Source organism: Mustelus asterias, chromosome 9 (genome assembly GCF_964213995.1).
Source record: "Mustelus asterias chromosome 9, sMusAst1.hap1.1, whole genome shotgun sequence".
NCBI classification, from domain to species: Eukaryota; Metazoa; Chordata; class Chondrichthyes; order Carcharhiniformes; family Triakidae; genus Mustelus; species Mustelus asterias.
The window spans coordinates 64819698-64891786 of record NC_135809.1 but is presented as its reverse complement, the minus strand read 5'-3'; the positions used below and the strand labels follow the sequence as shown (position 1 = coordinate 64891786).

The 72089-nt window shown below is 44.8% G+C and overlaps 1 protein-coding gene and 2 non-coding genes across 4 annotated transcripts; 2 read left to right on the top strand and 1 right to left on the bottom strand.

Annotated features, from left to right (window-relative positions):
* The first annotated feature begins 13521 nt into the window (after nucleotides 1-13521).
* LOC144499401 (U2 spliceosomal RNA) lies at nucleotides 13522-13713 on the top strand. The gene has a single exon (XR_013498855.1). It is a non-coding gene; the product is annotated as a U2 spliceosomal RNA (small nuclear RNA).
* A 16341-nt stretch (nucleotides 13714-30054) lies between these two features.
* Nucleotides 30055-30237, bottom strand: LOC144499385 (U2 spliceosomal RNA). The gene has a single exon (XR_013498846.1). It is a non-coding gene; the product is annotated as a U2 spliceosomal RNA (small nuclear RNA).
* Nucleotides 30238-30429: 192 nt separating this feature from the next.
* Nucleotides 30430-69332, top strand: LOC144499138 (tetraspanin-33). Of its 2 annotated transcripts, none has more exons than XM_078221217.1 (8): nucleotides 30430-30785; nucleotides 43274-43331; nucleotides 51045-51169; nucleotides 52832-52906; nucleotides 53390-53485; nucleotides 61079-61207; nucleotides 64266-64424; nucleotides 68499-69332. In XM_078221217.1, the coding sequence occupies exons 1-8, from the start codon at nucleotides 30729-30731 to the stop codon at nucleotides 68583-68585; spliced, it is 786 nt and encodes a 261-aa protein (XP_078077343.1). In that variant the 5' UTR covers nucleotides 30430-30728; the 3' UTR covers nucleotides 68586-69332. The 2 variants fall into 2 exon arrangements, with proteins under 2 accessions (XP_078077343.1, XP_078077344.1); XM_078221218.1 differs by having other exon boundaries at nucleotides 30515-30785; nucleotides 52832-52867.
* Nucleotides 69333-72089: the final 2757 nt, after the last annotated feature.

Sequence of the window (72089 nt, the reverse complement as noted above, 5' to 3'; positions counted from 1 at the left end):
AATTTGCAAGTTTGCACAATACTAGAGTAAACTTAAGATAAAAGAAAATTACTGTGGATGCTGGAATTTGAAACTAAAGCAGAAAATGCTGGAAATGGTCTGACAGCATCTATGGAGAGAGAATAAAGCTAATGTTTCGTATTTGGATGACCTTTTGTCAGAGCTAAAGAGAACTGGAAATCGGATGAGATTTATACTGTACGGGGGGCTCGGGGAAGAGCAGTAGGGGTTGGTTTGAGAGCCAGTGGTTGGTGGAGACAGGAGAGATTAACAAAGGTGTTATAGACAGAAAGACAAAGGGATTGTAATTGGTGCTCATCATGGCTAAGAAGGGTTCTGATAGTGGCACATTAGGAAATCAGAATGTGTAAATGGCAAAACAAAGGTATGATGTGGAGATGTCGGCGTTGGACTGGGGTAAACACAGTAAGAGTTTTAACAACACCAGGTTAAAGTCTAACAGGTTTATTTGGTACCAAATGCCACTAGCTTTCGGAGCGCTGCTTCTTCGTCAGATGGAGTGGAAATCTGCTCTCAAACAAGGCACAGAGACACAAAATCAAGTTACAGAATACTGATTAGAATGCAAATCTCTACAGCCAACCAGGTCTTAAAGATACAGACAATGTGAGTGGAGGGAGCATTAAGCACAGGTTAAAGAGATGTGTATTGTCTCCAGACAGGACAGCCAGTGAAATTCTGCAAGTCCAGGAGGCAAGCTGTGGGGGTTACTGATAATGTGACATAAACCCAACATCCCGGTTTAGGCCGTCCTCATGTGTGCGGAACTTGGCTATCAGTTTCTGCTCAGCAACTTTGCGCTGTTATGTGTCATGAAGGCCGCCTTGGAGAACGCTTACCCCAAGATCAGCGACTGAATGCCCGTGACCGCTGAAGTGCTCCCCCACAGGAGGAGAACAGTCTTGCCTGGTGATTGTCGAGCGGCGTTCATTCATCCATTGTCGTAGCGTCTGCATGGTTTCCCCAATGTACCATGCCTCGGGACATCCTTTCCTGCAGCGTATCAGGATGCCATGGATGACACGGATGCCATCATCTTACGTTAGAACACCATCTACCAGGTACACGGTACCTACTCTTGCAACTCGGCCAACATTGTCTACCTGACCATGAAATTCATACATGCAGACGCTACGACAATGGATGAATGAACACTGCTCGACAATCACCAGGCAAGACTGTTCTCTTCCTGTGGGGGAGCACTTCAGCGGTCACGGGCATTCAGCCTCTGATCTTCGGGTAAGCGTTCTCCAAGGCGGCCTTCACGACACACGACAGCGCAGAGTCGCTGAGCAGAAACTGATAGCCAAGTTCCGCACACATGAGGACGGCCTAAACCGGGATGTTGGATTTATGTCACACCATCAGTAACCCCCACAGCTTGCCCCCGGACTTGCAGAATCTCACTAGCTGTCCTGTCTGGAGACAATACACATTTCTTTAACGTTATATATTAACGATCTAGATGACGGGACTGGGGGCATTCTGGCCAAGTTTGCCGATGATACAAAGATAGGTGGAGGGGCAGGTAGTATTGAGGAGGTGGGGAGGCTGCAGAAAGATTTAGACAGTTTAGGAGAGTGGTCCAAGAAGTGGCTGATGAAATTCAACGTGGGCAAGTGCGAGGTCGTGCACTTTGGAAAAAAGAATAGAGGCATGGACTATTTTCTAAACGGTGACAAAATTCATAATGCTAAAGTGCAAAGGGACTTGGGAGTCCTAGTCCAGGATTCTCTAAAGGTAAACTTGCAGGTTGAGTCCGTAATTAAGAAAGCAAATGTAATGTTGTCATTTATCTCAAGAGGCTTGGAATACAAAAGCAGGGATGTACTTCTGAGGCTTTATAAAGCACTGGTTAGGCCCCATTTGGAATTCTTTGAGCAATTTTGGGCCCCACACCTCAGGAAGGACATACTGGCACTGGAGCGGGTCCAGCGGAGATTCACACGGATGATCCCAGGAATGGTAGGTCTCACATACGATGAACGTCTGAGGATCGTGGGATTATATTCATTGGAGTTTAGGAGGTTGAGGGGAGATCTAATAGAAACTTACAAGATAATGAACGGCTTAGATAGGATGGACGTAGGGAAGTTGTTTCCATTAGCAGGGGAGACCAGGACGCGGGGGCACAGCCTTAGAATAAAAGGGAGTCACTTTAGAACAGAGATGAGGAGAAATTTCTTCAGCCAGAGAGTGGTGGGTCTGTGGAATTCATTGCCACAGAGGGCTGTGGAGGCCGAGACGTTGAGCGTCTTCAAGACAGAAATTGATAAATTCTTGATTTCTCGAGGAATTAAGGGCTATGGGGAGAGAGCGGGTAAATGGAGTTGAAATCAACCATGATTGAATGGTGGAGTGGACTCGATGGGCCGAATGGCCTTACTTCCGCTCCTATGTCTTATGGTCTTATGGTCTTATGTGCTTAATGCTCCCTCCACTCACATTGTCTGTATCTTTAAGACCTGGTTGGCTGTAGAGATTTGCATTCTAATCAGTATTCTGTAACTTGATTTTGTGTCTCTGTGCCCTGTTTGAGAGCAGATTTCCACTCCATCTGATGAAGGCGCAGCGCTCCGAAAGCTAATGGCATTTGCTACCAAATAAACCTGTTGGACTTCAACCTGGTGTTGTAAAAACAAAGGTAAGCAGAGTGAAAAAGGACAACCTGGAACAGATAACTGATAGCCCTTGTGTGGTGGGATGGGGGAAGGGGAGACAGTGGTAAAGAAAAACAGATGGCAAGCAGGATGTAGAAAGGGGATGGACACAACAAGCACTGGGTCCAAGAGATGGGAAGAGGTGGAGGATCCTGGATTGGTGCTGGTATTGTGATGACACTGTGCTATTAATACATCTGATGTTTAAGGGGTACTGCTTTAAAAGGCAGTGATTTGTTACAAGTTGTCAGTTTGTGTGGCAGGAATGCAGCAGATGCCGAGAAAGTAGGATGATTACTCATTTTAGCCATTGACATGTCTATTTAGCAGAAGTCTTAATGGAGTTTTTTTTTAAAGTAATACGGTGAGTTAGGTATACAGGGACAGAGTCACGTTTTACTAAAAATGGAAGCTTGGCTCACAGGGAAAAACTGTTTAATTTTCATTTAATTGCCTGCACCTGGTAAACAGAAGTCTCTCTCTCTCTCCAGAAGCTTTCTATAAGCGCCAGTGCTGTTAACCCAAGTCAAAGCAAGTATGTCTGGATTTTCTAATTATTTTTAAGTCTGTAAGATAAATTTTGCTTAAATGGAACTGGCTAGTAACAAGTTAGAATCCCTACAGTACAGAAGGAGGCCATTCAGCCCATCAAGTCTGTACCGACCACAATCCCTCCCTGGCTCTACACTCCCGTAACCCCACGCATTTGCCCGGCTAATCCCCCTGACATTAGGGTCAATTTAGCATGGCCAATCAATCTAACCTGCACATTTTCGGATTATGGGAGGAAACCGGAGCACCTGGAGGGAACCCACACAGACACAGGGTGAATGTGCAAACTCCACACAGACAGTGACCCGAGGCTGGAATTGAACCTGGAACCCTGGCATTGTGAGGCAGCAGTGCTAACCACTATGCCACCGGGCGCCCGTAAAGTTAGAAGTTAAGAATTTATTTCTTTGCATGTTTAAAAATTGTTCAACAGTTAAAAGTTAAATTGTTACATTTTGTTTCAGGTATATTTAAACTGTGTTATAAATAAGGCTTGTTTTTATTAAAAAATCTTCCTAGTTTGTCAGTAGAATCACACCTGGAGTGAAGCATCATATTCTCACATTTATGCCAAAAAACAAAAATTGTTGGGGTTTTGTCTGACTTCACAATATACCCTGGGGTTTCTGATCTGCTAACAGTTGAGTTGTTGGAGTTGCGTTCCTTAACTCCCGAAAGAAAGAGAACAAGTTTCTTGTTAAGGCATCAGATGAGATGAAGAATGAAATGAAAATAGAGAAAAGGACAGCTTTGAGAAAGGGTGAGTCAGTGCTGCTGGAGAGAGATATTGAGTATGTGTATTTGGTGGTGCATGACACTGAGTGTGGATCTCAGGATACGGTGAGAACAGCAGTCCAAGGAATGTTGTCTCCTGCAGATACGTGTAATCCTGGGTGGATTTGAAGGAGAGAGATGGAAGAACTTGAGTTGGATCCACATGGGGCGAGTTGGAGACAGTGACAGTCACGGATTTCTGCATCGAGTCTTTGATGCTTCTCTATTTCTGCATCGAGCTTGTAAGATAAGCAAGTGGCTCAGGCAATATTTACAAGATTGCTGATGAGGGCAATCTTATAGCATGCGGAGCTATACAAATCTCAATGTGCATATTGACCGGTGCAGGTAGATTTGTAGTAGATAATAGGGGAGACGCTTTCATGGATTTCTCAAGTGGCATGTCAAGGAAAGGTAGGGTATTAGTTCCACCTCTAAGGTGAATTTCAGCATGGGATGTAGCCTTACACTTGGCTGCAGGTTCAAAGATTACAAACGTATCCTCTACATATCCAAAATATGCACGGGATAGAATGTTAGGGCACATTCCACCAAAAATGCATTTTTTGAGGGAATCAACAAAAATATTATGAGTGCAGGACCGAGAGTTGACCCCATGGATATGCCATCGATCTGGGCAAACTTGATGTTATTAAAACAGAACTTGAATGCAGGAATTGCGAAATTAATCATAGAAATCATAGAAACCCTACAGTGCAGAAGGAGGCCATTCGGCCCATTGAGTCTGCACCGACCACAATCCCACCCAGGCCCTACCCGCTAATCCCTTTTTTTTTACCCACTAATTTACCCGCTAATCCCTCTAACCTACGCATCCCAGGACTCTAAGGGGCAATTTTTAACCTGGCCAATCAACCTAACCCGCACATCTTTGGACTGTGGGAGGAAACCGGAGCAAACCCACGCAGACACGAGGAGAATGTGCAAACTCCACACAGACAGTGACCCGAGCCGGGAATCAAACCTGGGACCCTGGAGTTGTGAAGCAGCAGTGCTAACCACTGTGCTACCGTGCCGCCCTATTATCAGTTCAATAATAATAAGATAAACATCTCATTGATTGTGGTGGAAATCTCTCATTCTGGAAAGCTCTGAAAGACATGTGGGGAAGTACAGGGTGTTTATAACTGGTCTCTTCTTGTCCGCCCACCTGAAAATGCTGACATGTTCATCTCACATGACCAGCACCCAGTGTTGAAATCTGAAGTGGTGAAAATCAATGTTAAGGATAGATATTGGGAAACAGAAAGATATGATCCTGTGCTTCAAGTTCGCTCTGAATTTCCTTAGAATTTACTTAAAGGCTAAAGATAGAAATATCTGAGTGAGGGAAAGAGATGTTGAATTATACAAAGCTATGAGCCACAGAACAGAGGTGTTCAATGAAGCAAGCATGTGATCAGCATTCGGTTTCCTCAAAGTAGAGAAGCAGCATATTCTAGCTCGGAAGAAATTGCTGCCACACAGGAAGTGTCTGACACCCGGACCATATTGTGGGAGGAGGTTTATGGCTATAATCACTAACTCATTCACAACTCTGCTATCCACATCCTCTCTTGAACTAGGTTCTGTTTGCCCATCACCCCCATCTCACTGACCTGTTTTGCTTTGCTTCCCTGTCCGCCAACATATTGAATTTATATTTCAGCAGTTTTGTCTAGAAATGCTCCATGACCTCACAGCAACCTCCTCCAGCATTACATTTCTTCACCTGCCCTTTGACCCACTGAGAATCTCTCGCCCACTCTTCTGTCAGAGGTAGCAGAGCCTTCAGCTGCCTTTGTCCCACCCTCGGGAATTCCCCCTCCGCCCATTCCTCCTCTTTACCATTTCTTTCCCCACCTTCAGTTTCCTATCTCTTTCTTTAACGTAAAAATGTTATGATTTTTTCTAAATGTAAGCTGTTCTCTTGCTTTACATGTGTATAAAGATGATTTGTGAAAGATACAGGAGGGCACCTTTGATCTCAGATCCTAACAATATCTGCACTTTCAGGGAGAACATCAGTCACAGTGGTGTCCTAGTCTGCCACAGAAATATTGCTCGGTTGTCCTATTTCACTGAGGGATGTCTGAGTATCTGCATATGTGAATTTGATAATGACAGGACTCCAATCCTGAACATTGGCCCTTTCTTTCCAGGAGGAGCTTCATCTGTTCAAACCATGGAGTTTAGTTTAACTTTACACAAGGGTGCATTAGCAATTAAAATTTCCCAGCTTACTTAAGAACATAAGAAATAGAAGCAAGAGTAGGCCACACACCGAAAAGCCTGCTCCACCATTCAATTTGATCATGGCTGATTTTTGACTTCAACTCCCCTTCCCACCTGCTACCCATTTCCTTTGATTCCCTGGGAGACCCCATCCTTAAATACACTCAATGATGGAGCATCCATGACTCTCTGGGCTAAAGAATTCCAAAGATTCACAATCCTTTTTCTCCTCATTTCAGTCTAAAACGATCAACCCCTTTATCCTGAGACTGTGCCTCCATGTTCTAAAATCCCCAGCCAGGGCGGGCAATCTCTCTGGCTGGGATTTTCTTGGCCCCAGCGTGATGGGATCTTCCGGAGGGTTAGCCAAAAGTCCATCGAATTTCGGCAGGACCGGACAATTCTGGCTTCTGTGTACTTGTCATGATTCTTCGGAGTCTTAAATACAAACAAAAAGCTGTGATACTGGAAATCTGAAATATAAACAGAAAATGCTGGATAAACTAGGCTGGTCTGGTGGCATCTGAGAAATACTGTTAATGTTTCAAGTTCATATTGTTTTCTGTTATTTGGTTCTGCTGGCTTGTCCCCCACTACCCCCCTCCCCCACTACCCACCCTCCCCCACAGGGAGCGTTTGCTCCCACTGAGCACTGCCCTCTGTTCTCCTATCAACAAGTTCTGCTATCCTACCTTTGCCACTATTAAAACTCTTCAGTCCCAAATGACATCATTAACATGTCTCATGTCCTTGACATCTTGTCGATCTCTCCTTAGCTCTGACCTGTCCCTGCCTTTCCATTCTGCACACTGCCCTCCCCCTCAAAATATATAATTCATCACATTTCTATTCCTATTCAGTCCTGTAGAAGGGTGAATGGACTCGGAAACATTAATTCTGTTTCTCTCTCCACAGATGCTGCCAGACCTGTTGAGTTTATCCAGCATTCTCTTTCAGGATCTTGTATGTTTCATAGAGATCACCATTCATTCTTCTAAAGTCTGGAAAATATAGGCCCTATTTGCTTTGTGGTTTGTCTCGCAGCCTAATCTATACTGAAAGATTTCCCTTGACTTATGAGAGACTCAGGTCTGATGTCAGTGCTCAAAAGATATTCAGACGCAGCATTCATGAGTGATTGATCCTTTATTGCCTTCTTATCGATAAGGAGAGGAGAACTGGAGAATCCCGAAGGCTTCTTCAGTCTGTTCTGCTCTATTGTGTACATGATGTGGAGATGCCGGCGTTGGACTGGGGTAAACACAGTAAGAAGTTTAACAACACCAGATTAAAGTCCAACAGGTTTATTTGGTAGCAAAAGCCACACAGGCTTTCGGAGCTCTTAGCCCCTTCTTCAGGTGAGTGGGAATTCTGTTCACAAACAGAGCTTATAAAGACACAGACTCAATTTACATGAATAATGGTTGGAATGCAAATACTTACAACTAATCAAGTCTTTAAGAGACGAAACAATGTGAGTGGAGAGAGCATCAAGACTTTTGCTACCAAATAAACCTGTTGGACTTTAACCTGGTGTTGTTAAACTTCTTACTATTGTGTACAGTCAGTCTTTTTTATAGGGCATTTCTTACAACCCCTAGTAAAGATAATTGTTTCTAGTCATGCACACCGGTAAATTATTTACATATGATACAAAAAGGTAAACCCTAGACAATAGCTGTTTAATCGCATCCCATTGGTAATGTCATAATCTTTAGAGGTAGACGGATGGAATGTCCATTCAGACAATGGTCACTTAATCATGTCTTTATTACAGTTTCGGTGCTGTTAGCAAGGACATTCAGCTGTGTCCTGTTGATAGATATAGTGAAACATCCACATTTGTCTGTGCTGCCTATTTCATGTATACACAGTAGGAGTTTTAACAACACCAGGTTAAAGTCCAACAGGTTTATTTGGTAGCAAATACCATTAGCTTTTAGAGCACTGCTCCTTCGTCAGATGGAGTGGAAATCTGCTCTCAGACAGGGCACAGAGACACAAAATCAAGTTACAGAATACTGATTAGAATGCAAATCTCTACGGCCAACCAGGACTTAAAGATACAGACAATGTGAGTGGAGGGAGCATTAAGCACAGGTTAAAGAGATGTGTATTGTCTCCAGACAGGACAGCCAGTGAGATTCTGCAAGTCCAGCAGGCAAGCTGTGGGGGTTACTGATAGTGTGACATAAACCCAACATCCCGGTTGAGGCCGTCCTCATGTGTGAGGAACTTGGCTATCAGTTTCTGTTCAGCAACTCTGCGCTGTCGTGTGTCGTGAAGGCCGCCTTGGAGAACACTTACCCGAAAATCAGAGGCTGAATGCCCGTGACTGCTGAAGTGCTTCCCCACAGGAAGAGAACAGTCTTGCTTGGTGATTGTCAAGCGGTGTTCATTCATCCGTTGTCGTAGCGTCTGCATGGTTTCCCCAATGTACCATGCCTCGGGACATCCTTTCCTGCAGCGTATCAGGTAGACAACGTTGGCCGAGGTGCAAGAGTAGGTACTGTGTACCTGGCAGATGGTGTTCTCACGTGAGATGATGGCATCCGTGTCGATGATCCAGCACGTCTTGCAGAGGTTGCTGTGGCAGGGTTGTGTGGTGTCGTGGTCACTGTTCTCCTGAAGGCTGGGTAGTTTGCTGCGGACAATGGTCCGTTTGAGGTTGTGCGGTTGTTTGAAGGCAAGAAGTGGGGGAGTGGGGATAGCCTTGGCGAGATGTTCGTCTTCATCAATGACATGTTGAATGCTCCGGAGGAGATGCCATAGCTTCTCCGCTCCGGGGAAGTACTGGACGACAAAGGGTACTCTGTCCACCGTGTCCCGTGTTTGTCTTCTGAGGAGGTCGGTGCGGTTTTTCGCTGTGGCGCATTGGAACTGTCAATCGATGAGTCGAGCGCCATATCCTGTTCTTATGAGGGCATCTTTCAGCGTCTGGAGGTGTCTGTAGCGATCCTCCTCATCTGAGCAGATCCTGTGTATACGGAGGGCTTGTCCGTAGGGGATGGCTTCTTTAACGTGTTTAGGGTGGAAGCTGGAGAAGTGGAGCATCGTGAGGTTATCCGTGGGCTTGCGGTACAGTGAGGTACTGAGGTGGCACTTCTAAACACCATTATTATGATAAGCTAATTATAAACCAATATTCAAACAAACATTAGAATAAAGTATTTGCATATCTGAGGCACATTTTGGAGTAGAATTTCCAATGGCTCATTAGTATAAATCGCAAAATGGCAGGCTTCCTGTAAACATTGCTCGACTGAATTAGAGGGGACCATGGTTCAAGGACGGACCCTACATTCCGCCTCCAGGTGATCCTCTTTTTCCATCGGCTGAATTGGACTGTGAGGATGATTAGGTATACCTGGGTGAACAAAATCACCCAGGTGTGACATTCTGCGAACTAATGCATGGATTTGGATGTTTGAGCCCCAGTTCCAAAGGTCATCCCACCAAGAGTGACTTTAATTTCTTTAATCCCCCTTTTCACCTCTTGGGTCTGCTGTACTACTTTGGTGAAGGTTCTGCGGGCTGTAGCTTATTTTGCCCAAATCGGGTTCAATTCCTCTGGCAGGAGTTTTAGGCTTGTGTCATATTTCTCATGGTACTCCCCTAGAGTCTGTCGGAGCTCGTCAGTGGCGTTCAAATCTACCCTCTCCCTCTTATGAATGTCTATTAGTTGAATGGGACCCACCCTGGCTGGTATGTCTGGTTTGATGCAGAATGTAGTGTTAGTAATGTTACAATGTGTCGCACCATATTGATGTTGTTTCAGGGAGGTGGTGAGACGGTATCCCAACACAGGTGGAGAAGGTGGTGAAGAAGGCATATGGTATGCTTGCCTTTATAGGACGGTGTATAGAGTATAAAAGCTGGAGTCTGATGATGCAGCTGCATAGAACGCTGGTTAGGCCACATTTGGAGTACTGCGTCCAGTTCTGGTCGCCGCACTACCAGAAGGACGTGGAGGCATTAGAGAGAGTGCAGAGAAGGTTTACCAGGATGTTACCTGGTATGGAGGGTCTTAGCTATGAGGAGAGATTGGGTAGACTGGGGTTGTTCTCCCTGGAAAGACGGAGAATGCGGGGAGATCTAATAGAGGTGTACAAAATTATGAAGGGGATAGATAGGGTGAACAGTGGGAAGCTTTTTCCCAGATCAGAAGTGACATTCACGAGGGGTCACGGGCTCAAGGTGCGAGGGGAGAAGTATAACTCAGATATCAGAGGGATGTTTTTTACACAGAGGGTGGTGGGGGCCTGGAATGCGCTGCCAAGTAGGGTGGTGGAGGCAGGCGCGCTGACATCGTTTAAGACTTACCTGGATAGTCACATGAGCAGCCTGGGAATGGAGGGATACAAACGATTGGTCTAGTTGGACCAAGGAGCGGCACAGGCTTGGAGGGCCGAAGGGCCTGTTTCCTGTGCTGTACTGTTCTTTTGTTCTTTTTTTTTGCTCCCTTGTAAGCTACCCGAGTTATGTCTGTGTCCAGGCTACGAGCTTCTACTGAGCAATTTAGGCTAGTGTTTGTTCTGAAGCCACACAGTGCGTGCTCATTTAAGTAAACTGGGTACGGGCATGCGATTATTTCGTAAGTTTGCTGATATCTGTCCAGTGTAGTGCCTATGAGCCTCCCTTCTTTCTCCACTGCGTACGGTAAAGTGCCGTCGTGCCCTATCCAGATATCCTCATGGATAGTCCCTATATTCTCCACTTCAAAGACCCTCAGTCCGACCCGGTCGTCAGTGATTATAGGGACCCTAAGATCATTCCCTGGAGTCCCTTTGCAGTCGTCATTGAACCAGACTTTGGTCAACTGTCGCATCTGGCAACCAGATAACTCGGGGTGTTTCTTACCCGTGAATAAGTGTTCCATCTGTTCGTCACTAATCCAAGATGGAACCTGTCCACTGCGTACCTGCTCTAGGTTTTCCCTTAGCTGTTCTATCATCCACTGTCCATATGCACTACATAAAGTCCGGATCTGTTGTCAGTCATCATCCTCTAATTTGATTGACTGTCTTGGCGTGTCCTTCTAACACAGCTACCATGTGGCTGCTGGCTGCGTTCCCAGTCAGTTCCCCTTCAGCATCTTGCTGATTGTCCTCATTGATGGAACTTAGTGTCAGTTTAACCTGCTGGGTCAGAACTGTTTATAGTCCAGGTCAGCTAAATCAAGGGCGTTGATGGTTGCTACCCCTGCCCCGTATGCTGTGGCCATGTCATGGACTAACTCCCTCCTGGTTCTTTCCTGTCTTTCATCCATTCCTACGTTCCGTCCTAAAAGTCTGTGAGTCAGGTGGAGGTATAATCTCTTAAATTGGGGAGAACACCACTCTGGCAGTTGGGTCCCAGCTATATCCACCACCACAGGTACCAATTCATGGTGATGTTGTCATACAAGGTTTTCCCAGTGTGTTTTAGTATCAATCCATTCTGTGGTCCGGGAGTGGCTTCAGGACAAATCGATTGGTCTGGGGTTGGCTTCGGTGCAGTTCTTATTTCGTACAATGCAAAGTTCCCCTCTATGAGTGTCCCGGGGCACCGCTGCCTGAGCTCCAATCCTTTTTCTGGGCTGTTGGCCAGACATCCAATTTCAGGGCACCCATTATTTGAAAATCCCCACCAATCCCCTTCTATGTTGACACTCAGATAACATTCAGTTGAACTGCCGTTTGGTTTTTTGTACACCAGCCGCTGGTTGTTACACCCAAACATTATACTCTTCTCGGGGTGCACCCATAACACACCCTCCTCACATTCCCCCGTGTCAGGTGGGGCAAACCATAAGTAACCGGGATACCACAAGTTCATCTTGCTTGGAATGTCCTGTGTGCTTATCCCGATGATGAGTCCGATGACGTAGATCGTAGGTTGCATCTCTGTCGTCGTCCGTCGCTGTCCTGAGGAGATCAATGTAATTTCTGCTGTTACCACATCTAATATTTGATGTATATACATATATTTAAAGTGTCCATGCTCCCCCCATTTTTTTTTGAACACTTATTTGAGAGTGGTGTGGTCAGGAGGACCCGAGTATCTCAAGTGTCGCTTGCATGTCGTAATTTTTTATTCTAATTGTGGAGCACTATGGAGCTTTTTTTTGTTCAGATCGATGAATAGACGAGTCGTGGGGTTGTCAGAAAAGAGCTTATTTAACTGGCCAGCAAAATCAAAGCGGCCGGTTTTAGTCTAGCAGCAGCCACCATTAACTATAAGGATTCGAACAGCACTGGAGTCGGTCTGTAATGACCTGAAGAGGTGTCTGTTCTATAAGTGTGTTGGAGTTTGAAAGCGGGCCGCATGTAAAATTTAGCACAAGTGCCTCTAAGAGTTGAAAATGTGTCCCTTTAACATTAGGGGTAAGGAGATGGCCCTTCTACCATTAGAACACTGGAAATAAAATTCTCGGTGTCACTTGGAACGCAGAGCAGCTGCATATTGTACCAGGCTTTTGCACTGTAAGAGTTTTGTTTGTTTCACATCCTGTTGAGAATGTAGCCCAGTTGCCTTGAAGATTTTTAAATTTAGCACAGCTGCCTCAATGACGTTAAAATTTAGCATAACTGCCTCAAAGATTTTAAATGTAGCATAGCTGCCCAAAGATATGTATCATTTGCTCAATGTGGTCTTAACTGGAGAAAGTTGGTGAAAGAGTTGGCGTCGGGTTATATGAGTAGCCTGGTTAATCGTACTAGCAGTATGGAACCGCTTGGAGACTGATGCTTCCATCAGAGATTCTTGTACCTTGCATTGGTCTGCACTTGTAGGCTGAATGTCATCATCTGGAGCACCTTAGATTCCTTCATTCAGCATTTTTGTTAACCAATTGCCCAACAGAGACTCATCTTCTGAATCATTTGTCTCATGGGGCTCCATCATTATCTCCTCACCTGGTTTCCATACCCGTGTCTGTTCATTGGACTGCACTGTGGGGTCTGCATTTGAATCAAAGTTCAGGGGTCCTTTACCCTCGTGTCCCAGTCTAATTAGTCTATGTGTCTGGTCCCTTATCCATGTGGGGGATGCAGCATCGGGTGTCCCCATCAAAATAACCCGGTGTCGTTTAGTCAGGTCCTCACTGTGGATCTGGGGCTGTTAATGCTTATGTTTATGGGGGAATCCATAATGCTGTGAGGGCCGATATCTAGTGAGTCGCGCCAGCCCTCTAGGGTGCGCAAGTCTCCTGTTATGTCTGGGTCAATCAGTACCCCTAGGGACACTTCAGGTGTGGACGAGGCTCTGGGCTGTAGTGAGGTAGGGATAAGGGTCTAGTCTTGCTTCTCGGCCTTTTGGCTAAGATCAAGTGTAGTATCGACATGCTGTGCTTGGTTGAAGTCATTAGGTTACATTTTAGCTTCATTTGAAGCAATTTTTAAAAGCGGCATCTCGGCCTTTTGGCTAATATGCAAATGAGATCAAGCCTTGGAGGAGGAGCTATGCCTACTCCAATCAGCTTGGATCATGTAGATCAAGCCCAAGACAGGAGGTGAGAGCCTTGTCTTGTCAGTTTGGATTGGGAATGTCTCAACTTGTTGAGACTCTGAATTCGACTTGATTTGATTGAATTGGAATTTTTTAAAAAAGGGTCTGGTCTGAACCTGAAAGTGGACGAGAAGGTGTCCGAGGAAATACATTTCCTGGGTGGGGCCATTACGGTCGCCTAGTGTCATCCTCCCCCATCTCTAATGAGACATGGTGGCAGTGATTATTCTGAGTCCTGTAAGCCTTCCGTTGACTGACGTGGAACCAACCGGTTTTCCTGTTGGCGATTAGGACGTTATACACTGAGGGGCTTATTTTGTTGGTGATGGTGTGTGGGCCTGCATATCTCGGGGACAAGAAAGAACTGGGGTTGTAGAGGGAAATCATCATCTGCTGGCCAACTGTATATTTATCAAAATATGCCTTGCTCTGTTTCCTTTTAACTCCTAATTGGACAGCCCCGGCTAACTGGGCTGCTTTAATGTTTTTGGTTACCTGCTGGACAGCTTTCTCGTGGGTGAGCGCTGTGATAGCAGGCTCAGTTAAATCAAACCCCAATAAATATTCAGCACCCCTCATAGGTCAGCCAGTCATTAATGTGTGGGGGGTGAATCAAGTAGAACTGGACACGGTGTTGCGTACCATCATGAGGGCAAAGGGAAGTACTGTATCCCATGTTGTGTTGTTTTGCTGCACTGTCTTGCTAATGATTCCCTTTAGCGTTCGGTTCATGCGCTCTACGATTCCACTGGATTGTGGATGATAGGCGATATGGAATTTCTGCTTGATGCCAAACATAGCCATAACGTTCTGCATCACCCTCCCGGTGAAATGTGTCCCTTGGTCGGACTCTTTGCTGTGGGGAAGACCCCATTGTGTAAACACCTGCTGGGCTAGTATCTTTGCGGTGGCCTTAGCTGTGTTGGATCTAGTGGGGAATGCCTCGACCCATTTGGTGAAAGTGTATATTATTACCAGGACGTATTTAAATCCATTCCGACATGGTGGCAGTGGGCCGATATAATCAATTTGGAAATTTGTCCAGAGGCCTTCTACTGGGCGTGTGTGTCTTAGCTCCGCTTTCCTGGTATACCTATCGGGGTTGTTCTGGGCACAAATTAAACAATTGTCGATATAATGGGCGAAGTCATCGTGCAGTTCGGGCCACCAACGTAATTCTTTTAATCGCTCGATTGTTGTCTCTATGCCCTGATGGCTGTGCCCGGCATGGTACAGGTAGATGAGCTGATTTCTGTCCTGGGTAGGGACTACGTATGTGCCTGCCTTTAATATCAAACCATCCTGAATCTGTATTTTGTCTTTCCATTTCTCATATGGGGCTGGGTAGACTGCTTCTAAAATTTGTTTTAGGGAACTGTCAGTGCGCTGCGCCTGGACCAGGTCGGTTATATTAGTTTGGCAAATGGTCACAGCGTTTACTCACTCTCCTACAGGTGGCTGCCAAAACTGTCCCGTACGAGCACCGGCTTTGGCTCGTGCATCAGCCTTACAGTTACCAGTTGGGGAGGTCCTGTGGTGGCTTCTAACCTTAATAATCCCATATGTGTGCCCTTCGGTGGCCTGCAGAATGTATTTTAATAAGGGGGCTGACAGTAGGGGCTTTCCATCCGCAGATACGAAGCCTCTGGCTTCCCATAACGGTAGGAACTCAGTCAGGCTGTTGTACACGTACATACTATCGGAGTGTATGTTGGTGGGGGTTGGAAATAAGTCTGGGTGACTCACTACGTAGGCGACTGCTGCTAGTTCGGCAGCTTGAACATTAAATGGCTGGGTAGTTTGAGGGCGAGTTCTATTAGTGGCTGTCCCTGTTGATTTTCTACATAAATGCCACATCCTGTGATTCTGGTCCCATTGTCTATGGTGGATGAACCGTCTACATAAATGCTCTTGGCTGAGTCTGTCCGTTGGGTGGCTGTTTGTTTTGTCCCTGATCGTCTCTCCTGTTGTTTCAGGATAAACGGACCTGTGGGGTCCTTTGTGGCTATAACCTGACACTCATGCGGATCTCCCCCATTATTTAAATTATCTGCCAGGAACGTGGGCACTTTAGTTCGCTTTACAGTGATGTCCCTACCCTGCAGTAGTAGTGTCCAACGGGCAGCGCGGACCTGGCTTACTGAGCCGTCTTTAAGGCGGCCATCCAGCAGAAGCTGGGTTGGGGTGTGTTCAGTGAGGACGGTTATTGGGTTCAGTCCGGTGATATCGGCGAAATGCTGCACAGCCCAAAATACCACGAGCAGGTGTCGTTCACACCCAGAGAAGCCCTGTTCGACTGGGTCCATGACTCGTGAGGCGTAGGCTACTGGGCCTGGTCTACCATGTCTTTCTTGTAATAATACTGCTGACGGTGTGTGGTCAGTGGCTGCAACTTCTAAGGCGTGGGGTAGATCTGGGTCAGGGACTAGTAAGGCTGGCGCTGTGGCGAGGGCGCGCTTTAAATCAGTTACTGCAGCTGTGTGCTGCACAGTCCACTTCCAGGTTGCGTTTTTCTTTAGCAATTCGGAAAGTGGGGCTGCCTTGGTGGTGAAGCTGTCTATGTGGTTCCGACAGTACCCTACTAGACCTAGGAAAGATCGGAGGGCACTCACATCTCAGGGCAGTGGAAGGTGCACTTTGGAGTCTATCCTTTTCTGTTCGATCTCCCTCTTCCCATGGGTAATCACTGTACCCAGGTATATAACCTTGGGTTGTAAAATTTGGGTCTTTTTTGGGTTGATTTTGCAGCCTAATGAGTGGAGCAGTGCGAGTAATTCATCCAGCAATGTTAGATGTTCCTCTTTGGTGTTAGTCTGTAACAATAAATCATCCACATCTTGGACCAAGCACTCGGGTCGGGAAAACTTTTCTAGCTTGGTAGCCAGTCGCCTGTGAAAGATGGATGGGGAATTATGGAAACCCTGTGGTAGGCAAGTCCAAGTGTATTGCTGTCCTTGGAAGGTAAAGGGAAACTTGTACTGGCAAGACCGATTTAAAGGGATGGACCAGAAGCCGTTACTAATATCTAGTACCGTGAAAAACTTTGCCTGGGCTCCCTGTCTCATCATGGTGACGGGGCTTGTGGCTACAGTGGGGGCCGTGAGTGGGGTAACCTTATTTAATTCCCGGTAGTCAACCGTTAATCTCCATAATCCATCTACCTTCTTCACGAGCCATATCGGCGAATTATTTGTGGATGCCACTCATCTCAACACCTCCTGCTGTAATAGACTAGCAATTACTTTGGCTACCTCCCTCTCTGCCTGTCTGGGGAAACCGTATTGTCTCTGTGGTTTCGGCCCTTCAATTAACACCTCCCCAGGTATCTGGCCACAATCATGTTTGTGCCGCGCAAACACCCCATTGTTTCTTTGAAGCACCTCCCTGATGGCCGGATCACTGCTAATCGTTCAGGGATCAAACCAGAATTCCCCTATTGTGCTAACCCTATTAGCATATGTCCCGACTGGAATGATTGATGGCGCTCTGCTAATTGTAGCCATCTGCCAAATGCATCGATTAGCTGGATCAAATGAAAGATTTCATTTATTCATATAATCAGACCCCAGGATGTGTTCAGCGCTTGGGGGAAGGTCAACTAACACCACCGGATGGTCACACACCATGTTAGGCGGACCTGTACAGGGGCGGTAATGCGTCCCTCCTGCATGTGTCCTGTGAATCCACTGAGTGTAACTGTGCCCGCAGTTGGCCAAGGGATGTCTGTTTTTAATTTTGATACATTCAGGGTAGTTTGGGAGCCTCCGGTATCCCAAAGGAATTCTACGAGGTGGCCTCTTACCTCGCCGTTAACTAGGGGTCTCCCTACGCTATCCCACCTGGTGCTACAGATCCAGGTTGGGGAGGCCGGGCACCGTCATTCTAGAGTTCCGTAGGCGGGGACAGTTGGATATAGTGGTGGGCTCGTGCTTACGGTATGCATGGGGTGACCGGGACCTTCCATCGGTGGGCGGTGTTCTCTCTCGTACCTAGGAGCTGCCCTAACTGGTGGAGCCGGTGGTCCTGGTAGTCTCGGGGACCGTGTATATGGTGGCGGGGGTCTCCCACAATCTCGGGCAAAGTGTCCTGGCTGCCCATAATTAAAACATGTCCCTCTATCTCTCCCCGGGGCTGCTGTGTAAGATGGAGCTGTACCTCTCTGGTATTGGTGATCCCCTCTACCCTCGTTTCTCCATACTGGACCCTGGCTAGCCCTCATCAGAAGCATTCTCACCTCTCTTCCTGACCGTGACATTGGGGCTCCCTGAACTTCCTGTTCCCAGACTCGAGCTAACCGTCGGAGAACCCATGCTTCATTGTGTGTGGTCTCTGCGGGATCAAAATTAACGCAGGCTTTCTTGCCTTCCTCTGTGGTGTCTCAGACTGATGTCTGAGCCCATTTGGATGAATCAGCTTCATTTAATCGAGCCCGATCTAATTCCCCAAAAACTCCCGTGAAGTGGATCCATAAACGACCGGCAAAGGCAGTCGGATGTTCCCCTTTCCTCTGTCTACATTTATTTAAGATGTGGAGATGCCGGCGTTGGACTTGGGTAAACACAGTAAGAAGTCTAACAACACCAGGTTCAAGTCCAACAGGTTTATTTGGTAGCAAAAGCCACTAGCTTTTGGAACAGGCTGTTCCTTCGTCAGGTGGGTGGGAGTTCTGTTTGTGATCAGAACTCCCACCCACCTGACGAAGGAACAGCCTGTTCCAAAAGTTAGTGGCTTTTGCTACCAAATAAACCTGTTGGACTTTAACCTGGCGTTGTTAGTCTTCTTACTACATTTATTTAACCCATCTTCAGGATCCCCTTTATTAAACCCCACCGCGGTCAATATCACTTCCTTAATTTCATTTAGGGTTCCTTCCCCGACATTTTGAGGGGCTGGCAGGGCAGACCGTACAGACCTGCTCAAGCACATGACTATCAGCTTCACCTCTTCCCTTTCATCTCGCCCATGCATTATCTTCTGCTGCCTAACATCCTCAAAGAAACTGTGGATCAGCTGATGGCTCAAAGTTTGTGATTTTATTTGCGATTTCGGCCAATTGTGCCACTGTAAATGGGGTTGTATATGTAACAGCTGGGCCCTGAGACTCTCCTACCCGACGTTCAGTCGTCACTGGGTGTATTGGTACTGGAGGTGAATCTGGGGGCGCAGTGGATATGTCTTCCCCTGGGAAAGATAGTGGTGGACCCCAATCATTGGCTTGTGTAACGTAAAGTCTAGCATTCACCTTTAACTCTCCCCAATCCGCATTCTCTATCTCCTCTTCCTCTACTGTCCCAAAGGTTCACACAAATCCGTTCTGAACCGATAATAGGGATTCCAGCCGTGAAATTTCTCACTGGCATTTGGAGTGGTCAGCGGTTGCCTGTCTCTGTTCTTTACTGGCTTGATGTAGCGCTTTTATTGCCTCCTGCAGATCAGTGCACTTGGCTTCCAGTCGTGCTACTGCCCACTTGGCTTCACCTTTGGCCAAGACAGTGCACTGGGCGTCTTGGTAGGCTCTCTCGTACTGGGTTTGAAAATTGCCCAGATGTAATAAATTTCCCTGGTTGGTTCTCTTTAATTCATCTGCCTCTCTGTCCTTTTCGGCTCTTATCTGCTCTATCCTCTCCTGCTGCTGTTCCTTTAGTTTCTTAATCTCCTCCTCCTTTTCCTCCTGTGCCCGCTTCGATTCCTCCAGTTCCTTACGAACTGTGTTTAATTCCTTTTCTGTTCCTAGCAGCTGTCCTAAGCAGCTCACAATGGCAATTTCTTTCTCACATGTCTGCCCGTTTTCCCTGAACTTTCCTTAGATCATCCCAATACTTCTGCCCTAGGGATCCCGGTCCCGTCTCAGTATTGGAACAAGATTCTGCCCATAGGGGCCACCCTTTCTTCTTAATAAATTCCCTGATTTTTGTTTCCCATATGGGACACTTCTCTGTCTCTGTGCTGTTTCCTGCCATTCTATATTCAACGACAAGGGGTAGAGAGTTGATCGGACTGCGGGTATGGCTTTGGGCTGTTCCGGTCCTAATCCCTCCGGATTCTAATGTAAACCTACGGAGTTTACCCTATCCTCCTTGTTAGTAACAATAAACAATTTCCCGAAAGCAGTTATTTGTCCAATAAGGAGTTTACACCTGTTGGCTCTGAGTTTTAAATAATCGTTTCATATAGATTCTGCGGGATTCGATATCGGAGCAACAAAGTTACTTCTTGTCGATCTCCCGGCGGAGTCACCAATTGTTTTGCCTGCCGCACAGTCTGTTTTAACCCTTATACAGTGGACAAATAACTGCGAGTAGACATCTTGTTAGTACAACCAATATTTATTCAAGACACACAATCAATAATCACCCACCTAACCAACAATAAGTTATCTTACAGAAAATACTTGAGTTCAAGACCTTGACTTAACTTTGCGTGACTGGCAAGTACCCAAGCAGATATTGGCCTTTATCTGTGCATAGGTGTTGGTCGTCCTCTGCGTAGTCTGGTCCTTTGGTCTGGTCTGACACTCTGGCTCTGGTCTTCCTTCCTTCTCGGGTGTGGTGGCTCTCCTCGTGCTGGTCGTCACTGGTGATGGTCACCGTTGTTGTAGCTCGTTCGTGGGGTCAGAGAGAGAGAGAGATTCTTGGTTGCACAGCACCCTTTATACCCCATTGGGTTTCCCGCTCCTTTTGGCCATTGCCAATCAATCGATCAGGACTTGATCACCCTGATCGATAAAGTCCAATTGGGTGCTGCCACACCAATCTCTGGGTGTGTCCCCAACGGCCATGTCTGCAGGTGCTGGGGGCACATCTCCCTCCCAAATAAGGGGTTACGGAGCCCCTATGTCTGGTAAACAACCCAGTTTGACCAGAAAGTCTCTTTTGTCCTGGAGATGACCCATATCCTGTGTATTCACCTGTCTGGGTTGCAGCCTGTTTATCTGTCTTTTAGGCTGCAGCCTGTCGTTTTAGTTCTTGCCCAATTGTCCCAGAGTGCTTTACAAATCGCCATTTTAGATGGCCCATTTGGTCACAAGGGGAATGGAGAGAAAGCAGGAGTGGGATACTGAAAGTGCATGATCAGCCATGATTATATTGAATGGTGGTGCATGCTTGAGGGGCCGAATGGCCTACTCCTGCACCTATTTTCTATGTTTCTACATTTCCTTTTGTAGGTATGTTCAGTTCCATTGCCGTCAGCATGATCTGGCTATAATTTTAGCTGGATGGTGTGAAGGCAGCAAAGGCAACTGGAGCCAGGTCCAGATACTCAAACAGCTCAGTTTGTTCACTTTGTCATGGAGTCAGGAACAGCTGGTAATGCTCGCCTGGGTCCACAAATAAAATCCCAACCCTTCCTCCTTCCTCAAATGAGAGAATCCTCTTCCCCCACTGACTGCTTCCTGAAACAAATCTCGACAACTCTCTGAAGTTGGGAGGCTTCCTCAATCCTGTGCAATTGACCACCACTTCCCTCTTGGAATTAAAATCAGTGCTATTGTTGCCTAAAGTGGAACTTGACTCAGTTTGTAATAGGTTATACAGTTCCCCTTAAAAACAAAACTTTGTTTAATTTCCATTTTTCCGATGCCAGAGTCAGGAATGTCCATGTGTATCTGAGCATGTTGAATTGTTGAGCTGAAACCAGTATCTCCTGCTCCACATTCCTTCTTGAAGCATAAACATCCACCTACAAAACAATCCTTACCATAATTCAAAATCAATTTAAATCAACATAAAGTACCTTGAGGTGCCCTAAGGACATGAGAAAGGCACTGGATAAATCCAAGTAGTTCCTATCTTGTTACAACTGGTCAGGACATGTGTCAAGACTTGACGTTCCTTCCTACTCCTCGAATGATTGTAATGTTGACTGGATTTTTTGTAATTGATAAGGAAAAAGGTATTGGTTCTGTGTCCGAACTTAACCTTTTAAATGCTGATTGAAAAAAACTCAGTCCAACAGGCTTTCTTGAGTTTAAACACAAAGGCATTAGTTCTTTTAGGGTGGCATGGTGGCACAGTGGTTAGCACTGCTGCCTCACAGCGCCAGGGACTCAGGTTTGATTCCCAACTTGGGTCACTGTCTGAGTGGAGTCTGCACGTTCTCCCCGTGTCTGCATGGGTTTCCTCCGAGTGCTCCGGTTTCCTCCCACAGTCTGAAGGACGTGCTGGTTAGGTACATTGGCCATGCTAAATTCTCCCTCAATGTACCCGAACAGGCGCCAGAGTGTGGCGACTAGGGGATTTTCACAGTAACTTCATTGCAGTTAATGTAAGCCGATTTGTGACAAATAGATAAACTTTATTGTGCTAAAAACATAGCCACATAGGGACATAAAGATTTTTTAAAAAAAGTAAACCTTCATTTCACCTTTTGCAATGCACATACACATGCAAGCAAACAAAATTACATGTTATTCAGAGGAAGTTACCTTTTGGCCAAATTTGAGATTTAAATGATAAAAAGTAAAAAAAATAGAGTTCACTGTATATGTGTTCTTCATTAGTATTTTTGGCTGAGTTAGATTTTTTTCACATTGGTCTTGAAATTCCAGTTGGGTTGAGCTGATCTAAGACTAAAGAGCAGAAGTAGGCCATTCAGCCCATCAAGTCTGCTCTGCTATTCAATGAGACCATGACCCTATGGGGTATAGAGTATAAAAGTTGGGGTCTGATGTTGCAGTTGTATAGAACGTTGGTTCGGCCGCATTTGGAATACTGCGTCCAGTTCTGGTCGCCACACTACCAGAAGGATGTGGAGGCTTTAGCGAGAGTGCAGAGGAGGTTTACCAGGATGTTGCCTGGTATGGAGGGGCTTAGTTATGAGGAGAGATTGGGTAAACTGGGGTTGTTCTCACTGGAAAGACGGAGGATGAGGGGTGACCTAATAGAGGTGTATAAAATTATGAAAGGCATAGATAGGGTGAACGGTGGGAAGCTTTTTCCCAGGTCGGTGGTGACGTTCACGAGGGGTCATAGGTTCAAGGTGAGGGGGGGGAGGTTTAACACGGATATCAGAAGGACATATTTTACACAGAGGGTGGTGGGGGCCTGGAATGCGCTGCTGGGCAAGGTGGTGGAGGCGGACACACTGGGAATGTTTAAGACTTATCTCGATAGCCACATGAACGGAGTGGGAATGAAGGGATGCAAAAGAATGGTCTAGTTTGGACCAGGGAGCGGCGCGGGCTTGGAGGGCCGAAGGGCCTGTTCCTGTACTGTATTGTTCTTTGTTCTTTGACTCCGCTTTCCTGCCTTATCCCCATAACCCTAGATTCCCTTACTGATTAAAAATCTGTCTATCTTGAACATACTTAATGACCCAGCCACTACAGCCTCTGCAGTAAAGAATACCACAGGCTCGCTATCCTCCGAGAGAAGAAATTCCTCTCTGTCTTAAATGGGCGACACCTTACTCTGAGATTATGCCCTCTGGTCCTAGACTCTCCCAGAAGGATAAACAACCGCTTAGCACCTACCCTGTCGAGCCCGCTGGGAATCCTATTTGTCTCAATAAGGTTGCCGCCGATTCTTCTAAACTCCAATGAGTACAGGCCCAACCAACTCAACCTCTTCTCATAAGTAAATGTAATTTCTGGAGATAATCTCGTTTCTTAAATGGAACCTACCTTTTCCATAAGTGAATGATATTGCACCTGAGCTTCCTTTCAATTGAAATTCTCTATCCCCGTGATGATTCAAACTGCACTAGACATAGTCTTCCAAACTTGAGAACAGGAGAGAGAGAGAGATAATGATGATGATGTTGCTGTTCCATTAGACTGTCTTTTAAAAGCTTGGGAGTTGTAATAAAATACAATTCAAATTGGTTATTCTGGTCACATAGCCTCTCCACAGCGAGTTGGGTTTTCCACAGAAGGTAATTGATTAGCTTGTGCTTAGACAGAGCTTGGCTATTGCATTATGGCCTTTAGTTCCTTTAATGTCACAGCCATCACTTTTGAATGGACCATTCTTCCCTGTGATGGGCTATAAAAAACACATCCATGTATTCTATATAGCTGTTGTCCTGATAGACTTTCTATCTCTGTCTAAAGGGCAATTTTATAGAACTGTAAATGGTAAGAACCTGTTACTAGTTTCAGTTCATTTAAATCTCAGTCAAAGAGGTGCATTCCAATGGAAGATTCTTCTTGGAGCTGTTCCTCCAATCACAGACCATTTCTCACCCACCTTTGCTTCTGAAAAGCAGACTAGTGAGCCTATCAGCAGCAAATGAGGGAGTGACAGAGTGTCTGATTGGAGGAGAAGCTAACATTGCATTGGTGAGTGTGCTGAGGGCAGCCAGGCTCAGGGAAGTGAAGCAACAGCGAGGCTGGAGGCCAGGTAGCAGGAACATCTGAACTGAAGCCCAGGGAGAGCAAGTTCAATTGAGGTCCTGCCGGCCAATGTCAAGTTGGGGCCCAGGAGTTGGATGTCGATTTGGAGCATTGGAGCCGATGTCAAGTCGGGCCCAGGAGGACAGAAGTTTTGCAGGCCCCGGTCTCCGGTTTCTCACTCACTCTTACCACACGCATCCACTCACAGTCACTGACCTGGGTCTAGTTCAGTGACATCACTGTCTCATCCATAATTGGAGTGGCACAGTGGTTAGCACTGTGGCCTCACATCGCAAGGAACCTGAGTTCGATTCCCGGCTTGGGTCACTGACTGTGTGGAGTTTGCACTTTCTCCCCGTGTCTGCGTGGGTTTCCTCTGGGTGTTCCGGTTTCCTCCCACAGTCAGAAAGACGTGCTGGTTAGGCGCATTGACCTGAACAGGTGCCGGACTGTGGCGACTAGGGGAATTTCACAGTAACTTCATTGCAGTGTTAATGTAAGCCTTACTTGTGACTAATAAACAAACTTTTTTTTACTTTTTATAACAGCTCACACCCAAACCTTTTGGCCCAACCTTAGTATGCTGATGTTTACGCTCCACCTGAGGCTCTTACCTTACATAATCTTTTTATAATCCTTTTTATTTCTTTCTCCCTCATTTCCTTAGTTACCTTCCCCTTAACTGTATTAATGATACTCTCCTCAACTATGCCATATGATAGTGTGTTCTACATACTGGTCCCATACTGGGTTAACAAAGGAGTAAGTATGTTGCCAGTTTGAGAGAGGTCAACATATTTAATTCCTGCTGTGCCATAGCTACTCTTTCAGGAGACTCCTCACTTCCACTGATGTGGAAGGTCAGACTGCAGAAGATGACTGACTCATTGGCAGTCCCTATGCACTCACTCTAATGATCTCTTCAACCCGTCTATCCAAATTGGGGCACATGTTTCGGCCAGAGTCTGCGGCATGACTTACAAACAAAAGGGTGTTGTCCTCTGGTGAACTGTCCCTGAATGGACTGATAGTTGCTCCTCTACACTAGTACTCGGGGCTCAGGAAGATGCCTCTAGCTCACTCTCTAAAACAACTAGGACATTGGACTCAATGCTGGAACACTCTCTGTGATGTAATGCCCATGGTACCTCATCTGAATGATTGTTTTTTCACGAGCTCCGACTGTTGAATAGAATCATAGAACACCTGCAGTGCACAAGGAGGCCATTCAGCCCATCAAGTCTGCACTGACCCACTAAAAGAGCATCTGACCCAGGCTCGATCCCTACGTCTTTACCCCACTAATCCCCCTGATGAACACATCTAAGAGGCCATTTAACATGGCCAGTCCACGTAACCTGCAGATCTTTGGACTGTGGGAGGAACTGGAGCACCAGGAGGAAACCCACACAGATATGGAGAGAACGTGCAAAGTCCACACAGACAGTCACCCAAGGTCAGAATTCAATCTGTGTCCTTGGCGCTGTGAGGCAGCAATGCTAACCACTGTGCCACCAAGAGGAGAAGACAAACATTAAAAATAGGAGCAGGAGTAGGCCATTCGGCCCTTCAAACCTACTCCGCCATTCATATGATCTAGGCTGATCCTCTATCTCAATGCCACACTACAGTACTCTCCACACATCCCTTGAAACCTTTAGAACCTAATAATCTATCTATTTCCTTCTTAAGTATACTCAGTGACTTGGCTTGAATGGCCTTCTATGGTATAGAATTTCATAGATTCACCATCTTCTGAGTGAAGAAATTTCTCCTCATCTCAGTCTGAAATGGCCTATCCTGTTAGGATGGCATTGGGAGACTAGGCCATTACAGAAGGCATGCATCATGATGAAATTTGCTGCAATCGAGTTTGCTGAGTGTATGAATTTTGAGTACTTACTTAATTTTATTTTTTCTATTTTCTTTTCAGTATTAGCTATGAGGAGAGGTTGCAAAAACTCAGTTTGTTCTCACTGGAACGATGGAGGTTGAGGGGTGACCTGATAGAGGTTTACAAGATTGAGTGGCATGGACAGAGTGGATAGTCAAATGCTCTTTACTAGGGTAGAAAAGTCAAGTACTAGGGACATAGGTTTAAGGTACAAAGAACAAAGAAAATTACAGCACAGGAACAGGCCCTTCGGCCCTCCAAGCCTGCACCGACCATGCTGCCCGACTTAACTAAAACCCCCTACCCTTCCGGGGACCGTATCCCTCCATTCCCATCCTATTCATGTACTTGTCAAGACGCCCCTTAAAAGTCACTACCGTAGCCGCTCCCGCTACCTCCCCCGGCAACAAGTTCCAGGCACCCACTACTCTGTATAAAAAATCTGCCTCATCCATCTCCTTTAAACCTTGCCCCTCGCACATTAAACCTGTGCCCCCTAGTAATTGACTCTTCCACCCTGGGAAATAGCTTCTGACTATCCACTCTGTCCATGCCTCTCATAATCTTGTAGACTTCTATCGGGTCTCCCCTCAACTTCCGTTGCTCAAATGAGAACAAACCAAGTTTCTCCAATCTCTCCTCATAGCTAATGCCCTCCATACCAGGCAACATCCTGGTAAATCTTTTCTGTACCCTCTCCAAAGCCTCCACATCCTTCTGGTCGTGTGGCGACCAGAATTGAACACGATATTCCAAGTGCGGCCTAACTAAGGTTCTATAAAGCTGCAACATGACTTGCCAATTTTTAAACTCAATACCCTGGCCGATGAAGACAACCATGCCGTATGCCTTCTTGACTACCTTCTCCACGTGCATTGCCATTTTCAGTGACCTGTGTACCTGTACACCCAGATCCCTATGCCTATAAATACTCCTAAGGGTTCTGCCATTTACTGTATATTTCCTATCTGTATTAGACCTTCCAAAATGCATTACCTCACATTTGTGCAAATTAAACTCCATCTGCCATCTCTCCGCCCAAGTCTCCAACTGATCTATATCCTGCTGTATCCTCAAAATGGTCCTCATCGCTATCCGCAAATCCACCAACCTTTGTGTCGTCCGCAAACTTACTAATCAATCCAGTTACAGTATGTGGGGAAAAGTTTAGAGCAGATGTGTGAGGCAAGTTTTTTACACAGAGAGTGGTGAATATCTGGAACGCGCTGCCCGAGTAGGTGGTGGGGTATGTTAGCGGCATTTAAGTGGCATCCAGACAAGTACATGAATAGGACGGGAATGGAAGGATACGGACTCCGTAAGTGCATACGGTATTAGTTTAGTCAGACATCATGATCAGCACCGGCTTGGAGTGCCAAAAGGCCTCTTCCTGTTCTGTACTTTCTTTGTTCTTTGAGTGTTCAATGAAGGAATATAAATAATTGTTGGATACACTGTTTAGTAAAGCTCCCTGACATCCAAATGCCTGATACACAGAATTCATGCAGCCCAAATGCTTCCATGTTTTGCTGCTCTTGCTCACACAGTCCTGAGATGAGTTGGTTTTCTTCTCTGGTCTTGTTATCCTCCTGATCATTATGTGCCATTTTGTCCTTGCAAAAAGAGAGGACAAGAGCTAGAAAGTCACTTTTGAAATTGGAGTGCAGATTGTGTTGGCTGAGAGGGAGAAGATAAAAGCAGGATGCAGAGATACTAAATGGGAAGCAAAAAACTGAAGTGCTTGTTTAGGGTCATCTGGATTGGCCTAGAGTCTTCCAGAACTGAAGATCAGTCTCCAGGATGCTACGCTGTGTGACCCTGGAGAAAAATATCATCGGGATATTCAAAAAAAGATTGCTTTTTTCTTGGTCATTTCCCTTCACCAGATACAAAATTACTGAAAATGGGGAAAGAGATCTATTTGTCTGACAGTCAACCATCAATGGAGAATGAGTCTTTCTCTTTTCCAATTGATTATGGAAGGCAGTGTGTCACAAGGATGAATATATTGGCCAACTAATGGCTGGAGCATGGAACCAACTTGTGTAGTGAAACCTACAGGAATACATTTAATCACGGTTGGCAACCCTAACTTCCTACACTGCATCCAGATGAGGACAACACTTACGGAGTGAGAACTTTTAAAATCTCTCCATGTCTGGTGGACAGGATGGGGTAGATGTTGAATTTGTTGAAAAGCACGAAATAGATGATAGGAAGTTATCAGCCCATTTCACATCTCCACTGAAGTCAATGGAGTTACAAACTCACTGTCACCTGCTATCGCACAAAGGCAAAATGTCCCTTTACAGCTTGCTTTCACGAAAAACTCCAGGGAGGCTTCTGAGAACTTGTCTATGATTCATTTTGTGCCTTAAAAATGAAGGGAGCCTCAAGGCTGTGCAACCTCACTTTAAGAGGTACATTCTGGCTTTAAATAGGCTTCTAGCTGACCTGCTGGATTTCTTAGCTGAGTGAGATTTTAAGTATCACAGGTCTTTTTTTTTGGCTGCAGCCAGCAAGTTTTTAAACCAAAGCTATAAACTTCATGTGAAGTTTAAAATCTGGGCTAAGGCTGAGTTAGTGCCCCATACAAACTTCTGGCGTCACTTTCTCCTTGTGTCCATGACAATCCGCAGTTTGGACAGCGAGGCCGTGGTGATGTATTTGTTACAAGCTCAAAGACTACACTGTTTCTAGTAGAATGCTGTGGCCCTTGAAGGGGGGTGGGGGGGACGTATTCCAAAGGCCATGTGACCAGTGAGGATCCTATGGATCACCCCGGCAGGAAGCTGAGCCAATCAACAGGAGGGTGCGGACCACCAGTCGAAGAGGGACTGGTAATTAGAGCCCTCAAATCCAGAAGAACAGTAGCATTTGCAGTCTAGTTCTACCTTCTTGTACATGTATATAATTATTCCACTGGCAACAGAGCCTTTATAGTTAAAGCTGCATCGAGTCGCCCTCGATCTATTACACTGGCAACATGGCAAAGCATCAAAGTCATTGGGGATCGCAGTGTCCAGCTGGAGGGAGAGGAGACTTGAGCGTCGAGAGTAGGAAGTATGGTACACTCATTTAGCAATGCCTAGAATAGGAAAGATCAAGCCATTTGAACCAGAGGTTGATGACTTGGAACAGTAGATGGAAAGGCTGAGATATTACTTTGTTGTTAATGAAGACAAGAAGAAGGCTATTTTGTTAACAGTCTGTGGCTCACAGACTTATAGTTTAGTGAGAACATTAACATCGCCAGATGCCCCAGACACAAAGTAATTTGACCAGCTTGTGGAGATGGTCAAAAACCATTCTAACCCTGCCCCTTGATCATTAGGCTGAGATACAAATTTCATATGGCAGTCTGGCAATCTGTTAGCCAGGGAAGACAGCCTTAGGCCTTGTGGCAAGACTTAGGGGATTAGCAGAACACTGTGAATTTGGCCCAACATTAACTCAAATGCTAAAGGTTGGATAGTCTGTGGTAAAAACAGCTCAATAATTCACAAAAGGTTACTGGCGGAGACCAAAATCATCTTCAAAAACTTGTGGAGCTGGACTGAATGCATGGAGCAGGGACAAACAAAGTTGCAAGGTTTGTAAGGAGCGCCAAACGAGGAAATTGTTTGTGGCGCAAAGCATTTGTTTTGGCCTTCCACTGACTTCCCTCCATGTTGACAAATGTACCAAATCATCATGCTTTGTACCTTTAGTCTGCTACGGGCCTTTAAATCTGACAGCACCAGCAGAGCTGCTGCCCATGATGTTTTCACTGCAGGAAGCTTACACACAGCAGTGTTAGTGAGACTGGACATACAGAACATCAATAAGGACTAACCGATACTTAAACATCAGCTGTTCACCCCAATACACAGCTCACCAAAAACCTTCCTGAAGCACCTCTCTTCCAAGTGGGCACAAACCTACTCATCTCCTATGCTTCAGCTCCAGCCAACTACAGTCCATTTTAAATTCACATTTTTAAAATCCAATTCAATCAAATCAAGTCCAATTCAGAGTCTCAACAAGTGAGACATTCCCGATCCAAGCTGACAAGACAGGGCTCTCACCTCCTTTCTTGGGCTTGAGCTACATGATCCAAGCTGATTGGAGTAGGCATTGCACCTCCTCCAAGGTGTGATCTCATTTGCATCTTAGCCAAAAGGCCGAGATGCCGCTTTTAAAAATTGCTTCAAATGAAGCTAAAATGTAACCTAATGACGTCAACCAAGTACAGCATGTCGATACTACACTTGATCTTAGCCAAAAGGCCGAGAAGCGATTTTAAATTCACATTATCCTAATTAAATCAATGCCAAAAATGATACTTGTTGGAAGTTTTCAAGTTACAAGTTTGTGGGGGCTCCACTTTCTGTCACACGTCAAACACAGGCTGCTTTGTGGGTGAGTGGTTAGTGTTTAGCAAATCCAGACCTGCTGTTTTCAGGTAATCAGGAATGCAGGAACTGACAAATACCACAAACCCACTCAGCAGTGGGAGTTGGATAGAAAAGAGATCAAAAATAAGTGGATAAACCAGTGCCTTAATTTGTTTTTACTATCAGAGGGAGCATTAGAATTCAATGTCTTGGCTGGGTGCAGATTGGTATCTGCTGTTTGTACACTGAACAATGATTAACTTTGCCCAATTTCAAGACAAGATCACTTATTTCAGGTGTGGGCACTCCCTCCGATCAGACTGCACTGAATGCAGCTAAAATAGACAGTGTCATTCAACGGCTGCTGTTATTGGCTCTGTCAGTGCCATCAGAATATGAAGACAAATCGGCTAATTAAATATTTGCTGTTCGCATTCTGCTTCATCTTCTGGGTAAGTGAGTTAACATGCTCTTTTAGTCTTCCCTTTCTTTAATGTCAATCATTTCCATTTGCAACTGCTGCCAACTCCACAACCAGCATCACCCTCCAGTACAGGCTTGTCTCACCTTTTGCTCAAGGGAGCCACGTTTGGATCTTTTACTCATCCAAGCGGCTGATGAGAAAATTTCAGGAAGATAACATTTGGCACAGCAAAGCAATATCAGAACAATAACTTAATAAATTAAAAAAGAATAATTAATTAAATGACCAGGTGAGAGGATCAGAAAGTGTGTGTGTATCTGTGTGTGTGTCAGGCTCACACTCCATCTCCGTGCTCACTCATTCATCCGCATCCATCGTGATGGGTATGTGAGCCCGCTATTCACCAACCCCTCCCTGCGCCCCCTACTCACCAACCCTTCTCCCACTCCTGTACTCATCAACCGCTCTCCCACTACTCCTCCTTCTCCTCTACCCTACCTCCCCTCCCCTCCGCCTTCTCCCCACTCCACCTTCCCCTCCGCCCCTCTCCCCACTCCATTCTGCCCCTCTCCCTCTCCCCTCTGCCTCTCTCCCCTCTGCCGCTCTCCCCTCCATCCCTCCCCTTGTACCCCCTGTCCCTCCCCTACCCCCAGGCACTGTCAATGGGAATGATTTCCTCACTGACTTTTTAGGATAGCGGGAAGTGAAAACCCACCATGCTAAAAATCCCAACCCTTGTGTTCAAATCTCTCTGTGACCTCCCTCCCTTTTTTTGTGACCGCCCTCCCTTTCTCTGTGCCCAGCGGGAACTCTTCACTTCTCCATTCCAGCCTCTTGTGCTTCCCTGATTTCCATCGCTCCACCTATGGCAGGCCTGCCTTCAGTAATCTTGGTCCTAATCTCTGGAAATCCTGCCCTAAATCTTTCTACCTCATTTCTTTATGTTGCTCCAAACCTTGATTGATAACGCTGCTGTGAATTACTCTGGGACATTTTATTAAATTAAAGATGTGAGATAATTGCAAAATTTTCTTGTTATTGTTGCTGCTGATGGGACCCTGAAAATACAGCCTTGGGGTTATTTAAATAGTTGTGGCTGGCTCTTGGTTCCATTGGGGAGTTCGTTAGGAATACGGTGATTAGTTGTGGCAAGCCTATCAGCTTTTGGAGGAATGTAAAATTATTAATGCATGGTACCGTAATCTGTGTAGCTGATTGATCTGTTTTTATTGCACAGGATGCAAAATGTAAATTCCCTTTCTGGTGCCAATAATTATTCACAGAAGGAAATCAGATTTCCACTCCCCTGTAGCATTGAAACAGCATGATCCAAAGTGGGAACAGTTCCTCAACATCCCTGCAAGCCTTTGGTGTAGTCAAATCCCCATGCTCCTTAAACCGCTCACCTTTACTCATTACCTCAGTCACACTGTCCTTGCTTGGTTCCACTCTTACCTGTCCAATCTTAGCCACAGAATCTTTAGCAAAGACTTTGGACAGGACGTTCCACCCGAGGTCAACAGACCTTTAAGTGGTCCACTAAATTGTCCATCCCACCTGTGACGATTCCGCAGAGGGTGGGATCAGAATTTACCCCCCTTACTGTTTCCTTCAGTTAATCCTGGGAGTACCAAAGCTATCGTCTATAGCTCATGTCACCAACTCCTTACCCTAACTTCTGCACAAACTCTGTTCTTGTACCACCCATTCCATTGTTCTTGTTGGCTGCCTCAGGCTTAATCTGACTGTTTGCTAGCTCCTTGTCATATTCAATTCAAAGCTGAGATTCCAACTCCATCTCCATCACATAGGCCACTTACTTCCCCTTTCATACAATCACTTGTCTCCATCTTAGGGTGTAACTCTTGTAACCCTCTAGTCCTCTGGTATCACTCCTATATATAAGGATTGCAACATTGTAGCCAGAGCCTCTGCAATTTCCATCGTTATGCCCCTCATCTGATATCTGACCCAGTCTGGGTGACCTTTCTAAAATAAAAACAGAAAGTGCTGGGAAAAAGCAGATCTGGCAGCATCCGTAATGTGAACAACATAGTTAATGTTTTGATTCGAATATGAGGTTCGCCTGAATGAAGGGAGGTTGAAATATGTTGAGATTAATGGTGTTGAAAGGGGGAAGAGGAGGGAGAGCAAAAGGGAAGGTCTGGCACAGGGAACAACAGAAATGAAATAACAAAAATGTCTTGGAACAAAAGGCAAAGGGAATAATAATGGTTGTAGCAAAGAAACAAAGCATTGGTGCCAATATGAAACCTTTCCCCTCTACCCACTCCATGACCCCTCATACCCTCCATGTTAAATCATGCCCCTCTACCCACCCCCATTGCTCTCATACCATCATGCCAACTCAAGCCCTTCATACCCACGATGTCCCCCACAAGGCCCCATATAGTTGTGATGCCAATTCATGGCAGTACATGCCCCCACCATACTTTGCCCTTACCCCTCAATGACAACTCACCTACTATCTTTTTGATAGTTCTTTGATGGCTTTGATATTTGCTTGAGAGTTTGACAGTTCCTTGATGGCTTTGACAGTTTCAGTACACTTTTTACCCACAATAATGTTTATTTTTAACAATCCAAAAGAGTACCTTATCTCTCCCAAAGATGTCCCGGGGCCACATCTGAAGGGGTACCTTACCTCTCCAAAGAAGTGCCCCAGACAGTGGTAAGCCTGTGGAATTCCAAAACAAAGTATGTTTTCAAGAAGGAGTTAGATATAGCTCTTGGAGCAAAAGGATCAAAGGATATGGAAGGAAATTAATCTTAATCTATTCTTATCTGGATAGTCAGATGCACTTTTCTAGAGTAGAAAAGTCAAGTACTAGGGGACATAGGTTTTTATTTTAAAACAGAAAGTGCTGGGAAAAGTTTAGAGGAGATGTGCAAGGCAAGTTTTTTACACAGAGGGTGGTAAATGTCTGGAATGTGCTGCCTGGGGAGGTGGTCGGAACAGGTACGATAGCGTCATTTAAGGGGCAACTAGATGAATACATGAATAAGATGGGAATGGAAGAATACGGTTTTAGTTTAGGCAGGCATCATGTTCGGCACAGGCTTGGAGGGCCGAAGGGCCTGTTCCTGTGCTGTACTTTTCTTTGTTCTTTGAAAGCAGAATCAGGCTGTTGAGTTGGATGATCAGCCACGATCATAATGAATGGCAGAGCAAACTCGAAGGGCCGAATGGCCTGCTCCTGCTCATTTTTGCTATGTCTATGTTTAAATGAATCCACCACATTCAGACCTGCTGTTATCTGGTCCAATCTGCAAACTCCAGGATGCACACACCTGGACTACCAAAATCCCACTTCAATGGGGGAAGCTGGTGATTTAAATGGCCAGCTACCTCCATAAACTGTGGCTTCAACCCTGCGCCGGTTAACTCCCAAAATGGCGTGTCTGGGGCCGGGACTTAGAATTTCTGGGCTAATCTGTCATTTTTGCTACGATGGAGAAGGTCTTCATCAAATGAATGTCTGGAATGTGCTGCATGGGGAGGTGGTCGGAACAGGTACGATAGCGTCATTTAAGGGGCAACTAGACGAATACATGAATAAGATGAGAATGGAAGAATACAGACTCCGTAAGTGCATACGGTTTTAGTTTAGGCAGGCATCATGATCGGTGCAGGCAAACTCCAGGATGCACACACCTGGACTACCAAAATCCCACTTCAATGGGGGAAGCTGGTGATTTAAATGGCCAGCTACCTCCATAAACTGTGACTTCAACCCTGCCCTGGTTAACTCCCAAAACATGCCATGTGAAAATCTGGCTCAATGATGTGTTCAGAAACCTGTAATGTGTCTAATCGGAGAGTGAGATGCTGTTCCTCAAGCTTGTGTTCAGCATCAAAATTTCTCAATTTAGAGCACTAAACTATTAAGTACTTTCTATTAATCTATTCTTATCCTATCACACATTGTTATTGCCTGCTACTTTCCTGCTACTTTGGTAGCATCTGCTTCTGTGGTAAGAACAGAGGCAAATCAATTCATTTAGTAGCTCAGACATGCTCTCTGCTTCCACAAGAGCATTTTTGTTTTGGTCCTTAGTTGGCCCAATCCATCCTTTCACTACATTTTTATATTTAAATGTTTATAAAATACTTTTGCCGTCCCCTTTATGTTACCTGCTAACCGATTCTCACATTCCCACCTAAACCCTCATTTTTGATTTCCGTTCTCTTCTGTACTTCTTGTATTCAGCCTGTTTCTCGCTTGATGTATAACTCTGACATTTACCAATTTTACCCAAGCCTTCTTGCTTGGTATCACTTTAAATTCTATGGCCATAAAAAAATTAAATAAAGCCTTAAACAGTTGTAGGGATTGGATGAAATGCATTCCCCTTCTTTCTGCATACAGAGCATCAGCTGTTTCATTCTGTATTGAGGCTCTGGATGAGGTTCCTTGGGACTTGTCTATTTTCCCAAAGTAAGCTGCTGGAGACTGTAGTTTGTAGAAACTGTTACTCTTTAATTACAACTACTATGTATATATCGGGAACTCTGCATGCGTTTGGAACTTCTTCCTATCCCAGATCTCTTACTCAATTATGTGAAGTAACATCATTACATCAGCATCATATGCTTTTGATGTTAACGCCTTACTCAATGGCAGGATTTTCCATGGCGTGTTTTGTGACAGCGGAGGTGGCCTGCTATTGGCTGGTGTCAGTGGGGTTTCCCATTGTTTGCACCCTTTGCCGCTGGGGAACCTGTGGTGAGGGGGCAGGGGTGGTCATCACAGTGAAACGGTGATGGCCAGGAAATCCTGCCCTATATATCCACCAAGTCTTTATCCCCTTCATATTTGCATCCTCCCACATCTCCCCACAAAGTCTCAGACTTCACAGAGTTAGTCTCTGAGGTTCCTTAACCAATTTCCCTGATATTATTCTGGGGTTGAGGATATTCCACCTCTCCCTTCTGTCAGTGTGAATGGTCCTTTCCTGGGTGGCTGTACAGCTTTGTCTTATTTCTTCTTCTTTCTCTTCAAGGTCTGATTAGTAAGCCCAGATTTATATTGGCTTTCTCCTTCTTTCTCTTCAAGGCCTGATTTACAATGGATTTCTTTCCTTTTTTGTATTTTGGTAGCCTGGACACCCACTTTCTATTGTATTTATATTTGTGCATTATACAATGATAATAAAGTTGAATTAAATTGAATTGGATTGAAATGTTGGCTTTGCCAGTGACTCCCATGTCCCATGAAAAAATAAAGGAAAAGTCTGCTCTCTTTTTAAGATGCACTTTAATACCTAACTATTTGACCAAGCATTTGATAACCTATCTTCAGCGATTACACGCTAATGAGTATGATTGTCTGTGTCACTGGTCATGGATTTGTGGATTCAAGCGTTGCTAATGAGCCCAATCCACATCTCCCGACTGGCAGGTATTTCCGGGAGGTGGGTTCGGTCCTTGGACTCAAGATCTCCTTATTGCCTTGTTGTCAAATGTTATTTGAGATCACTCCTCTGAAAGGTCCTGGGACAATTTACTATGTTAAAGCTCCTATCAAGTGCAGTTTGTTGTTACTGGGTTCACACTCTGATGTTGCTAAACCCATGTCCTTGCTGTGCAAAATAATTTAAGAAAGAAGTCTCACAACACCAGGTTAAAGTCCAACAGGTTTATTTGGTAGCATAAGCCACAAGCTTTCAGAGCGCTGCTCCTTCATCAGGTGAGTGGGAGTTCTGTTCACAAACAGGGCATATAAAGACACAAACTCAATTTACAAAATAATGATTGGAATGCGAGTCTTTGCAGGTAATCAAGTCTTAAAGGTGCAGACAATGTGAGTGGAGAGAGGGTTAAGCACAGGTTAAAGAGATGTCTCCAGCCAGGACAGTTAGTGAGATTTTGCAAGCCCAGGCAAATCATGGGGGTTACAGATAGTGTGACATGAACTCAAGACCCCTGGTTGAGGCCGTCCTCATGTGACTTGAACCCAAGATATATAATCTACATCAAAAGAATTTAAACAGGCTTGCTTTTATCTCATTTGCTTATCTCTTCACTAGGGTGAGAAACCGGTTTGTTCTCAATGTTTCCCCTTCACATACCATTACGATAGAGGCCCTTTGTTTAAATACATTTTGTTTTGGAGGTCACGTTATCATATTAACAAATAGGAGTTGAGGGTTAATATTACTGTCCTGTCAAAGCTAGCCATGACTAAACTTTCATGGCTCTACTTTAGTATGGTTACAAGACCACTGCCCCTATTGAATCCTTTGAATACCAGTTGCCTTCATTACGTTTTATTTTGTCTTTCATTTAGTATATATCTAATAAATTAAAAACTTAAGGGTGGCACGATGGCACAGTCGTTAGCACTGCTGCATCACAGCACCAGGGACCTGGGTTCAATTCTGGTTTTGGGCGACTGTGTGGAGTTTGCACATTCTCTCCATGTCTGCTTGGGTTTCCTCCAGTTTCCTCCCATAGTCCAAAAATGTGCAGATTGACCATGCTAAATTGTCTCTTAGTGTCAGGGGTATTAGCAGGGTAAATATGTGGGGTTATGGGGATAGGATAGGATTGTTGTTGGTACAGACTCGATGGGCTGAACGGCCTCCTTCTGCACTGTAGGGATTCTGTGATTCTATGATAATCCCGGTGAATTAATATCCAAAAACTGCACAAATGTGATTTTTACTTTTTCTCATTGTCTAAGCAAATTTGATGGCACATCTGAGAGAGTTTGGGAACGGGCGCAATATCCTAATCTGAGGATTTTCTGTACAAACCTCCAGTGCCATCTTTCCTTATTCCATATTATAGTCATCAGAAATTGGACGCTCTTTATTCTGGCTCCATCTACACCCAGATTACGAAACAGGCAGAATAGTGTTGGAACACACAATCCTGTGCATTAATCAGACCAAGATGTTCACCCATGAATCTGGCTTTTCCTCCTAGATAGGCTATTGAAATATTTACCCTCCCTCCCTCAGAGGGAATTCAAATGTTATTTGGATGACATATGAATCTGGATGAATTCATATGTTGGCTGGAATAGGCTATCCTGCCCCTCAAGCCTATCCTGTTATTCATTTAGATAGTAGTTGATCAGCATCGTATTTTATTTAATTGCCTTGGTTCTCTAGTCCTTTCCACCGAACAAGAATCTATCAGTCTCAGCTTTAAAAATTTCATTCATCTCCTGGCAGCATGTTGGGGGAGAGAGTCGAGCTTGCCAATACCCTTTGTGTGAAGAAGCGTTCCTGACTTCATCCCAGACCAACCCAGTTCTAACTTTAGGTCATACCCACTTATTTTAGATTCCCTGCCAGAGCCTATCTACTCTCCTCTCTACTCTAGCAACTCATCTGTTCATCTCAAACACCTCAATCAGGTCACTCCTTATTTTTCAATACTTTAACGAATATAAGCCTAGTCTTTGAGACATGCCCACATGGATTTCCTGACTGCTGATAGTGACCCATCTATTCCATGTAGCCTGATCTGCATATTCATCAAGACACCAGCAAAGTGAAGACACTAGCAAAGCCTGATGGTTAAAAGAGCTAACGCTGTATCAGGCTAAGGACTGTGGGAGCAGTAAGACTGTATAGAGGATGGGCAGTGAAGTGCAGGCAATGAAGCTGATTGGACAGTTGCTATGCCTTGAATAGACAGTGATTGAACGTAGACTCCCGTGTATTGTGCTCCTGGGAGAAATACAACCCCTGGGAGGGACATGACTCTTGATCATTCGTGACCAAAAATACAGTGATTAATTACTGCCTGTCCTGTGTCACGAGTATGTGACTGGAAGCATTCTATCCACCAGTTGGCAATGATACCAGATTATAATAATACCAAATTACTGAAGTCAATAATGAACAGGTTAATGTCTTCAGCTACATCCTGGGGAATGACTGATGATCGTCTGAAAATTAACTCATTGAGTTACGCAGCCAATAATCAATGAAACTCATCAGGACCATGAATGATGAATAGAATGATACATGACCTTGAGACCACAACTAGTTATCTCATGGTGCTGCAACATGTAACATAATGCCTGAAAATGGTTAAAATTACTACAGAGGGAATCTTAAATAAAGAATTTTGATTAGAAATGAATCCAATACCTGGCAGTAAGCTCAGTTAAACTCAGCTTCAAATAAGTCTGTTGAGAATGAGTAATAAACCATCATACATAAGTAAACATTATGTATTCTCCCTCCTCCATTGTATTCTTACCTTGAACACTAGGTAGTCATTCTGGTATTCTGCGAACATTGATGGCAGCATATACTTGTCTCTGTAGTGACATCAAGCTTGTTCATCAAAATCTGATGAACCATTTTTGGCTGAGTTCACAGTTTTATTGACAGTTTTAAGAAACTGTTAAAGGATTATCTGCCTGTGATGTGGTTAGTGAATAGAAGTTTGTTTGGTTTTACGACAGATTGACCACTTTAGGGGATTTCATTGTTTTGAATGGGTTTCATGAATGCAAGTTTCTTTTCAGTCTCAAGCTCTCTCTTAGATAGTTAGAAGTTTTGCTGAGTTGGGAAATTGCCTCAATGGTGAAATCTTATCCTAGGTCACCTTATCAAATAACTAATAGGAATTGTGCAGGGGGTGATGGCAATTTTGCAAATTTCTAAATGTTCACACTTCCTGCTCTTAGAGGACAATGTGGTCAACCCCTCGCTGCTATTCCATTGATGGCAAAGCTCCCAGTGCATGATGTAAGGTGATGGGAGAGGAGGGGAACCAATAGGCTTCCTGTTCCCTGATGTGATGAAATCTCAAGAAAACAGTTGGCAACTCTACCTCCAGACTCAACCATTCCCATGCTATTCTGGATGTTTCCCACTTCCATAAATGAGCTCATCCAAAATGTTGTTGCCTGTTAACCTAATTCGCATTACACTGTGCTCGCTGATCTACAATGGTGCCCAGTCCCTGAATGCCTTCATTTCAAAATTCCAATCTCCATATTCAAATCTTTCCATGGCATCTTCCCCACATATCTTTGTAACCTCCTCCAGCTCTATCAATGTCCATGATCACTCCATTGCTCCAACTCTACCCTCTTGCACTGGTCACCAATCCTAATGTTCGTTTTTTTGGCTCTGTTTTTTTTATGTTCCCGCCTGCAACAGTAGTGGACTCGCCAACATTAAGAGCATTTAAATGGTCATTGGATAAACATATGGATGATATTGGAACAGTGTAGGTTAGATGGGCTTTAGATTGGTTTCACTGGTCGGCGCAACATCGAGGGCCGAAGGGCCTGTACTGCGCTGTGATGTTCTATGTTCTATGAAATGTCTTGTGATGGTTTCCTATGTTAAGTGAACTGTATGAACACAAGTTGTTTTTCTTGTTTTAAAAAATAAATAATCTGACTGAAAGAATGGGGAGGCAGTGGCATTGCAGTATTGTCAATTGACTAGTAATCCAGAGACCCAGGCTGGACAGTCGTTCAGATCCTACCATGGCAGATGGTGAAATTTAAATTCAATAGAATCTGGAATTGAAAGTTTAATGTTGACCATGAAACCATTGTTGTTGTTGTAAAAACCCATCTGGTTTACTAATCTGGTTCACTAACCTTACCTGGTCTGGCCTAATTTTGACTCCAGATCCACAGCAATATAGAATCATGGAATCCTACAGTGCAGAAGGAGGCCATTCAGCCCATTGAGTCTGTACCGACCACAGTCCCACCCAGGCCCTATCCTCATAATCCCATGCATTTACCCTAGCTAGTCCCCCTGACACTAAGGGGCAATTTAGCATAGCCAATCCACCTAACCTGCACATCTTTGGACTGTAGGAGGAAATTGGAGCTCCCGAAAGAAACCCACGCAGACATGGGGAGAATGTGCAAACTCCACACAGACAGTGACCCAAGGCCGGAATTGAGCCTGGGTCCCTGGCGCTGTGCGGCAGCAGTGCTAACCACTGTGCCACCCCAATATGGTAGACTCTTAAATGCATTCAAGGATGGGCAATAAATGCTGGCCCACTAGCGATGCCCATGAACTAATATTAAAAATCTAGTTTTCCACAACGAGTAACAAAATTTTCATTTAAACAATCCAATCTTTTGATTTGAGGAACAATATTGAGACTGCTTGTAAAGACTCACTGCAGCTGGAATTTTTACAAGTACAATGTGACCTCCTTTCCTTTGTATTTTGTGCAATGGGACAGCAAATGGAATTTGTGGTTTTATGTTTGCAAGCATAAAATACAACGAAGGGAGATAGCATTGTTGCAAAGGCTCCAGCTGCAGTGAGACCATATCTGCATCTTTAGGATTGATTTTCTGAGGCTCTGTCCATTGTAGTAGCCTGTCTGGGATACAAACTGGGGCCAAACAAATGAGACTGAGTGAACAGCACGTGAGGACCTCGTGTAAGTATTTGAAAGAAAGGCTTTTGAGTCTACCTACAAACACACAAATTAGGAGCAGGAAAAGTAAAGTTTATTTATTCGTCCCAAGTAGGCTTACATTCACACTGCAATGAAGTTATTGTGAAAATCCCATTCACAGTAGACCATTCAGCCCCTCAAGCCTGCTCCTCCATTCGATAAGATCATGGCTGATTTGATTGTGACCTCGTCTCCTGCCTAAACCCAATAACCTTTCACTCCCTCGTTAGTCAAGAATCTATCTACCTCTTCCATAAAAAATATTCAGTGGCCCAATCTCCACTGTACTCTGGGGAAGAGAGTTCCACAGACTCACGACACTGAGAGAAAAAGTTCTTCTCATCTCCGTTGAACGACTCAGATGTTTTATTGTTTTTGGTTGAGAGATAAGCATTGACCAAGACACTGGGGAGAACTCCTCTAATCCTCTTCAAAAAATGGAAGGAGATCTCCTTATGTCGATTTGAAAGGCCAGTTGCAATCCTGTTTTAACATTTCGTATGAGAGATGGCGGAATTCTCTGATTTCATTCGCCTGCCACTACTGCCAGCAAGAATGGAGAATTTGGCCTCAGAACTGAAGAATTCCAGTCATGGAATCCCAGCCGGCATACCCCTCGTTGCTGTGTTGAGGTGTTAATGTAGATTATGTGCTCAAATCCATGGGATGGACTCTGAACCAACAATCTCCTGACTCAGTGCGAAACATTGAGCCGAGCTCCTGACCCCATATCCTCTTCATTACTAAAACATCCCTAGCTATGGGCTCCATGGCTGAATCTGAGGCTTACTGAGAAAATGGACAAGTCTGCAGTTGTTAAAATGGCTACAGTTGCAGTTTCAGCTGTAAATGACATGTTGGCTAAGCACTACTGCCTCAAAGTGCCAGGGATCCAGATTCAACCCCCGGCTTGGGTCACTGTCTGTGTGGAGTTTACACGTTCTCCCCGTGTCTCTGTGGGTTTCCTCCACGTGCTCCGGTTTCCTCCCACACTCCGAAAGACATGCAAGTTAGATGGAATAACCATGCTAAATTGTCCCTTAGTGTATCAAGATGTGGAGGTTAAGGGGATTAAAGGGTAAATGGGTGGGAATAGGTAAGATGCTCTGTCGGAGAGTCGGCGCAGACTCAATGGGCCGAATGGCCTCCTTCTGCACTGGAGGGATTTTATGAATTCTACGGATTTAAAGCATGATTGAAAAATAATCCAACCCTGCAGATTCTGTGAGAAGAGGAGAGTTATACAGTCAGTTTTAATAAACTCGCGTCTGGACAGTGTCCTTGTTAGTCAATTAACCTATAACTCTGCAGTTGTAAAGGAAGATTAACAGTCCATTCATAACAATTGCTGAACAGATGGTCCTCAGGGTGGTTGGGGGGGTTGGATGGGGTTGGGGGTGTGTGTGTCGGGGGGGGGGAGCGGTGGGCACACGGTGGGGTATGCGTGGAGTGAGCGGGTGTGGGGTAGGGGATGTGTCTGTGGGAGGGAGGTGCTGACTTGCTGTATTCCATGGAAAATTGAATAAAAGAACAAAGATTCAGAACATTGAGCAGCGAAAACCTGGGGTAACCCTCAACCCTTGCAACAAGAACTGCAGTGAAAGACTCATCTCCTTTGACATGAGCTTGATCACCTGATTTCTTGTGGGTAATACCTTAGCCTTTCACCTAATCATTCATTAATAGATCAGTATGGGTTAAATGTTCTAAGATTTGTTAATGAAGTTCAGTTATATGAAGCTCTCAAACTTGTCTCCTTCTGATATGTTGGTTGACCCGCTCCCCCACCTCATCGAGGTGAGGAATGGTCAACTCGCACATCCATCTCTGTAATATTTCCTGTCACTGCTGCTGCCTCAACCTGTCTGCTGGTGAGACTCTCACCCGTTAGGTTATGCACTTTAGAGTAGGAGGTGAATGTGAGTTTGTGATTGTTGTGAACTGAATGTGACAGGTTGAGAGGAAGTAGTTGTAGGTGTGAGATTTTTAATATATAAAAGATAGATTGATGGAAGGTTTTTGAGTAAATGTTGGAGTAGTTCTTGTTGGAGTGACTCTTGTTTTTTTCCTTCTCTCTTTAACAGGTAGCAAGTGGGCTGATGATAGCTGTGGGAATCTATGCAAAAGCTGCAATGGAGGGAGGTAAATCATTAATACAGAATGAGTAAAGTTGGGATGCTGATGTTTATTACTCAACTTATTACTGTTTAATACTAATATGCACAGTTTTAGTTGTCTTCAATCGCTCTCAATAACAAACTTTATCTCTCCCTCTTTCTGACAAATATTATTATAATGTGGAGATGCTGGCGTTGGACTTGGGTAAACACAGTAAGAAGTCTAACAACACCAGGTTAAAGTCCAACAGGTTTATTTGGTAGCAAAAGCCACTAGCTTTCGGAGTGCTGCTCCTTCGTCAGGTGGAGTGGGAGATCTGCTCACAAACAGGGCATGCAGAGACACAAACTCAATTTACAAAATCAATTTATTCTGTAAATTGAGTTTGTGTCTTTATATGCCCTGTTTGTGAGCAGATCTCCCGCTCCACCTGACGAAGGAGCAGCGCTCTGAAAGCTAGTGGCGTTTGCTACCAAATAAACCTGTTGGACTTTAACCTGTGTTGTTAGACTTCTTACTGAATATTATTATAGCCAGTGCTTCTCTAAACTCTCTTCCTCCCTCAGAAGTTCCAAACTCTCCAAAACTAGGTATTCCTCCACTTTTCTGCGGCGCAATCAAAGCGTAGATATTTTCATCCATTTTGAAAAGAATATATGCATACATAAAATGCCAAGTTCAGTGAAAGTGAAGATGAAGGGCATTGATGTGATGAAGGATGAGAGATCCCATGCCAGGCAGCTGAGTTGGCACATAAACCAAAACATTCTTACCTGCCATATCTATGGACTTTAACAAGCCAGTGCTGGCTCTGGGTCAGGAGGGAGCCAGCTGTAAGGCATTGTCACCCTCTTATTGAAATTGTTTACAGGATGTGGGTGCTGCTGGTTAGGCCAGCATTTATTACCCATCTCTAATTGCCCTTGAGAAGGTGGTGGTGAGCACCAGTCCATGTGGTGTAGGTACACCCACAGTGCTGTTATGGAGGGAGTTCCAGGATTTTGATCCAGCGACAGTGAAGGAACAGTGATATATTTCCAAGTCAGGATGATGAGTGACTTGGAGGGGAACATCCAGGTGATGGTTTTCCCAAGTATCTGCTGCCTTGTCCTTAGTCATAGAGTCATAGAGGTTAACAGCATGGAAACAGGCCCTTCGGCCCAACTTGTCCATGCTGCCCTTTTTTAAAAAAAACCCTAAGCTAATCCCAATTGCCCGCATTTAGCCCATATCCCTGTATACCCATCGTACCCATGTAACTATCTAAATGCTTTTTTTAAAAGATAAAATTGTACCCGCCTCTACTACTACCTCTGGCAGCTTGTTCCAGACACTCACCACCCTCTGTGTGAAAAATTTGCCTCTCTGGACAATTTTGTATCTCTCCCCTCTCACCTTAAACCTATGCTCTCTAGTTTTAGACTCCCTTACCTTTGGGAAAAGATATTGACTATCTACCTTGTCTATGCCCCTCATTATTTTATAGACCTCTATAAGGTTACCCCTCAGTCTCCTACACTCCAGAGAAAAAAGTCCCAGTCTATTCAGCCTCTCCTTATAACTCAATCCATCAAGTCCCGGTAGCATCCCAGTAAACCTTTTCTGCATTCTTTCTAGTTTAATAATCTGCTTTCTATAATAGGGTGACCAGAATTGCACACAGTATTCCAAGTGTGGCCTTACCAATGTCATGTACAACTTCAACGAGACGTCCCAACTCCTGTATTCAATGTTCTGACCGATAGAACATAGAACATAGAACAGAATAGCACAGTACAGGCCCTTCGGCCCTCGATGTTGTGCCGAGCTTTGTCCGAAACCAAGATCAAGCTATCCCACTCCCTATCATTCTGGTGTGCTCCATGTGCTTATCCAATAACTGCTTGAAAGTTCCTAAAGTGTCCGACTCCACTATCACAGCAGGCAGTCCATTCCACACCCCAACCGATGAAACCAAACATGCCGAATCTTTGTTACTCCATCAAAAAACTCAGTCAAATTTGTGAGACATGATTTTCCATTCACAAAGTCCTTCTTGATGGTAGTGGCTGTGGGTTGCTGCCAAAGGAACCTTGATGAGTTTCTGCAGTGCATCTCGTAGGTGGTACACACAGCTCTCAATGCCCTTTCTTTTTTGGGACAGTAAGAAGTCTCACAACACCAGGTTAAAGTCCAACAGGTTCATTTGGTAGCAAATACCATAAGCTTTCAGAGCACAGCTCCTTCGTCAGATGGAGTGAAAATCTGTTCTCCAACAGTGCACAGAGACACAACATCAAGTTACAGAATACTAATTAGAATGCAAATCTCTACAGCCAGCCAGGTCTTAAAGGTACAGATAATGTGGGTGGAGGATGCTATACACTAAACACAGGTTAAAGAGATGTGTATTGTCTCCAGACAGAACAGCTAGTAAGATTCTGCAAGATCAGGAGGCAAGCTGTGGGGGTTACTGATCATGTGACATAAATCTAACATCCCGGTTTAGGCCGTCCTCATGTGTGCAGAACTTGGCTATCAGTTTCTGCTCAGCGACTCTGCGCTGTCGTGTGTCGTGAAGGCCGCCTTGGAGAACGCTTACCTGAAGATCCAAGGCTGAATGCCCGTGACTGCTGAAGTGCTCCCCCACAGGAAGAGAACAGTCTTGCCTGGTGATTGTCGAGCGGTGTTCATTCATCCGTTGTCGTAGCGTCTGCATGGTTTCCCCAATGTACCATGCCTCGGGACATCCTTTCCTGCAGCGTATCAGGTAGACAACGTTGGCCGAGTTGCAAGAGTATGTACCGTGTACCTGGTAGATGGTGTTCTCACGTGAGATGATGGCATCCGTGTCGATGATCCGGCACGTCTTGCAGAGGTTGCTGTGGCAGGGTTGTGTGGTGTCATGGTCACTGTTCTCCTGAAGGCTGGGTAGTTTGCTGCGGACAATGGTCTGTTTGAGGTTGTGCGGTTGTTTGAAGGCAAGAAGTGGGGGTGTGGGGATGGCCTTGGTAAGATGTTCGTCTTCATCAATGACATGTTGAAGGCTCCGGAGGAGATGCCATAGCTTCTCCGCTCCGGGGAAGTACTGGACAACGAAGGGTACTCTGTCCACTGTGTCCCGTGTTTGTCTTCTGAGGAGGTCGGTGCGGTTTTTCGCTGTGGCGCGTCGGAACTGTTGATTGATGAGTCGAGCGCCATATCCTGTTCTTATGAGGGCATCTTTCAGCGTCTGGAGGTGTCTGTTGCGATCCTCTTCATCCGAGCAGATCCTGTGTATTCGGTGGGCTTGTCTGTAGGGGATGGCTTCTTTTACGTGTTTAGGGTGGAAGCTGGAGAAGTGGAGCATCACCAGGAGCACTCCTCATCACAATGGATGTCTCGGCACTCTACACCAGCATCCCCCACGAGGATGGCATTGCTGCAACGGCCTCCGTACTCAATGCCGTCAACTGCCAGTTTCCAGATGCAATTTTACAACTCATCCACTTCATCCTGGACCACAATATCTTCACCTTCAACAACCAGTTCTTCATCCAGACACACGGAACAGCCATGGGGACAAAATTCACACCTCAATATGCCAACATCTTCATGCACAGGTTCGAACAAGACTTCTTCACCGCACAGGACCTTCAACCGATGCTATACACTAGATACATCGATGACATTTTCTTCCTTTGGAGTCATGGTGAGCAATCACTGAAACAACTATATGATGACATCAACAAGTTCCATCCCACCATCAGACTCACCATGGACTACTCTCCGGAATCGGTTGCATTCTTGGACACACGCATCTCCATTAAGGATGGTCACCTCAGCACCTCACTATACCGCAAACCCACGGATAACCTCATGATGCTCCACTTCTCCAGCTTCCACCCTAAACACATTAAAGAAGCCATCCCCTACGGACAAGCCCTCCGTATACACAGGATCTGCTCGGATGAGGAGGATCGCAACACACACCTCCAGATGCTGAAAGATGCCCTCATAAGAACAGGATATGGCGCTCGACTCATCAATCAACAGTTCCGACGCGCCACAGCGAAAAACCGCACCGACCTCCTCAGAAGACAAACACAGGACACGGTGGACAGAGTACCGTTCGTCGTCCAGTACTTCCCCGGAGCGGAGAAGCTACGGCATCTCCTCCGGAGCCTTCAACATGTCATTGATGAAGATGAACATCTCGCCAAGGCCATCCCCACACCCCCCACTTATTGCCTTCAAACAACCACGCAACCTCAAACAGACCATTGTCCGCAGCAAACTACCCAGCCTTCAGGAGAACAGTGACCATGACACCACACAACCCTGCCACAGCAACCTCTGCAAGACGTGCCGGATCATCGACACGGATGCCATCATCTCACGTGAGAACACCATCTACCAGGTACACGGTACATACTCTTGCAACTCGGCCAACGTTGTCTACCTGATACGCTGCAGGAAAGGATGTCCCGAGGCATGGTACATTGGGGAAACCATGCAGACGCTACGACAACGGATGAATGAACACCGCTCGACAATCACCAGGCAAGACTGTTCTCTTCCTGTGGGGGAGCACTTCAGCAGTCACGGGCATTCAGCCTTGGATCTCCAGGTAAGCGTTCTCCAAGGCGGCCTTCACGACACACGACAGCGCAGAGTCGCTGAGCAGAAACTGATAGCCAAGTTCTGCACACATGAGGACGGCCTAAACCGGGATGTTAGATTTATGTCACATGATCAGTAACCCCCACAGCTTGCCTCCTGATCTTGCAGAATCTTACTAGCTGTTCTGTCTGGAGACAATACACATCTCTTTAACCTGTGTTTAGTGTATAGCATCCTCCACCCACATTATCTGTACCTTTAAGACCTGGCTGGCTGTAGAGATTTGCATTCTAATTAGTATTCTGTAACTTGATGTTGTGTCTCTGTGCACTGTTGGAGAACAGATTTTCACTCCATCTGACGAAGGGGCAGCGCTCCGAAAGCTTATGGTATTTGCTACCAAATAAACCTGTTGGACTTTAACCTGGTGTTGTGAGACTTCTTACTGTGTTCACCCCAGTCCAACGCCGGCATCTCCACATCATGACTACTTTCTTTTTTGCACAGGCACTTGCACTGCATTGCAGTTATAGGCATGTCATTGGCTGAGAATGTTCATCTTATGGCTGAGGGTGTTGCACCAGTTAACATGTAAAGACTTCACTGTTTGCATATTCATTTTTTAACAGTAATAGTTGCAGGAAGGATGTTTCCTCTGACTGGGGTGTCTAGAATCAGGGAAACATTGTCTCAGAATATGAAATGAAAGTCGCCAAAGTCCCAGAGGACCATTGGCTACTCTTCCCACTTTTTGAGAGAGAGGGAACTGACTGGTGGTGATTTAACTTGAGGATCACCACAGTCACGAGGGACAAAGTTGAGAAGGTGGGGCCTTAATGAATAACATCAGCCGGTACAGGAATTGAACCCACACAGTTTGCATCGCTCTGCACCACGAACCAGCCATCCAGCCAACTGAACTAACTGACCCCAAGTCTCAGAATGAGGGCAGGCCATTTAGGACTGAGATGAGGAGGAATTTCTTCATTTGGAGGGTGGTATATCTTTGAAATTCTTTACCCTAGAAGGCTGTGGAGACTAAGTCATCGAGTATGTTGAAGACTGAGAAGGATAAATTATTAAATATTAAAGATGTCAAAGGACAGCACGGTGGCACAGTGGTTTCGCACTGCTGCCTCACAGCGCCAGGGACCTGGTTCAATTCCCGGTGTGGGTCACTGAGTGGAGTTTGCACATTCTCCCTAAGTCTGCGTGGGTTTCCTCTGGGTGCTCCGGTTTCCTCCCACAGTCCAAAGATGTGTGGGTTAGGTGGATTGGCCATGCTAAATTGCACCTTAGTGTCAGGGGGACTAGCTAGGGTAAATGCATGGGGTTATGGGGATAGGGCGTGGGTGGAATTGTTGTCGGTGCAGACTCAATGGGCCGAATGGCCTCCTTCTGCACTGTAGGATTCTATGATTCTATGATATGGGGATAATACGGGGAGGGCATTGAGATAGAAGATGCGCCATGATATAATTGATTGACAGAACAGGCTCAGGGGCCGAATGGCCTTTTTCCATGTTCCTATGACAAAGGGGGCACAAAATTCAAAGGAGTCATCACAATGAGAAGAAATATTCAGGAATTACAGTCTTTGAATGAGATCATGCTGAATTATGAGGGAGACAGGGAAAGATGAAACAACTCTCCCTCCCATATACCAAGAGAATGACTGATGATTGAACAGCTAGGCCAGCCCTTTCACCTCCTTTCTCACTGAAGGATGTTAACAACTTGTTCCCACCAATTTCATTACACTACTACTGTTAGGGTGCCAGACCAGAACTCCAAGGTAGATTATGAAACCGGATTAGACCCCAACAATTTTTCTATTTTGGCATAAATGTGAGGAAAGGATGCTTATTCATAAGTATTGTTTAAATATAACTGACAAAATGAAGCAGCTTAACTCTTAACCATTGAACAAGTCTTAAACATGAAAAGAAATGACTCTTAATTTCTAACTTATCACTATTTCAGTTCCAAGTAAGCAACAGTTTTCCCATAGACTCAAACCTCACTTTAAATACATTTAGCAAACTCCGGTGTACTTGTTTTAAATTGTGGTAACAGCTGTGAGGGTTCCAGAGAGACTTTTCAGAGAGAGACAGAGCGAGAACAGCTTGTAAGTTTCGATCTTTAAACAGCCCTCTCCAACAACTGAACGCAGAAAGCTGTTTTTTTCTGCTACAAACCGAGCTCCTTCCATGTTTAGCATCACGTGACTATATGACCCTGTATACCTAACTCACCTTCTATTACTTGAATCAATAAACACTCCAGAGGTCTTTTTGCATTTATAAACAAAATGCAATTAGCTCTATTTTGAGTAAGGTTAAGTAATTATCCTGCTTTCCAGCATTTGCTGCATTCCCACCAGAGATACCAACTGCTTTGAGAAAAAAAACACAGAACTCTAACATTCTACGTAAAATATATCAATGGCACAGTATCATCATACTGCATATTGCAGCCACCATCGTGCCATTCAGAAAACAGGTTCCTACTCTTCCTCTGACACCATCAATTGCTGTCTCACCTGTTGCAGCTGCCTCCTCACATTCACCTCCAGATGTCTGTAGCTTTGTTGGTGCTCAATGGGAAGAAGGATGTAGGATCATGTGTGTTGGCTCTCTTGGCCAGCCACTTATCTGCATTGAAAATAATCTCCCTAACAGCACTATAGGTGTACCTACACTACACGGACTTCAATGATTCAAGAAGACAGCTCCCCATCACACAGGGATAGCAATAAATGTTGGCCAAGCCAGCGACACCCGCATCCTGCAAATAAATGTCATATGCCCCACTATTGCTGCCAGCGAGATCGGAGAATTTGGCGCTCAGCCAAAACTCCATCCATTGCAGCAGGACTGGAGAATCCAGGCCGCGGGTGAGATCGGAGAATTCTGATAACGTCTTTACTTCTCAGAACCCATCTCTTAAATGGCCCATTAGACCTCCTAGCCTCTCTCCTCCTCTGTCCACTGGGCACAATCTATATTTGAGTTACAAAGGAAATTCACATTGTGGTTTTCTGTGGTGAGTGAGTGGCTGTGGTGTGTGTTGCAGGATCAGTTCCTGTTCTGTAACGGGGCTGACTCTGATGTACTGTGGGTAGAAATCATGGCGAATCCTCCATTTTCCTTTCAGATGCTGTGGATTCTCTGACTGCGGACCCGGCATTACTCCTGATTATTGTTGGATGTTTAATATTCTGCATCACTTTTCTGGGTTGCACTGGAGCTCTGCGTGATATTCAAATTCTGCTGCAAATAGTGAGTGTCCACAGCTCTTGCAAAGGAAAGAATCGACTTACATTTAGAAAAGTCAGAAATGCCGTAGGACTAGAAGCTGAATCGTGTCTTACTCTTGGTCATTTAATTCACAGAGTAGTAATGTGGGCAAATAATATAATGTTTCCAGTTGCATATTATTTGAATAATTCCTTCTGTATGGTGGCCTTATAAAGGAACCAAACTGATAGTCTTCCAAAACCTAGAGGTTAAAGAAAATAAAGAAAGCCTCACATTCTTTCTCAGCATGTGGGCGTTGCAGATAAGGCCAGCATTGGTCACCCGTTCCTAACTGCCCTCGAGCTGAGTGGTTTGCTAAGCCATTTCAGAGGACAGTTCAGAATCAACCACGTTGCTGTGGATCTTGAATCATATGTAGACCAGACCAGTTAAGGACGGCATATTTAGAAACATAGAAAATTGGAGCAGAAGTAGCCTCATACTTCCCCTTGCATCTCCTGCCAATCCCCTCATTCCTAGAACAATTCTGGTAAATCTCCCGCTGCAGACTCTCAATAGCTTTATCATCCTTTGGAAAGTGCTTTGGAATTTCTTGAGGCACTATGGAAATTTTGAGAGGGGAATTTCACAGTAACTTCATTGCAGTGTTAATGTAAGCCTTACTTGTGTCTAATAAATAAACTTTAACTTTTCCTATTGTGCCCAGAATGGGACACAGTACTCTCTAGTTGCGGCCTAGCCGGAGCTTTATAAAGATTCAGCATAATTTAGAATCCCTACAGTGCAGAAGGAGACCATTTGGCTCATCGAGCTAACACTAACAACAATCCCACCCGGGCCTTATCCCATAACCGCACGTATTTACCCTGCTAGTCCCCCTGACACTAGGATCAATTTAGCATGGCCAATCAACCTAACCTGCACATCTTTGGAGTGTGGGAGGAAACTGGAGCCCCCAGAGGAAACCCACGCAGACACAGGGAGAATGTGCAGACTCCACACAGACACCCGAGGCTGGAATTGAACCTGGGTCCCTGTCACTGTGAGGCAGCAGTACTAACCACTGTACCACCGTGCTGCCCACAACCTCCACTGTAATCCCTTCACCAAAACTCCCTGTTACTTCATCAAAACATTCAGTTAGATTAGTTAAGCACAATATGCCACTTACAAATGTGCGCTGGCTCTCAAACCTCTCTAAATGCCTCAAGTTTTTTCCCGATTAAAGTTACTAAAACTTTGCCCACCACTGATGTTAGACTAACTGGCCTTACTGGGACTGTCCTTACACCTCTTCTTGAGTAAGGATGTTACATTTGTCCCTTTCCAACTCTCTGGCACCTACCCCTTATCTAGGGAAGATTGAATCCGTATGCAAACCAGAGCTTTGCTTGAAACCCACAACCCCTAACATAGTTAGGACATTACAGGAATCAGTTTGTGTTTTATAAATGCCTTGGATTGCCTGGAAGCATTGTTCTGTAGAGACCACCTGCAGTCATTCCTGTCTGTGGGTATTGGTGCATTCGTCAGCCATCTTTGGTGTCTTGTCCCCAATTTAAAATATATACAACTCAGGTTCATTTTAAAGTCCAATATTCCAGTATATTTCTCCAAATCTTTCTCTATCATTGTAACACTAGTCTGCACGGCATAACCTGAGATTTGTGTCTATATTTGCAGTTTATGTGGTCGCTCCTGGTCATCCTGTTGCTTCAGGTAATAGGTGCCATACTTTGCTTCATATTCTCCGAAAAGGTAAAATGAATATTCATTTATTTTTATCTTTCTTTATGCAGAGGGTTCCCAGCTGGTCAAGTGGCGGATGTTAGTGCAGAGGGAAAGAAGAATCTGGAAACAGTTTGCATGAGCAGTCCTTAGTTTAGCACCCACGTGTAACATGGAAAAGCAACTTATCCGGTTCTTCTGGAGTTACTGCAATTGACAAAGCTTTAGGGAAAGGGCAGGGGAATGTGACTAACTGGTATGGACTCACCGCGATGGGTATCTGTCATTGATTGGCATTAGATGAGAGTTCTGATCACTGTCAGGCGCTCGAAATAGTTGAAGCCTTGACGCGTTGAACCATTCAGGAACAAGGAGGCCTGTCCCTCTAGTGCCATTAGCAGTTTCCCAATGAGGATGGAATCATTTGGTCTTCCTTCCTGTCTATCAGGCTTCAGTGATATAGTAGCATACAAAAATTCCCATCAGTTCTAAATTCAATTTCATTCATTTCAGGTTGAAAGGAAGAGTGTGGCATTATTCGAGAAAGGGATAATCAGATACAGGGATGACCTTGACCTGCAGAATCTTATTGATTACATCCAGAAAAAGGTATTGATTCTGCTGTCACTAAAACAGAACATGCTGGAACTGAACAAGTCTGACAGCATCTGTGGAGAGACAATCATAGAACCCCGACAGAGCAGAAGGAGGTCATACGGCCATTGGGTCTGCACTGACTCTCTGATAGAGCATCCCACCCAGGCCCTATCCCCATTACCTGACATTTTTACCCACTAATCCACCTAGCCGACACATATTGGGGCACTAAGGGGAAACTTAGCATGCCAAACCTAACTTGCATATCTTTGGATTGTGGGAGGAAACCAGAGCACCCAGAAGAAACCTACGCAGACAGGTTTTGCAAACTCTACACAGTCACTCAAGGCCAGAATTGAACCCGGGTCCCTGGCGTTGTGAGGCAGCAGTGCTAACCACTGTGCCAACATATCGCCCTGTCATCAGAGCCCTGTCTGATAAAGAGTCATGATGTGGAGATACCGGCGTTGGACTGGGGTAAACACAGTAAGAAGTCAAACACCAGGTTAAAGTCCAACAGGTTTATTTGGTAGCAAAAGCCACACAAGCTTTCGGAACAGGCTGTCCCTTCGTCAGGTGGGTGGGAGTTCTGATTGCAAACTTTGTGCCCTGTTTGTAATCAGAACTCCCACCCACCTGACGAAGGGACAGCCTGTTCCGAAAGCTAGTGGCTTTTGCTACCAAATAAACCTATTGGACTTTAACCTGATGTTGTTAGACTTCTTACTGTGATAAAGAGTCATTCAGTCAACTATGACAATGGGTCATCCATACTCGAAACATTAGCTCTCTTCTCTCTCCACAGATACTGTCAGACCTATTCAGATTTTCCAGCATTTTCTGTTTTTGTTTCAGATTCCAGCATCCACAGTAATTTGTTTTTGTTTTAATGATTGAATCTGCTGTATCAGTCAGTGTGCTCTGGTTATAATCTGCAGCTGAATGATTGGTTTTCATTTTCATTGGAATCACTTAAATTTTTTTTAAAATATACTTTTCCAATTCAATCAAATAAAATCCAATTCAGAGTCTCAACAAGTTGAGACATTTCCGATCCAGGCTGACAAGACAGGGCGAGCGACCAAACCACCCTGTCCTGGGCCTGATCTACATGAGCCAAGCTGACTGGAGAAGGGGGAGGCCCCCCCCCCCCCAAGACCCGGGCCCACCCGCACCCCAGCCAAAAGGCCGAGACGCCGCCCCCAAAAATTGCCTCACATGAAACACATGAAGCCCCAATGCAACCCAATGACCTCAACCAAGTGCAGCATCCTTTCCACACTACACTTGATCCCAGCCAAAAGGCCGAGAAGCGTTTCATTGGAATCACTTAAATTTTTTTTTTTATTTCAAAAATATACTTTATTCACACAAAAAAAACTCTCCAATAAAACATTGCAAAATTACAGATCCAAAAGTCATAAACAGTGTAAAAAAGAATCATTTTTACAGTACAATACCGTGCCCATTCACAAAAACATTACATTCCGTTACATTTCATTTCTTAAAACTACATACATGTGTCAGAGTTTACTGTGTGCCGTTATTTTTCAGGTTAGCACACAGTTACGCAGGCCGAGGGTATTCTGCAGTTACCCGGCCCTCGGTCTGCCTCGGTTGAGACGCTTTACACGGTGGCCTTTCCCCATTGTGCCTTGGCGGCGGCTGCCCCAAGCTTGAGCGCGTCCCTGAGCACGTAGTCCTGGACCTTGGAATGTGCCAGTCTGCAACACTCGGTCGAGGACAATTCTTTCAGCTGGAAGATCAGCAAGTTTCGGGCGGACCAAAGCGCGTCCTTCACCGAGTTGATGGCCCTCCAGCAGCGGTTGATATTTGTCTCGGTGTGCGTTCCCGGAAACAGCCCGTAGAGCACAGAGTCCTGTGTCACCGAGCTGCCGGGACGAACCGCGACAAATACCACTGCATCTCGTTCCAGACCTTCTTTGCAAAGGCACATTCCACAAGGAGGTGTGCGACCGTCTCATCAGCCCCGCAGCCGCTTTGAGGGCAGTGTGCGGTGAGGTTGAGACCCCGGGCGTGCATAAAGGATCTGACGGGGAGTGCCCTTCTCACCACCAGCCAAGCCAGGTCTTGGTGCTTGTTTGTGAGTTCTGGTGATGAGGCATTCTGCCAAATGAATTGACAGTCCGCTCAGGGAACCATCCAACAGGATCTGCCGTCTCCTTTTCTCTCAGGGACTCAAGGACATTACGTGCTGACCACTGCTTGATAGCCATGTGGTCAAAGGTGTGTTTCTGGAAGAATTTCTCCACGAAGGACAGGTGCTGCGGTACGGTCCAACTACTTGGAGCGTTCCGCGGCAATGTGGCCAGACCCATCCTCCGCAACACTTGGGACAGGTAGAACCTCAAAAAAAAGTGGCACTTGCTGTTACTGTACCGAGGATCTACACACAGCTTGATGCAGCCGCACACAAAGGTAGCCATCAGAATGAGGGCGGCGTTGGGAACGTTTTTCCCTCCGTTCTCTGGAGATTTGTGCATCGCCTCCCTGCGGACACGATCCATCTTTGATCTCCAGATGAACTTGAAGATGGCCCGGGTCACTGCTGCTGCGCAGGACTTGGGGAGAGGCCACACCTGCACCACGTACAACAACACGGACAGAACCTCGCATCGGATCACAAGGTTCTTCCCAGTAATGGAGAGGGAGCGTTGCTCCCACAATCCCAATTTTTGTCTGGCTTTGGCGATGCACTCCTCCCAGTTTTTGGCCCATGCCCCTGCCGCTCCGAACCATATCCCCAGCACCTTGAGGTAGTCTACCCTAATGGTGAAGGGGACAAAGGATGTGTCAGGCCAGTTCCCAAAGAACATGGCCTCACTCTTACCCTGGTTGACTTTGGCCCCCGAGGCCAGCTCGAACTGCTCACAGACTCGAAGAAGCCTGCGAACAGACGAGGGGTCCGAGCAGAAAACAGCCACGTCATCCATGTAGAGGGAGGCTTTGACTTGCGTCCCTCCGCTGCCTGGGATTGTAACCCCTTTGATGCCTGGGTCGCTTCTGAGGGCCTCGGCAAAGGGTTCAATGCAACACACAAAAAGGACGGAGGAGAGAGGGCAGCCCTGCCTGACTCCAGACCTGATTTGAAACATATCTGATTCTCACCCATTGATTGAAACTGCGCTACTGATGTCTGTGTAGAGCAGTTGGATCCAATTGCAGATTCCCTCCCCAAAGCCCATTTTGGACAGCACATCCATCATGTAGCTGTGCGATATTCTGTCAAATGCCTTTTCCTGGTCTAGACTGATGAGGCAGGTGTCCACCTGCCTGTCCTGCACGTAGGCGATTGGAATCACTTAAATGTGATACCTTCTCATGGTGCAATGCATTAAGTTTAAACAATTTTAATGAGAGTCATTTGTCTTCCTCTCCCTTCCCACTTTTAAGGTGGAGCTGCCGCCGCTGGACTGGGGTGGGCACAGTACGAATTCTCACAACACCAGGTTAAAGTCCAACAGGTTTATTTGGAATCACGAGCTTTCGGAGCGCTGCTCCTTCATCAGCTGAGTGAAGGAGCAGTGCTCCAAAAGCTTGTGATTCCAAATAAATCTGTTGGACTTTAACGTGGTGTTGTGAGACTTCTTACTGTTCCCATGTTTAGTTTGCATTATTTAAATGAACTTCTCAATCTCAAATAAAATTCAAACACAATGGTGGGATCTTATGGCAGGGCCGGTGAATTTTTTGATTATTCTTCCATGGGATATGGGTCAGCATTTGTTGCCCATCCCTAATTGCCCTTGGGCTGATTGGCTTGTTTGGCAGTTAAATCTGGAAAGTGTGCATGAGCGAGGTCGGTCATCATGGGAACTGTCTGAACTGGAGCGACGTTCGGAGAGAATTCCAAGGCGAAGGTGTAATTTGGAAACCCTTGTGAGACAGGCAGAGTTTCAGTGAGATTGGTTGACTCATTCTGTGACTAATGTCTGGGTGGATTCTTCAGAAATCCATAGAATCTATTTTGGTTGCATTTATTATTTATTGTGCAGTGCTGTGGGTCTGACCACAGCTTGCTTGTAAATACACATGTGCTTCATACTCACCTTGAATGTTAGAGTAAAGATAGATATTGTAAATTGTTTCTTCTTTCTGACCTTGTGCAGTAAAGTTCATTTTTATTTGTTCAAATCTTGTGGAAGCTTGAAGCTTTATTCAATCAGCATGTGCCTTAAATCTCAAACTTTGTCAACTTGAAACAAAATGTTTCAAGGTCCCTTGATGGATCTCACAATAACCTGGGGGTCTGGCCAAGGATTGTAACAGGAGTCAGTGCAAAACATGGTACCAGTATAGAGATTGACTTGTCTTTCTACTCCAGCATATAGCATACTTGTGCAAGGATGCTTGAGGACCCAGCTAGCTATTATTGCTAATGGCACTGCCAACCTTATTATCCATCTCCTGCTTATGGGTTGTAAAGGATATATGCAAAACAAGTTCAACTTAATTCCCTGGTGAAGGACCCAAAGCACAAACTAAATAGGCTCTTCTAGAGAGGATCTGACATTGGGTATCAAAAAATGTCACATTGATGCATTTCTGAAGTTGTGGTTGAGATATGTTGATGGGAGAAGATATATGAGTATGTGTAACTGCAATTACTACATCCTGTACCTCAACTGAAAGCACCTGATAAGACAGGAGTGTAGATACTAACATGTAAGTTGATCTTTGAAGCCTCCAAAATTTGTTCCAAAAATGAGGGTTGATTTATAGAATGTGGGTGGTTGCCATTTTCAAATGTGGAAAGAAAACATTGGTAATTCGTATCATTATATGATTCATCATCATGTGGCAGGGTTTATTGAATATATTAATAGTACATAAATACCTTTAGCCTCAATTAAAGTGTTTTACAACAGGTCTTCAGCATCCAACACAGAGTTTGGCCTAAGTTACTTTAGCTGTGGCATCATCTTTAGGATCTCACTTCTTAATCAGATCTGGTGCTTTCGGTTTCAGAACCATCCCTCCTGTCCATTCATTGAATTAGATATTCCACATGTTTTGAACAATCTGATGACAACATGTGCCCAAACAGCAACCCATGAGTCGATAGTCAAACCATGCCAAATGTCAAGCGAGGCAACGTGTGTATTTCCACTCTTTAGAACCATAGAAAATTACAGCTCAGAAACAGGCCTTTTGGCCCTTCTTGTCTGTGCCGAACCATTTTTTGCCTAGTTCCACTGACCTGCACTTGGACCATATCCCTCCACACCCCTCTCATCCAAGAACCCATCCAAGTTTTTCTTAAATGTTAAAAGTGACCCCGCATTTACCACTTTATCCGGCAGCTCATTCCACACTCTTCACTTTGTGAAGGCTTTTTCTCTATCAACTATCCACCTATTACATTTGATGCAAACATGATCTTTGAATGGCTTGTCAGGGTCTTTTGATGATTTTGAGCTGATCTTGGTCTTCTGCTTCAGTGCTAGACAGGGTGCAGGGGAGACTCACTAGGATGTTGCCTGGGCTGGAGCGTTTCAGCTATGAAGAGAGGCTGGTTAGGCCGGGGTTGGTTTCCTTAGAGCAGAAAAGGCTGAGGGGGACCTAATTGATGTGTACAAAATGATGAAGGGTAGATAGGAAGGAACCTTTCCTATTAGTAGAGGGGTCAATAACCAGGGGACATAGATTTAGGATAAGGGGCAGGAGATTTAGAGGGAGTTGAGGAAAAACATTTTCACCCAGAGGGTGGTGGAATCTGGAACTCACTGACTGAAAGGTTGGTAGAGACAGGAATCTTCACAACATTTAAGAAGCAAATAAAGGAGCACTTGAAACATCATGAAACAACATGAGGCTATGAACCAAGTGCGAGAAAATGGGGTTAGAATAGATCGATGCTTAATGGCCAGCACAGGTACGATGGGCTGAAGACCTTCTTGCCGTGCTGCAAAACTCTAAGGGTGAAATTTTCTGGCCGCCCGTTGTGTGTTTCTCAGCGGCAGGAGACACCGTTCACCAGCAGTGGGATCTTCTTGTTGCTGCTATCAATGGGATTCCCATGGAATCCATTCCAAACTGCCGGAAAACCAACAGCGGTGGTGCGCTATCGGTGGGACTGGAAGATCAATGTGAATGGCTGGAAAGTTCTGGCCGATGACTAAGCATTTTCATTCCATAAAGCAGCTGCAACAATGAGCTGCTGTTCGGAAATCTTTGCTGGTCTCAGGAATTGATTTGACTCACTTAGGTGTGTTTATACACGTCACTTCTGAAGAAAATGAGACCATTCTGATAATTTCCGAGGACCCATTCCGGTACATGTTTCTCAAGATTAGGCCAGAGGCTGGCCCTTGTTTGCATGAAGCATTTGCTCTCGGACATCTGGGACAATGGGCAGCATGGTGGCACAGTTAGTTGTTAGCACTGCTGCCTCACAGCGCCAGGGACCAGGTTCAATTCTAGCCTCGGGTCCATGTGTGGAGCTTGCATGTTCTCCCCATGTCTGCGTGGGTTTCCTCTGTGCATTCCAGTTTCCTCCCACATTACAAAGACGTGCAGGTTAGGTTGAATGGCCATGCTAAATTAGTGTCAAGGAGATTAGCAGGGTAAATATGTGAGGCTACGGGTTAAGGCCTGGGTGGGATTGTTGTCAGTGCAGGCTTGATGGGTCAAGTGGCCTCCTTCTGCAATGTAGGGATTCTATGAACTTCCCTTCTTGCACCAGTTTTTCATGAACTCTGAACTCCCTCACTGCAGTGCATTTGACAAGCCTTGAAACCAGCTTCTTGCTTCATTAGTTTTGTTGAAAGACTTAGTGCTCTTCATGATTTGCCACGCTCAGTCTGCTTTGTGTGGGTATGTCTTAAGCTCCTGTGCATCTTCGCAACATGGCCTGTATCACCTCTTGCTCCCTTGCACTTTGTTATAAACTAAGCATTACATGCATATGTGGGTCAAAACTAATGTTGTGGCTGAAAGATTGAGATCAACTTGTATACAAAAACACCATTTTTGGAGCTGGAAAAATGGGGTCATCTTATGCTGTGGAGATGCCGGTGTTGGACTGGGGTAAACACAATGAGAAGTCTCACAACACCAAGTTAAAGTCCAACAGACTTATTTGGTAGCACAAGCCACTAGCTTTCGGAGCTCTGCTCCTTCATCAGGTAAGTGGGAGTTCTGTTCACAAACAGGGAGTATAAAGACACAAACTCAATTTACAAAATAATGGTTGAAATGCGAGTCAACCATTCTTTCATTCCAACCATTATTTTGTAAATTGAGTTTGTGTCTTTATATGCCCTGTTTGTGAACAGAACTCTCACTTACCTGATGAAGGGGCAGTGCTCCGAAAGCTAGTGGCTTGTGCTACCAAACAAACCTGTTAGACTTTAACCTGACGTTGTGAGACTTTTTACTGTGTCATCTTATGCACCCGGTCCACTTGTACATTACAATCTGTGGTAAAGGAACCATGTACCCTGTTTGAAATAACTGTATTTCCCAACACTGATATGTTTTAATCAGCAGCAAATTGACGAGGAAAATTTAAGTGAGAGTTATTTTTCTTCCAGGATGAATCTGCTGAACGATTGTGAATGTGACCTTTTACCTTCCTTTCAGTTCAAATGTTGTGGAGTGTTGAGTTTCAGGGACTGGTCCAAGAATGTGTATTTCAGCTGTGCGGCTGCTAACCCCAGTCTGGAACGGTGCGGAGTGCCATTTTCCTGCTGTATCTTGGGCATTGAAAAGGTGAGGAAGTGCTGCCTTGTACTATCATTCTGGCCTAGGAAAGGTTCACTTTCTATTTAAGCATTGATTTTTTGTTAGGTGTTGGAATGTGAATAGGAACTCAGAATGAATTTTCATACAACATTGTAAGAAGATTATAAGAGCTGATCATACACAGGTGCAAAATGACTCATGATATATTGGTCTTAACCACTGGGATAGGGGAGGAGTACTGTACTCAATTTTGCACTCTGCATCACAGGTAGGATATATTAACAACAACAAAAACAGAAACATCTGGAAAATCTCAGCAGGTCTGACAGCGTCTGTGGAGAGAGAATAGAGCTAATGTTTTAAGTCTGGATGACGCTCATCAGAGCTGAAGAGAAGGAAAATTGGACAAGATTTATACTATGGGGTGAAGGGGCGGGGGCATTGGGGTGGCTGTAATTGATGGGACTGGCATAGACAAAAAGACAAAGGGAATATGAATGGTGATAATAACGCTGGGAATGGTGCTACAAGTGTCCATTAAGAGATCGGAATGTGTGAATGGCAGAACAAAACTGCAGAGTGTCAAAAGACAACCTGAGGAATGTGGTAACAGGCTCTAGTGGAGTTGGGGTGGAAAACAAGATAGGAAGCGAGATTTTAGAGTGGAAAAGTAAAAATAAGAATATAAATTGATAACAATGGATAAATAAGATGAAAAGAAGAAATAATAGAAATGGAAATGGGGTGAACGTGGAAAAGAGAATATATTAGGCTTGGAGGCTATACAGCGTAAATTCACCTGAATGATGCAATGCTTAATGGTCGAATTCTGAGCGCTGGTTGCATAATCTCAGCTAATTATATAGGAAGAACGTTCAAGGTGAGCTAATCAAGGTCTTTAAAATGTTAATTTGCTGAGCGTAGATACAGCAAGTGAGATCTTGCAGCTCAGCGATAGTGTCTCTACCTCTGGGCCTGAAGCTCCGGGTTCAAATCCCAAGGAAGGTATGTTTGTGATGTTGCGGAACAGGTTGATTATTAGCTTGTAAATCCTTCTAATAGACCAAGAGTGGGAGAATGTCCTGGTCAGCTGTACTGCAGAAGGCAACAGCAAACCACTGCAATGCTTAGCTTAGCTAAGGACAGCACGATGGTACAGTGGTTAGCACTGCAGCCTCACAGCGCCAGCGACCTGGGTTCGATTCCCGGCTTGGGTCACTGTCTGTGTGGAGTTTGCACGTTCTCCCCGTGTCTGCTTGGGTTTCCTCCGGGTGCTCCAGTTTCCTCCCACAATCTGAAAGACGTGCTGGTTAGGTGCATTGACCTGAACAGGCGCTGGAGTGTGACGACTAGGGGAATTTCACAGTAACTTCATTACAGTGTTAATGTAAGCCTTACATGTGACTAATAAATAAATAAACTTTGAAAACTTATAAACTTTAACACTTTAAGCATAGGCATGGACCAATCTAATGGAAATCCATGATTTCCAGTTCCCTCTTAAGGCATAGTACCTGTAGAGGCAAATATAGAGAAACTATTTAATCAAAAATGAAGAGCCATCTTATTAAAATTAGAACCAGATCATTAGGATTGAAATCTGGAAGCACTTTTTCCCACACAGAGGGGAGTGGAAATTTGGAAATTTTAAATTCTGCTGTTAGTGCTGGAGGTTAATTAGCGATTGTGTTACCAAAATCCATAGATTTTTGTTGGGGAAGGGTATCTAGATGTATGCCGCCAAGGCGGGAACATTGAATTGATGCACAGGTCAGCCAGGGTCTATTTGAATAGCAGAATTGTTTTGTATTTGGGGTTGTTGTTGCATGGTCACTTTAAGAGTCTAGTCATGTGATTAGTTTGTGATATCATTGGTTGCTTCGCAGGCTTTGCCTCAGTCTAGATCAAGCCTTTGTAACATTAACAGCTGTGTAATAAAGCTGCCTTGTTGTTTTGTACCCAACCCCATGTGCTACAACTCCCTGTTCTTCTTATCCAATGAGTGCAGTATACAACAAGAACAACCTCAGAGTTAAATGGCTCATTCTTGTCCCTTTGTTCCTTTCTGGTCTTCTCTACTCAAAACATCCACTCAGGCTCTTTAATGTCTGCTAGAACCTGGTCTTATTGTCCTTTCTTCACAGCAAGCAGTTCAATTATTGGGGTATGGAGGGTGGGGAATTAATTTGCTGCACTGAGCCCAGCCCAGTGGAACTTCTATAAGGAGTGTGGTAAAAAGGAAAGGAGGGGTTCGAGATTTGACAGTAAGGACCCCACAATTTTAAACAAGGAGGTCCACTTCTGATGGCATCTTGGGACCAGACCGCTATTTTATCCTGAAGCTTGTCCAGGAAAGCAGGCTAACATCCCAATCAGGCCAAATCTGCCAGGATTTGATAAAATTAGTTAACAAAACGCAGCTATACTTGCCTGACTTAGGTTAACAGTCCTGGAGCTTCCAGAACACCTAGAGAGAGAGAGAGAGAGACATGTTTTCTTCTGGCAGCCAAAGCAGCAACTGCTTGTATTTTAAAAATGAAACTGAAACAGTATATCTTCAAGATTAGCTTCTCCCATTAAACACATGACTCTGTGTTTGTCAATCAACCTAATCAGCCCGGACAAAGGGTCATCCTGACTCAAAACATTGGCTTGATTATCTCTTCACAGAGACCTGCTGAGATTTTCCAGTATTTTCTGTTTTAATCAAAACTCTATACTCCCCCAGGGGGAGACCCAAGTAAACACAAATGCATCAGTTCTGCTCAAAGCAAACACTCCAGGTCTAAAATGAGTACTTATCCTGTGCTTCCAGTTACCAACTTAGAGGTTTTGCTAGACAAATTGGCACCTTGCTAAACAGATCTGAATTTTAAACATATCCCTTACAAGATATCCCTTCCAGAAGCATGATATAAGTATATTTCTTAAAGGCACATTATCATCACAGTAATAGCTAGTCAGGAGTGTATCCTATATCTATGTGTATTGTTATGTATTATTAATAAACAGTTATTGTTCAATCATACAAGCCTCTAGTCCTCTTTATGAGACAACAAATCTTACAACACTTTCTCCCTGACAGGTACTCAACACCATGTGTGGATATGAGACTCAATCGATGAAAAATTGGACAGCTCGGAAACAAATCTACACTAATGGATGTATGGAGATGGTCGTCAATTGGGGAAAGCAGAACTTGTTTCTGATTGGTGGTCTAGGCCTTGGCCTACTCTTGTTGGAGGTCTGTGTCATCCTCACTATTTTATAAGTAGAACTGGCTTCATTGTTCCTTTGAATGTTCTCCAAGCTCCTCAGTCTCCCAGGCTGAAGAGAGGAAAATCACATTGTATTCCTCCTTTCGATTCTTATTCCTGGTTTCTTTTTCCTGCAGCCTCGCAGGGCTGGAATCAAGAGTATTCACTGCTGTTGTTCACTCTTTCAGCTCCTCTCTTCCCTTAGTTATGCTTCCTATGATCTTTCGATCCTTTAGTCAACTTTGGCATCTCCAAAACACTGGCTCTCTAGTCCTGCTTTCTTTTTATGCATTTATGGGGTGTGTGCGTTGCTAGCACAGCCAGAATCTGTTACCCACCCTTAATTGTCCTTCAGAATGTTGTAATGAGCTGCTGCCTTGTCCATCTGGTGTAGGTATTGTTAGGGAGGAAGTTCAAGATTTTTAACCCAGCAACAGTGATATATTTCCAAGTCAGGATGGTGAGTAGCTTGGAGGGGAACTTGCAGGTGATGGTTGTTGCCTTTATCCTTCAATGTGGGGATGCCAGACAACTGGAGAACAGCTAATGCAGTTCTGCTATTTAAGAAGGGTTGTAGAGATAATCCATGGCACTATAGACCAGTGAGTCTCATGTCAACGGTAGGGAAACTATTGGAGAAACCTCTGAAGGAGAGCATCTACCTCCATTTGGAGAGGCAAGGTTTGATCAGGATTAGTCAGCATGGCTTTGTCAGAGAGAGGTCATGCCTAACAAATTTGATTGAATTTTGTGGAGGTGACCAGATGTGTAGATGTGGGTAATGCAGTTGATGTAGTTTATAAGGATTTCAGCAAAGTCTTTTACAAGGCCCACATGGGAGACTTGTAAAGAAAGTAAATACACATGGGATACAGGGTAATTTGATAAAGTGGATTCAAAATTGGCTCAGTTGTAAGAGACAGACTGAGGGGCGACTTGCCCAGGTGTATAAGATTATGAGGGATATGGACAGAGTGGGTGAGGAGCAATTGTTCTCCTTGTTTGAAGGGTCAGTCACGAGGGGACATAGGTTCAAGTGGTTTAAATTTTTGGTCTGAATGTGACTCCATATTGACAACAATAGTCGCTGACGTACAACTGTCCTCTGAAATAGCCCACCAAGTCATTTAGTTGTATCTCTATGGAAACATTGAAAACAAATAAAACCAGACACCTTTAACAGAGCTGGAGTTGTTTTTCAATTCAGCAGAAACAGACCCAAATGTACATGATTCAGTTTGAATACGATTAACAGTAAAATCCAATCACAATAGTTACTTGTGAACTCGCTGGTGTCTCAGCAGATTGGCTGAGGTGACAAATCCCTTTCCACAATGGGAGCAGGTGACAACTTCTCTCTTGCGTGAATTTGCTGGTGCCTTGCTAGGAGGCTTTGGGGGGATGTGAGGAAAAACCTTTTTATTTAGTGGGTGGTGACGGTCTGGAATGCGCTGCCTGAGAGGGTGGTAGAGACGGGTTGCCTCACATCCTTTAAAAAGTATCTGGATGAGCATTTGGCACATCATGACATTCAAGGCTATGGGCCAAGTGCTGGCAGATGGGATTAGGTGGGAGTTCAGGTGTTTCTACCTTGTCGGTGCAGCCTCGATGGGCCGAAGGGCCTTTTCTTTACTATATGATTCTATAATTCTGTACCCTTGGCACCCTCAGTGCTTCTTGCAAGTGATGTTCAATAAAGAAGAGTACTGATTCAGCAACTGAGACAGGGTGATGGGTGGTACACAGCAGGAGATTTCTATGCCAATGTTTGACTTGGAGCCATGAGACATCATGGAGTTTGTATTAAATGTTGAGAACTCCCAGAGCAACTGTTGCCCACCTGTATACCACTGTGCCACCAGGTGTGTGCTTGCTGCCAGTGGACTGGAACATACCAGGGATGATGATGATGGAGGTGTTTAGGATGTTGTGGGGAAAGTACCACTGGGTCAGGCTTGAAGGTTTCAAGAATACAGTTTTATTTTAACGAAGCTTCGTGGAGAAAAGGCACCAACAAGCAGCAAACCTTCTCTCAATGAGACAATAGGAGCGGTCCATCTTTATACCCTTTACACAATAGATGGACCGGACAGCTAGCCATTATCACATCGTTGTAATCAAGTAGGTGATCGATCGTTAACACATCGTTATAGACAAATACAGACAGATACAGACATGAACATGTTAACATTGCATTGTCTTATGAATGGATACATTTCCTACGTCAGTGACTATCAATGGTTTTTAGTTTCGGCCTATTCATATAGTAATTCACAGTAATTGGTTTTCCTGCAGTTATGTATTCCTGATCCCACCTGTAGCTAATCTCATTATCTACCCCTATTGTGCTTATCCTTAAGCCCTGGCTGGTTTCCTGTAGGATTTGATTCCTGCATGTTTAACTTTGAATAGCTGTCTGTCCTTTATGTTTTAATCTCAGGTGGCTGTCTGTACTGAAAGTCAGTGCCCGTTTAATGTCTCTTTCCCAGGTGACTGTTTGTGTGCCAGGCAACCATCTCATATGTACCCATCTGTACATTTTTCCTACTTCAAGGACATTATGTGTAAGGTATGATTTGGTTAGTGTGACTATGTCAGGCTATTGCTTGACATGTCTGTGGGACAATTCTACCAATTTTGGTAGAGTTTCCCTACCACTGACGTGAGACTCACTGGTCTATAATTCCAGATGTTAGTAAGGGAGCCTTTCCAGGGTTGGCAGGGCTGGATGAGGCATTGTTGCTTCTGATGCCTAGGTGGTCCGGTTTTATTTGTTTTCAATGTTTCCATAGAGATACAACTAAATGACTTGGTGGGCTATTTCAGAGGGCAGTTATAAGTCAGCCACTATTGTTGTCGATATGGAGTCACATTCAGACCAAAGTGAGTAAGAATGGCAGATTTCCTTCCCTAAAGTACATGAATAAACAGATGCATTTTTATGACAATTTAGTTATTAAATTACTGAGACTAGCTTTTAATTGCAGCTTTGTTAATTAACTCTGTCAGAGAGTCCGTGCAGTCTCAATGGGCCGAATGGCCTCCTTCTGCACTGTTGGGATTCTATGGTTCGAGCTGAATTTAAATTCCACTGGTTGCATGCCGTGTGTCTGGGGGAGATTAGTTTGTTTCTCTGGATTTTTAGTTCAGTAACATTGCCATTACTTACTGTTCCCATCTACTGTTTCTAGCATTGCTGCAGCCTTCAACTTCCAATTCAAAACAAAAACAATACCACAAATTTAAACCTGCAAAGACAATTCAATTCTTTTAGTCCAAGTGAGAGTTTGGTGAGACTAACATGCTGTATGACATGAGTCCTCCATTGAGTGGGTTACCAGCTCTCACAATGTGCAATGAATCCCAGTTGTATAACAGTCAGCCCCAGCAAACTACACATCTGGTGGATAATAGCTTTCCTGATAGCTTTTTGAAGTGGGGCTGAGAATCACATGGTCCATGCTGAGTTAGCTAATTACACTAGCACCCAAGTACCCGAATTGACCTCAGTATCTTTTGGTGGGAGGTTGATACTGTTTAACCAAACCTAGCTGGGCGAGTGTGAGTTTGCAATACAAGAGCAAGGTTAGGCATGAGTTTTTCACCTGGGATGGGGACGGGGCCAGGGCCGAGGGGGGATGGGGCCGGGGCCACGGGGGGAGGGGGGGCGGGGGAAGTTGGGATGGGGTGGGAATTGGCGGATGAGGCAGTAGTGGGGTGGGCAGGGAGTGGGGTGAGGATTGGTGGACAGAGTGGGGGGATGGGGTGGGTCGGTGGGGTGGGCAGGATGAGGATTGGTGGACAGAGTGGGACTGGGTTGGGTGTCTATATTGTAGGCATGTGAGACATGGCTGGATGGGCCAGAGGGTCTTTTCCTGCCATCATTATCCATGTGTTTGTGCACTGAGCTGTGTTATTGAGACCTGATCAAATAGGCTGTCTACGCTCAGAAAGAACATCCAACTGTACTCTAACAAGAGTCAACTTCTACAGGAGAAGAGAGGGGGACGTAGCAATTTTGGTTTGCTTTCTCATTGTCTTGTCTTTTTCCTCATTTTCAGATTGCCATCATCTCACTGACAGTCGTGTTGCTGAAGCAAATCCACTACATCAAGAAAAAAATTGTTCGAAAGAGAACAGCATCCTAGCCTCCATTCCCAGAGACAACCCATCCTTCTCAATTCATCATTAGCAATGTCTAGAAGAGCAGCAACATCTGTTCCCTATGAAGATCCACACGAAGATCCATTGCACTCCTTCTGACTGCACTGAACCTTCACCATTTTCACTGAACAGGAGGAAGTCCAACTGGAATCCAAATCCAATCTTTCCCATACCGCCAACAGCAGCAATCGTAGGGAAAGTCTTTCTTTACTAATCGACAATAGTTAGTGCCTCTTGCTGGAGTATGGTTCCATGAATGATGCTGCTTTCCAGTAACTCTCCCAAATGGCCTTACTGCACTGACTCACTGTAGCAATGTTCAGTAGTCTGTTTTACTATTGACAGTGAGGGTCAGCACAGCTCTGCCCAATTCTACTCTTGCTGAGCTATTTCACTTCTAGGCCAGCCACATATTGTTGTCAACCTGGAGTCACATACAGACCAATGTTCCCATCCCAATTAATCCACAGAATTAGGAACAAGAGCGCTAATCCTGATTTACATTTCCTCTCACTAGTTTAGGGCACCAAGCGAGCTAGAGTCCTGTCCGCCTGACCCAATTATATTTAGCAGATCAATTTGGGCGCATTTGATCTGTTTGGCCCAATACGATACGGGGTGATCCATTGAAAGGGATTCTCAATTCATTTTAAGCTACAGAGGCACACGTCAATAAAACATTTTCATCACTTTATTCAAATATTAAAATATTGGGCTCGAAATTCATGTGCAACAGTGTTTGGCTACACAGTTTGTGATTCACAACCTCCGCTTACTGATCTGAATGAAATACATTTGGTACCCAGCTCATTTGCATCATTGTAGTGTATGGCCGGGCAGCTCCTTCCTTCTTCTTTGCACTGCTGTTTCCTTCTGTGCTCTGCAGGTAGGCCTGATAACCTTGTGTAGAAACCACATAGTGCAGCCAGCCTGCTGTTCTTAAAGACAGGCTCTCCCTCTCAAAGGGGAGCTGCACTCGTGCACTGACTGCTGGGATATTTATAATCCTCAAACTGCAGGGACATGGTGCAGGAAGCTATAGGCAGAGAGGGCATACAGATCCAGGGACAATTGGATACAATTGTTACACCGCTAGAATCCAAGAAAAGGGCGAGGTTTTCACGGTGGGGGGGGAGCGGGGGAGGGGGGGGGGAGGCGGGGTGGGGAGGGAGGTGGTGAGGTTAGCCAGGGTCAGGATATCTTCAAAGAACACACTCCAAAGAACATGGAAAAATGTTGCTCTGCATCTGAATGCTCCAAGTCTCTCCCCAGGCCATTGTAGCAGTGTCAAAAATCATCTCACATGACAGGTCAGTGTCAGAAATGGATCTTCACATCATGTGCCACTGCACTGCACCAAGTTTTCAGGTTGCCCCAGGTAACAGACCCACATCACTCACCCAGCCACTCTCACTGGCATTCAGGACACAGGCCTAACATCTGGATACACCCTCACCCACACCAGTGATATCTGGATACACCCTCACCCACACCAGTGATATCTGGATATACCCTCACCCACACCAGTGATATCTGGATATACCCTCATGGTGAACTTTTTAAAATATTTTTTGAACATCCTTAAAAATAATTACAGATTCCAGAGACATTTCAAATGGATTACAATTGTTTTCTTACTGTACTGCTTCTGGACCAAAGGTTGTTGTAACATTGAATAGGTGGGAAAGCACTATATAAATATAAATGTTTCTTTCAAGTTGTTATAATATGGAATGCATTATCTGGTGGAAGCAACTTCAATTGTAACTTTCAAAAGAGAATTGGGTAATTACTTGAAGGGAAAGATATTGCAGCCTAGCCTCTGTGTGCTGTATGAATCTATTACTGACTGCAAAAAATATTCACATGACCATCTAGCACAATCCTTTGGGATTTGCTGCTTTTTTTCCTTGTCCAGCACTGGAGGCTTCATGATGAAGCAGTGTTAATCTTTGCAAGTATTGCTTTGTTTGGCGATTTGGAACATATTTCTGAGATCTAAAAATTATAGTTTAGGGGTCTTCTCTTTTTGATATGTACGGTATGTTTGTTCCGAAAATGCCTTAAAAAAAAGCAATACTTAAAAACCCGGGAACCTCCATTTGCAATGACTGGGACCATATCCCTCAATCTGCTTCAGATCAGCAATAAGATAGATGGAGCAAAATTATCGACAGAGATGTGGGTAACTGAAGCTCATGGCCAGCTAGCACTACATTACCAGTTAAGATGCCACCCACACACATTAGCCAGCCTTACCATTTCCATTGAACAATATAGCACAGATGCCAAGTATGACCACACTGACAAAGTTCCCACAGTATAGTATCTCATTGATGACTGCCATAGGTCGGCATTGCTAATCCTCCAGGGTTGCCCTGGCATTCCCAGGAATTGAAAGTTAATTCCCCAGGATACCACTCTGAGCAACCAAGGAGAAAATCCACTGAGGGATGAAAAACAATGTGTTTTCTTCATTTTCTTCAAATGCTTCAGGAACACACACAAAACATACTGAAAGTGCTTATGTTACTGAACCAATATTCCAGAGACCTGAATTAATTGTCATGTAAAGGGTGAATAGTTCGTGGCCGGAGGGATGACTACAACAATGATTACAGCAACAACAACAATGGCAATATTAGCTATAAGAGCAATTGTGACAATGAGAGTCAAGCATGCTGGGAACTTTGGTCAAGTTATAACTAAACAAAGATGCAAGTTAGAAAGCTGCAGTGAATAGTGACCTGGCCTGTGAGCTGCGACTTGACACTTCCCGTGTTGACCAAATAAGGACAGTTGTTTGGACCACACTAGACACGCCCTGCTGCCATTGTTAGCATATATGGTGAGGCTATGTAACTTACGTGCAGTTTGGTATAAAAATTTGGGAGTTGTTTATGAGTAACTCCATTGGCCATCATCAAACATTGTAATCAGTTTCCAGTGATATCACTGGCTGAGTGCCAGAGAACTTTCTGGAAGATTGGAAAGGTTTGGGGATAAAGAGATATATTTCAGCCATAACTCAAGAGCAATCACTACAAATGTACCTGGAGGAACATCTTCAGAGAAGACAACCATGGGAAAGAATCTACATTGGGAATGGACCTGGCCATTTCATTCTCAACCAGGTAATATTCATCTTCAGTTAAACTTAAAGAGTTAAAGTGTTGCAACTGTTGTGAGTTTGAGTTTGGTACCTAAAGTGTTAAATAAATGAAAGTTTGTTTAAGTGAATTTGAGTCGACTCCTGTCCTTAGGTTTGTGAATATGGAACATTGAGAGAAAAGAACATCAGATGTAGTCAATGAAGTATTGTCAGATTTCTTACAGTCCAGAAAAGATGTCAGTTTGTCTAGAGCTGTACAATTAGCCAGGGAGGCTGAACTTCTCAAACAAGAGAGGCTGTTCATCTGTGGTGATAGGGTGCCTTCCTGGGGGCAGGCAACCAACTTAGTCTAATTTGTGTATCATAAGGATATCAG

Excerpts from the sequence above, each read along its gene's own strand:
- LOC144499138 (XM_078221217.1), top strand. The coding sequence starts at position 30,729 with ATGAAGACAAATCGGCTAATTAAATATTTGCTGTTCGCATTCTGCTTC. Across the intron at positions 30,786-43,273 it reads CATTCTGCTTCATCTTCTGG|GTAGCAAGTGGGCTGATGAT; the intron begins GTAAGTGAGTTA and ends TCTCTTTAACAG. Across the intron at positions 53,486-61,078 it reads TTGATTACATCCAGAAAAAG|TTCAAATGTTGTGGAGTGTT; the intron begins GTATTGATTCTG and ends CCTTCCTTTCAG.